The sequence below is a fragment of the Phocoena phocoena genome, chromosome 9 (genome assembly GCF_963924675.1).
Source record: "Phocoena phocoena chromosome 9, mPhoPho1.1, whole genome shotgun sequence".
Taxonomy (NCBI): domain Eukaryota; kingdom Metazoa; phylum Chordata; class Mammalia; order Artiodactyla; family Phocoenidae; genus Phocoena; species Phocoena phocoena.
This window is the reverse complement of record NC_089227.1, coordinates 48,310,485-48,382,573: the sequence shown is the minus strand read 5'-3', so window position 1 is coordinate 48,382,573 and position 72,089 is coordinate 48,310,485. Positions and strand designations below refer to the sequence as shown.

Here is a 72,089-nt window from a genome sequence, read left to right as displayed (position 1 = left end):
ACATCTTTATTGGGGTATAATTGCTTTACAATAGTGTGTTAGTTTCTGCTTTACAACAAAGTGAATCAGCTATACATATACATATGCTCCCATGTGTCTTCCCTCTTGCGTCTCCCTCCCTCCCACTCTCCCCGGATTTCAACTTTTGCAAGGAATTTTACTAAGAGAAGCAAGGCAGTGGGGGATGGTGATGGCCCTGAGTTACGTATATGACTGAGCTGAGCTTGAGGGAGAGGCTGTGCTTTCTTACCAGCTGTTAAACATCAAGAAGAGACAGGCTTCTGTAACCCTTTCCTGGCATGCTAGTTCAAAACTAAAGCCAAACACTCCGTTTTGATAAAGATTTACCTATGAAAACATACAAACAACATAACACTATGAGTCAAATTCATATCTAAATAAGATGAATAAAATGTGACACTGTTTGTGTCTGTGTTTTGGATTGTCATAAGAAAGTGTGAAAGGAGTTCAACAGTGTTGCTCTCACTGACATCCCCAAATGGTACTGCTATTTGCTTCTTTCTCAAGGAAAGCCACTCTTTTCCCCTGAGGTGTAGGTTAGGAAAACACCAATCTGAAATACAGAAAGAAAATGGCTAGGGTTGGACCTACTCTTGGTCAAATCCCAGAAGTATGTGTATTCAAATGTGGTTCCCTTAAGGGTTAAGGGTAGGGTTCCTCCCAGGAAATGACAAATGGTTCCACAGTTTTCCTCACTCCCCTGCCCCCAATATCCAGACTTGCAGACTTCAAAAAGTGCAAACTAGAAAAAGTGTTTGGCTTGAAATAATTTCTGAGCTTTAACTGGCCTCGCAAACCACATTCTTTTTACTCTCCTCCCCCAGCCCAGTTTAAAAAAAAAAAAAGAGGAAAAGGAAAATGGCTTGGAATTCTGATGATAGACTTTCATAAAACTGTCTGTGTTGCTTGCTGAAGCAAAAAAAAGTCTATCTGAAGTATATGACTTCTTCTGTTGTTACTAAAATGTTTGTCTTCAATATAGAGATATTTGTCTTCTATGTTTACTTTTTTGCATATTGAATTCTTACTGTAGTTTTTATTTTCCAATTTTCCATTTTAAAAACTTAATTCCATTTTAGCCCTACCCCCTATGAAGACATCAACTGTTTTGTGAAGCTCCAGGTCCCTGGATATACCTAAACCCTTAAGTCAGTGTCTATAAGATTTTTTTTTTAACCTGCAGATGCCTGGGACCCACCTCTAAAAATTCTCAGTAAGTCTGGTTTGGGGCCTTAAAGAGTATAATTGGTCCTCCAGTGATTTTAATACAGAATCTGGCTGGTAAAATACTGCTACATAATATATACCTCTCCCCCCACCCCCCGCCAACACACACACACACACACACACACACACACACACACACACACACACACGACTCCCACATAACGACCAGCATCAGAGAAGAATGGTCATCATTAAGAGTTCCATTTGTAATTCTATTACAGAGAATATCCTATTTTTTCTTTATTGCTAAACTTCTTGAAAAAGTGGCCAGTCTGTCCTCACTACTCTCCTGCTCCCTAACCCTACCACCCACTTATACTAGGTCCAGTCTAGCTTTCCTCCTAATGATTCCTAGATCAGTGGCCAGTGACCTCTTCATGATAAAGTTCGCTGGTCTTCTTTATTCCCTGCTTCTTAAACACATTTTCAGCCTTAATACTTGACCATCTTTGCCTTCCTCCTTTGGATTAAGGAGCTTTGCACTCTCTCAGGTCTCCTCCTGTCTCTTTGTTCTTTCTCTGGATCCTCAGATTCTTTCTGCTGCAAAAATTCCCCTCAGATCTGCCCTTGGCTGTTTTGGTTTCCATCTCCACAACTTCTCCTCTGGCAAGCTTATTCAACCCCACAGCTTCAACCAGCACCTCCTCACCAGGTGGATCCCAGATCTCTCTCTCTAATTCTGACCTCTCTCCCAATCTCCACTCCTTTCCCTTTATTGTTCGCAAGACACCTTCATCTGGCTCTTCCACTACACCTCCAAAGTAACATGTTCAAAAGGGAATTAATCTTTTCCCCCAAACCACTGCTCATCTGGTATTTCGTGATTCTGTAAATTGTAGCTCAATCCTCTCACCTATCGAGCTTCGAATCTACAACATCTCTGACTGATTCCCGTCACTAGCCCACAACATTCAAACGGGTGACTAGCCCTGTTGATTCTTCCCCCCCAGATATCTCCAACTCAGTCTCCTCCTTTCTAGTCCTACTGCCAGACCATAAATACTATTGTATTTTAAATATAGAGAAGATTTTTTAAGAACAAGAGTATTCAGAGAAAGATTCAAAATGCTCAAGATGAGACTTGAACAATCCTTGAAAGACTGGTAGGATTTAGGTAAGCCAAAGGAGAGGTGGAATGGAATCTGTGGGAAGATCAACATGGGTAAACGTCCAGATGCAGGAATAACTATGGCGTGTGCACAAGCAATGAGAAGCTGACTAAAGCTAAATGTGTGTATTAGTCTCCAAAGCTTACTCCCTAATAAACCACACATCCAGGTAATCACACCCCTGTGTAATCCCATCCTACTGAATCTCAGTTGGCACTGAGGCTCTCTTTATGATTACAGAATGAGGTAGAAGTGACACTGTGTAATTTCCGTGGCTAAGACAGAAAAAGTCTTGCAGCTTCTGCTTTAGTCCTTTAGAATGCTCTCTGTGGGAGCCAAATATGAAAACTGACTGCTGTGCTAGAGATGCCTCATGTAGGCATTTCTGTCAACAGTCCCAGCTGAGCCCGGGCTTTCGGGCATCTCTGTAATGCCAAGAGATATATGAACAAAGCCATCTTGGACTCTGTGGACCAGACCAGCTGCTAGCTGAACCTTGAGTGACCTCACTCAATAAAAAGTAGAACACGATAATCACCCAGCTAAACCCTACTTGAATTCCCAGTCTATAAATAAAGAATTTGTTTTAAGCCACTAAGTTTTGGGCTAGTTTATTAGGCACCAATTGATAACCGAAGTGCAAAGGTAAATTTTCTTGAGAAGTAGAAAATCAGATTATATATGTAGGATGGTTCCAAATTATGGAGAGCTTTGAAAACGTCAAGCAGAGAAGTTTTTCTTGCTAATGTACGATAATAGGGAGCTAATAAAAGTTGTTGAGCAACAGGTTGATAATCATAGCTTTGTATACAAGATAGTTTGACAGAAGTACACAAAATGCACAGACAAATGGCAAGCATTTGGCAGTCTGATACAGAAGATCTAGGGCCTAAACTTAGCTTTGTTAATACTGAGAAAATTACCAATTTCAGCTTGCTACCACCTCAAGGGGTTGTTGTGATGGGTAAATGGGTCATATACATGACAATACTTTGAAAGCTCATTCTAAATACCACATAAAATAAATTTTTGTCAGTCATGTGAGTGAGAGACTAGAGGCATCAAAAGCAGCTCAAAAGCTGGGATAGCAATCTGGGTGTAGGGTGATGTATTCCTTACTTAGGATGGTTGATCTGGTCAGTCTTGAGCTTTATTTCCAGTCACTTTCTGCTGCATAATTTGTATTCTAGCCATACTAACTATGGAGGGTAGCTTCAACATGCCATACCTTTCCTAAGCTTCAACTCTCTTGTTCATGCTCTGCCCTCTAACAGTACATCTTTCTCTGCTTCTCTACCATGCCATTCCTATTCGTTTTCAAGACTCAGCTAGGGTTTTTCTTCTCTTGTAAATGTTTCCTTGATTTTCATAGTTTGAATTCTTAGGACCTCCACTATACATTGCACTCAGCAGGGATTCCGTATCATATTAAATGGTATTTGTAGGTTTACGTATTTGCCATTCCAGTGGTACTACACTCTGAGCACCTTTGATTACCTGGCACACAGTAGGTTCTTAATAACTGTTTTTCTTTTCTTTTTATTAACTAGAACATCGGGGATAACAATATAAGAAAAATTGAAACAAGTAGCATAAAGGAAAAAAATAGGAATTTATGATTGATTGAATTTGGAGAATGACGACTGTGGAAGAACCAGAGATGATCCTGAAGTTTCAGATGTGTATGACTAGAGAACATTAATGCACAAAGAGATTCAGGAAAAATGATATGGATTCTGGACATAATAAAAGAATTTTGGAAAGCTTTGATGTACGTTGAATTGAGAAAATGACAAAACATCCAAATAGAAATATCTAGAACTAGTTGTATATATAAGGCTAATGCTGAGTTCATAGAACAAGAATCAACCTTTAGTGATAGTGCTTACGTTAGAGTGGTGATATTTGGTTATCTCCTTGATAAAAGGTCTTCTCAGAGAAATAGTGTACAGAGAGAAGAGGCGGCTCATCTTTATGGACTAAGAGGAAGAAAGGACTTACAGAGGGAAACTGAAATAAGCCAGCATTAATAAGGCTACCAGTAGTGATGTCACAGAAACTAGCAGCTGTTGCCTGCTAGTCAGCAGCAGATGGACATCCTGCACCATCTCAAAGATACCTTGTGCAAATCGAAGTTCAAATTCACAACTCTGCCTTTCCCCCTACTTTCCCCATCTCTGTTAACGACATCATCATCCACTCAGTGTTCCAAAGGACATTTAGGAATCATTCACAACTCTTTTCTTAATCCTGACATTCTCACAACAAATTCTATGAATGTGTCCTTGAAATATGATTCTCCTTTTTCCCATCCAGCCTACCACCACCGTGTCATGTGATATAGCAGCTTTTTAACCGCCTGCCTCCAGTATCCGTTCCTTATGATGTATTCTTCTGTTGCCAGAATAATTGTTCTAAAACACAAAAGTGCCCTATTGAAAATCCCTCAGTGGTTCTCCATACCTTACAAGATATACCTTTGTCCTCCATGACATAGATACTGCCTACTTCTCTGCTTCACCTGTGATTCTTTACCACAAGCAGCCCACATGTTCTGGCCATGGGAAATTATATTCAGATATTTCAAACACAACATGCCTGAAAAGGAATTTATAATTTTCACAAGCTCAGATCCACTCTTCTGTCTCAGAAATGTTACCACAACAAGGCAGAAACCTTCTAGGTATACCTGTTTCTGATTCTCACGTCCCAAATCCACCTAGTTCTCTTCTCATCCGATGTTATCACCCCACACCCCACTACCATTCATCTCTTATCTGGAAGAGTCTCTTAAAGGGTCACGTTCCAGTCTCCTCTCTCAAATCCATTCTCTAGACCACAGACAAAATCTGATCAGGGTTAGCATTAGAATGAGAGTTAGGGTTAATGTTTGGACTAGGGTTTAACAATCTTCAGTGGATTCTCACTGCTGCTAAGACAAATTCCTTAAGATGCCTTTCAAGGCCCTCCCTGACTGTCCTCTGGATAACCTGGAATATCCCTCTATGAACTCAACCCCTACCTCACCCATCTCCCTTCCTTTGGCTACGTGGCACCCATCGTTTACGGACTGAATGTTTGTGTCCCCCCACCCCGCAAAAAAAATTCAAACGTTGAAACCCTAATCCCCAGTGTGATGGTATTTGGAGGTGAGACTTTGTGGTGGTAATTCGGTTTAGATGAGGTCATGAGGGTGAGGCTTTCATGAGGGGATTAGTGTCCTTTTAAGAAGAGAGAGACCAGAGCTCTCTCTTTCTTTCTCTTCCATGCGAGGACACAGCAAGAAGGCAACCATCTGTGAGCCAGAAGAGGGTTCTCATCAGGAACCAAATCTGCAGGCACCTTGACTTTGGACTTCCTAGCCTCCTGAACTGTAAGAAAAAAAATGTCTTTTTTTAAGTCCCCAGTCACGGTATTTTGTTATGGCAGCCCAAGCTGACCAAGACACCATTCTAATTCTGAGTCTGTCATTTCCTCAGAGTTCTTCCCTGTGTCCCATGGCCAGGTCAGGACCCCTGCCATGTACTCCCACAGCACCCCACATATTTCCTGTCAGAAGATTCATTAGTTTATTATGCAGACATGCTTAATGCCTATCTTTTCTGCTGGTCTATAAGATTATGAAGTAGGAACTCTCTCACCTTAGATTATCAATGCCTGTCACAGTGCCTGAGAGACAGTAGGCATAAAATTAGTATTTAATAAATGAATGAATAACTTGATTGAACCATGGTGCTATATTTTATATATTCCTGTTTATTTCATGCAGTGCCAACCTAACAAACTCTAACCCATCAGGACTCATCATCTCCTCTTGGGGATTCACCTTAATATTCTCAGGCAAAGTTAGATATCTCATTTCTGTTTTCCCACAAAAAGATCTCTGTCACATTGTTTTGTTTCTCTCTCACACATCCCCGCTAAATTATGAGCAACTTGAAGGCAATTTTCATCTTAAGCGTCCTTCTCTTCTCAGTGCCTCTGATTCAATACATGTTTGCTGAATGAATGGACAAATGATTCCCTTGAGAAGGAGGTAGGTCAAGTAATATTTCTTCCTGTGTTGAGGATGGAGCTATCCTAACTATTAAGTGATTCCAGTTCTCCGTTACCATATTTGGAAGGTATTGTAAACATGTACAAAACAACATTCTATCTTTTAAAAGATCTGTAGAAAATAAGGGGGTAAATATGGTCATTTTACATTAGGAAAACACCTTCAGTTACTTGTGACACCACTCTGCCAATTCCTTATTGGTCACTACAGTGCATCTTTTGGCCCACTCTTTACTTCCAAAAACAACATAAGTAGTGGAGATTCCTTAATGTTCTTTGGGAAATTTGTCTAATACATTAAAGGCCATTCGATTTTAAGTTGTGTCATGAGTTTCCACTATTCTTTCTCAATTATTTTTCTATTTGTAATCCTTCAACTTATCACTATCATCCTCTGACTTTACTTCCTGCAAATATTTTGGAGATGAAGTCTACATAAAGAAAAGATTCAAGTTCCGAGAACTGATGAACTGTATGTACTATTTCAGACCTTTGCCACTGACTGGTCACAAGACATTGATGGAACCACTTTAGGTCTCTGGAGTAACTCCATTATGCCTTACATGAAGTGCAGCAATTAGGACTATAAAAATAGAGCAAATGGTCTCTTCAATCCCTTCTTGCTCCCTGCTCCTGCCATGGGCTTTCATAGCCACTGAGGCTTTTTCTGGACAGTTTCTTCAGCTTGAAGAACATTTTGTATTATTTGAGGCAATTATAGATGGCTCACATTGATTTGCCATATTTTTTACTGGTCTATCTTTCTCATGACTGCGAGCTTCCTTTTAAAAAAAATTACTGAGGTGAAATTCACATAACATAAAATTAACCATCTTAAAGTATAAAGTACAGTTAGTATATCCACAGTGTCATGCAATTATAACTACTATATAGCTCCGGAACATTTTCATCATCATCAAAGGAAACTCCATACCCATTAAGAAGTCATTCTCCGTTGCCACCACTAGTATGTTTTCTGTCTCTATAGATTTACCTATTCTGGATATCTCAAATAAATGCGATCATACATTATACAACCTTTGATGTCTGGCTTCCTTCACTTAGCATAATATTTTTGATGTTCATATGTGTTAAAGCATGTATCATTACTTCGTTCTTTCTATGGCTGAACAAAATTCCATTGTATGGATACACCACATTTTGTTAATCCACTCATCTGTCGATGGACATTTGGTTGTTCCCACCTTTTGGCTATTGTGAACAGTGCTGCTATGAACATGTTAGCTTCTTAAAAACTGGACTTATTTACCTTGCTACCCTTAGTGCCTGGGAAACTGGTTAATCAAATGTCTGTTGAGTGTACTGATATAAGCTAATGTTTTAATGAGTATACAGAGACAAGCTCACACACACATACAAATTCCGCTTCTCCTTCTATCTTCCTCATCTCAAGTAATGATACCAACATCCACTTAGCAGCCCAAGGCAGAAACTTCTCCCCCACTTTCTATATTTAATTAATCACCAAGTCCTAAGAATTCTAAGTCTTAAATATCTCTCAAATCTGCCCTCTTCTCTCTAACTATCTTCACTGCTTCAGCCTTAGGTTAGGCCCTCATCATTCTGGTACTATTACAATGCCTTTCTAAGTGACTGCCCAGCCTCCAGACTCTTTCCTCACTGCTTGGTCACCCTACTAAAACATAAATCAGATGGCATCAGTCTCCTGCTTAAAACCCTCCATGGAGCAGTTCTCGATGGACTATACATTAAAAGAAGACTCCTTAAGATAGCACAAGATGCCCTTCCTAATTTCTCTTTACTTTACTGATAGCCTTATTATTTTCCCACTGCTCTTTAACTATACCCTAACTTCTAACTCTGAATATGTATTTTCCCTCCCCAAACATTTCCCCTCTTCTTTCATGCCTCCATTCACTCAACAAATGTTAAATCAGTACCAACTCTGCCTCAAATTATGCTAGGTTCTGTTGACACAGGGGTGAATAAGACAGGCTAGGTTCCAGGTCTCATGGGACCTACCTTATAGAGCAGAGGCAATGTTGACATTTGAGGTGGATGACCACATGTTATGGAATCTGTCCTGTGTATTGTAGGATATTTAGCAGCGTCCCTGGCCTCTATCCACTAGACACCAGTAGCACATGACACACCTTGCTGATAATAATTGTTATAACATTAATTATTTTTGAGTACAAATTATGATAAATGTCACCTGCCTCTACACATGTGGTACCATCTCCCTAGAAAGGGTTTCCTTTTCTTTTCTGCCTGATGAATTTCCTCCAAGAGTCAATTTCAACATTCCCTTTCCCTGCTCAACCTTCCCAAGTAGAATCAGTTACTTCTTGCTCTCTGATCCTCCTTACGGACTCCCTTAAACCTTGTTAATACATTGTACACTGAATAAGTGCAAAATATCTTTGTTCTAATGAGATAATGCCTTATTTTCTCCGGTTAGGTAAAGTAATCCCTCCCCATTAGTGAACTGCCCCTACTTCAAATTTTAGTAAACAAGGGGTTTCAGTATATGCAGATTTAGTTTTGTGTACTTTTTTTAGTTCCAGTATATAAGAATTATGAGTCACTCCTGTTGGGGATAATTAGAAAAAGAAGAAATTGGGTGTTGGGAATAAAAAAGTAAAGTAAAGCAGATGGCATGGCAGTAACAGAGGTTTTTGCCTTGAGGCTTTAGGAAATAAGGGAATCTGAGGAGACATAAACCAGGACCTTAAAATGGTACTCCTGCAGCTGCAAGGAAGGAGGAAAGTGATATTTGTGTGAGAGGGGCCTGATGGCATGTGCTTTAGAGTTACCTCTGGGACTGAGGATGCAGGAGTCAACAATTCGAATCACGATATCTGAAAGGCACTGCACATTTGGATGGAGAAAGAGATACAGGGGGAAAAATCCTTTCACATGCATATTATCTTCAGCAAAGCAAAGCAAATTTATGGGCATTTCATTGAAATGGCAGGGGAGAAAGACCCCGAGAAATTTCTACTGAGCAAGATATGGTAAATGGAAAGCAATTGTACCATAACCATTATTAGTAATTTAAGACGTGAAAAATGTCACTGATACTCTCTTCATTTAGCATGCTGTCTTGATGCTCTAGAGATGATACAAAGATTTATAAGGGCCTGCCTTTAACCCCTCTATAACCTTATTTTCTCCCTAAAATCTTAAGTACCTCAAACTGAAATATCTCCGTCCCCTCACAACTGGGGAGGATCTACTGCATTTGTGATGTCTCCTGAGATTGTAATCTATATCTTATCCCTCTATCCCTGCATCTGCACCTGGCACAATTGGAACTCCATCACTGATTGTTGAGGATGCAATCCAAAACAAGATGTGGCTAGAGGAACTGGTAAAACCCATCCTCGTCTTGCAGAAGGAGATTCTGAGAGAAAAGTGAAGACTGGGAACGGATGCAACAGCAATGGAATCAGCTGCAGGCAATAGCTGGAAGTCAGAAGCAGGGAAAGCACAGAGATAACTAGTATGTGCTGGGCCAAGCCAGGAGTGCCATCAGTGAGATCCTGCAAAAAGGAATGCAGGTGTCGCAACAGGTGCTGGAATACAGATACCTGAGGAAGCAGATACAGGCAGGTAGGTCTGCAACAGTAGCAGACATGAATGTGGAGACATGGTGCTGAAGTCTAGGGGCAAGACTCCAGTCTCCAGGGTGTCAGAAAAGGTTGGATTGCCAAGATCGTATCTCAGGTCCAGTTTCCAACATTGTATCTTGCATAGACATTAGGTTTGTTGAGTGAATGAATGCATGAATGAGTGAATAGAGTGAATAAAGCCAATTAGAGAGGAAACAAGCACATTATCAAAAGAGGAACTCAGGTGCAAGAAGACAAGATAAAGACATATGTTGTAAGAACGGGCTTAACATGTAGACTCGGTTTCGGATATATGAAGCCCAGATAAAAGAAGAGTGCCACAGAGTCAAATCCAATGAATGGTAGTTAGAAAATGCTAGAACTGGAGCTTCTTCAATTCATCATGTACAAGGACAGGGCCTATTTCCAGAGTCTAGGCAGGACTGGGTTTGCAGTTGTGCCTAAGTGGCTACAGTTGTAACATAAGGAGCCTGTCAGAAAACCCAGTAGGGACTCACAGGCAAAAACAATGACTTCTGTGATTGTTTTAGACCAGCATATTGCACATTCTGAAGTTCTGAACAGGAAGATCCATCCTCTTACTTACTCTCTTGGGTGTTTCAGAAGGAAAATCCATTTTTTAAGGCTGTGGAGTGCCATATTAATTCAAGTATCAAAACGTGATATGGGAACTACAGGAAATAGGAGCATATATGTCTGTGATGTCAATATAGAAATAAAATGTTTCAAAACATCACCTGGACTTTTGGGAGCATTTTCTAGAACGAGTAATGGATTTGCAGGAAACCATGAATCTTTCCTGCCTCACCTGAACTATTTAATTACCCAGGGAATTACACCCCAGGTCCACAGAGCAGTGCATTCCAAGCTACTGAAACAGGGAGAAGTTAATTGTTCCAGAGGGGAACTGATGCTACAAACCAGACTTCATTAGCACGAAGTTCTAACCATTAGGCCAATCACACTCAGCTTTCTTGAAGAGTTAAGGTATATCCGTCAACACACATTTTTCCACTGTAAATGCTATGTTACCCTAATAGCCTTAAATAAAGTCTGGATCAGCAAAAAAAAAAAAAAACAAAAGATAAAAACAGTCTTCCTTCGATGTTAAAAAATACTGTGAGTAAAGAACAATTAATAGCCTTTCAGAATGGTCAGCTACCCATCCTCTTGAAGCAAGGAGAATCAAGAAAAGACATATTAAGTCAACAGATGTATTAGAGAACAAAAATGGATGTGGAGGAGGCTCTTTGGAGTGAAGGAGAATAAAGGAATTAACATTTTCTTAACTGGACTTTCCCACTTTTCTATCCTGTTATGCTCACAGCTATTCTCCATGATACTAGATTTAGATCTATCTAATTCAAGTTTAACTTAACAGTAACAATCTTCAATACTAAATCACCTGGAGGGTTATTAAAACACAGATTGCTGCTAACCCACAGCCAGAGTTTCTGATTTAGTAGGTCTGAGATGGGGCATGCAATTTTTCTCTCTAACAAGTTCTAAGGTGATGCTAGTATTATTGGTCCAGGGACTACACTTTGAGGACTACTGATCTGGAGAATACCTTTAAGTTTGTTGAACCTCAGTTTATCCTCTGTAAAATCATAACTAATCTTCAGATTGTTGTAAAGGTTAAATATTGCAAAATATTCCAGACAAATGCTAGATATTATTTTAATTTAAAGAAAAGAGCAGGAGAGTGGGAATCAGGTGACCCCTGGTTATGGGTCTACCATAAGCTACCAGTCACATAACCTCTCTAGGCATGTCTTCTCATTTATAAAATGTATTATTTCATGCAACTAAACCTTATTGAATACCTGATGTGTAACTGACATCTGCCAGACATTAGAAATATGGTAGTAAAACAAATCCTGATTCCACACACTATAATTACGGTTATGATTTGGATGATATCTAAATTATCTTTCAACTCTAAAACTGTGTGGCTTTATCATTAATAAAATTAGCTTTTTCCTATTCTTCAATCACTTCGTCCTTCATAAATTTGACTTAATAAAATAAAATCTTTATGAGATATCAAGGAATAATTAGGTGTTATTATCAGGTGAGCTGGCTAAAATCTATTCACGTATTATTCAAGTAAATTTCATATGTTGATTGCCACTCTTACCTATTAACAAAAATAAATTTTTAAGGGTGCGGGTTAAATGGTAAACCATCAGTGAAGAAAACAACCAGAATTTACATTTAGTTCCATATTCTCCAGTTACGTCATGCAAATCAGTCTTCATTTGTTGAGTAAATATTTGTTGAGCATCTCTTATTCAGCAGGCACTGTACTAGGATCTAGAGTTGAACGTGTGAATAAAATAGGCATTGTCTCTGTCATTAAAGACCTCACATTTAAATGAAGCCAGTCAATGAACAACTAGCCCCTTTAATTAACTGATCAGTTATCATGGTGATAGATACTAGATACTAGAAGTACAAGGCATTTAAAAATGTACAATAGGCAACAGATCCATGCCCAAGAATGGGCTTGACCCATTCTAGCATACCTGGGAAGCCTCAGACAAGTTACTTCATCTCTCTAAGCCTCAGTTTTTTTACTTGTAAACTTGGGAATAATAAAACATACCCCACCAAGATATAGATAATGATTTTTAGAGGTTTGATATAATTTATGTAAAATTCCTAGCACAGTACTTAACACACTATATAATAGGTAGTTATGATGTCACATTAACTAACTGGAAGATTATCTATGCAAGTAGAGAATTCTAAAGGTCAAAATCAAATTTAAACTCTAAAGAGTTTGTCAGTAATACCATTAACTTAATTTGCTAGTTATTTTTAAAAGATGAAATATAAATTATATAAATTCTAAATATGGTATATATAATTAAATCTTTATAATTCTTTTTCTATATGTAATATATCTCAATTCAACTTAATGGGTGAATCAATCAAGTACCAACACCCAGACTCTTCAGCTGCAACTGAAGCAGAAGTCTCCTTATTTCTTTCAGCCACTTGAAAAGAATTGAAAAATATAATTCTGGAAACCAAGCCAACCAAAGTCCTAAGAACCCAGAGTGGACTTTTAGAATGCATTAGCATTCTGGTGCTCTTCGATTGAAGGACGGATTTGGAACTAGCTGAAGAAATGTAATCAGCATCTTCTCAAAGAAAAAGGTGGACTCAAGAGCAGAAATCTGTGTGCCCTAATATATCCCTCTGAATTAACAGGGCTTGGAACAGTCAGTAACAAGATATCACAAAACACCTATATCCATACAATTTGTACACTCTAGAATACTCAGAGTTGTGCTTAAGTATAGAAGTGGTTGTCTATTTCATATTTCTAGACATGAAAAATGGGGCACCGAATCCCAGAGGAATCTCCCAGATTAACTGGGATTCAAAAACCATGAAATAAATTGACTCTGTCTACACGTTTTAAAGGGATCTCCTGAAAAAAAACTGATCATTCACTACCAAGTTTTAAAAAAATATCTGCAAGCACTTAAGGGCTCCTTGCTTCAGTAATAAAAAGCAAATGAGGAGAAATCTAATGTAGGAAACCTAAAGAAGGAGAAGAACATTTCAATGGAAGGCTTTAAAATGGGGTTTGTATGAAGATTAAACATCTGCTTTGGATGGTCTCATTCTAACACACACAATTCTCTTCCATATTAATCCTAATATCACCCTTAAACTATATCCCAGCTCTCTCCCGACTCCTATTATACTCCTGATGTAACTTAAATTCTACTCCAGATGTGTTTATTTCCTCACTCTTCCACTTTCTCTCAGTAGGATTTCATTCCATTGAAACCATCCTCACCAAGGTCACCAGTGGTCTCCAATTTGCTAATTTATGTCATCTTTTTAGCCTTACTTGACCTCTCTTGCTCTCCTCCCCCAAACAACCTGTTTCCTTGCCTTCTGTGATGGAAACACTACGGTTTTCCTCCATCCCACGTGGCTGTTCCTTCTCAGTCACCTTTATGGATTTTCCTCTTCTACTGTCCACTGCTTACATGCCGGAGCTCTTCAGGCTTTTGTCCTAGGTTTTATTATTGTCAACTTCTTCCATTTACATGTACAACGTGGGGGATTTCATCCACTCCCATGACATGAGTAATCTGCTGACTCCCTTACTGATAAATCTAGGCCCAGTATACGTTTTGGACTTCAGGCCTAAATATCTAATCATCTATGAGACCTATCCACTTGGATCGCCCACAATCACCTAAAACTGAACATGCCCAGATTTGACTTCTTTATCCTCCCCTCCCTCACCCCAAGTCTTCCCCCCCTCAAATTTTTCCCTGCTTGATGGACGATACCTCCAGGCGGCCAGTTGCTCAGCCAAGAAACCTCCTGGTGCTCCCTGAGTCCTTCTCCCTCACTCCCCACAACCAAACGTCTGTATTTTCCTTCTACTCCCAAAATATTTACGAAGTCTGCCAACTTCTCTCCATCTCTACCAGCACTACCCTAGGCCACCATCGTTTTCCTTCAGAATTACTGCTACAGCCTCCTAACTGGTTTCTTTGTCTCCACTGTGTTCTCCTTCTAATCATTTCCCTACACTGCAGCCACAGTCATCTTTTTTAAAAGCACTCTCTCATCACACAAGTTTCTGCTTAAAATCATCCAAACACTCCCCATAACATAGTCAAGAAAACACAAACACCAGAATACAGCTGAAAGGGTGCTTTTTGCTCTGGTTCCTGCTAAATCCACCAATCTCATCTCCAGCTCCTTCCTCTGCTCTCCCCACTTCCCTCCACAAACCCACCATGCCGAAATGCTTCCATTCCTCAGAACTTCCAAGTTTTCTAATGCCTCTGTGCCTGGATCTCTCCCTCATCTCTTCTAATCCTATTCATATTTAAGGCTTGAGCTTCTTGCATCCTCCAGGAAGCCCTCTTTGATTCCACCCACCTAAATCTAGATTAGGTGCCCATCTAATCGTCCTCCAAACACATAAGCACCCTGTGCTCCCCCATCGCAGTACTCCCCACACTCTTAATCTCCAACAGACTATATGGCCCCCGAGGGCAATAACCATGTTATATACCCACCAATTAGCACCATGCCTGCTACAACACTAAATAGTACTTGAGTGAATATTCATCTGGTCTTATTTAAATAATCAGTGAGAACCGAATGACCCAAAAGATGTGATGTAGGGCAGGAATCTCCACGTCTTCCAAACAAATATCACAGACAGAAGTCAGCCTTCAAACCTTCTCAGCTTCCACCTTAATTATCAGCTAATACCTTCTTAGCAAAAAACCAACTCAACTAGAACTAGAATAAGATAGTGTAGTATTCGTGCTTTCCACAGACTGGACCCTCAGACATGTTTGAAAGGAGATGTCAGTTTGCTGCTTGACCAAAGAAGAGAAAGGAATAAACGCATAAGGCAGCACGGTCTTATCGGGCTGCCCTGCATTTTTTTAACCAGTGGGACTCTCAACCCTCCTCTTGCCAAACTTTAGGGTGTGGCCCAGTTTGTAACCTGTGGGTTATAGGGAGCTAAAGCGATCATCTTTTTTTTCAGCAGAGAATGATTTAGGAATAGGCGCCCAGGTGCTCACTGTGTAACAGCAAAATGTAGAGGTCTTTGATCTCTACCTCCCTCCTTCCTTCACTCCTCCACTCTCAGCCTCTACCCCACGTTACTCCTTACTCTCCTTTCCTCCTACTCAGTCTCCAACTGCCCCCCACCCAGTCACCCAGGCTTCCCCTAAACTCACATACATCATCACAGCCATTGCCAGGACACTCAGTTTAAGCTTTGAGTCAGCCCTCTTCCCAGCCCCACCCCTATCTACTCACAAAGCTTCTCGCTTTGTTTGGAGACACCAAATATTTAACAGAGACCTCAATGTAAGCATTAAAGAACTCCTCCAATAACACAAACACTCAATTAACTATCCTCCCCCGTAAGTGATGAGTAAGAGAAAGAGAAGGGCAAAATAATGCATAAAAACTGCTGGAACAAAAATTTGTCTCCCGCTTAAAAAAGAAAAGCTCCCCTTCAGTTTTTTCCATTTTCATTGTTTCCTCTAGATCCAGGGCCTCCCACCAAAGGCTCCCGACTGCCTGCTTCAAACTCTGCCACGTCAGCAGGGAGGGAGGGAGCCCGGCAGCGTTTGGTATTTGCATCAGTTTCCAGTTTACTCTGCAGAGATATGTTTCCTTTAGTTTATAAATGTGTGCTTGAATTTCTCGAATTCTCAAAACCTTGCTGAGCATTTTGTTATGCTAAAAGGGAAATTATAATCACATTTCCAAAAAATGTACTACAATTTCAAAAAGTCTTCTCAAGTTATCTCCCACGTCAGTGCTCTTAATTAGAATAAAAGGTTTCTTTATATATATATATATATATATATATATATATATATATATATATATATATATATATATATATATATATAGTTTTTGGTTGTTCTCTTTTATTTCAATTAACTTTGCTGTTTGTTTGTTTATAAGCTTAGAGGAAGCAACCAGTTTAAGAATATTCAATCCCTTTGGTTTACAGCAGCTGCTGATAGAGTTAGGCAGAAATTCTTCCTTAAAGTACCGGGTGGGGGGCAGGGGGGAAGGAGGAGCGGAGAGCTGGGGGAAAGAAAGGAAAAAAGATGAGCAAGGAACTACAGCCCACTCATTTCTGTTTGGTGGAGACAGAATTGACCTAAAGATGCCCCTTTTGCACTGCCTTCTGGGAGAGAATGGCCGCCTCATTGCTGGTGCTGAGCAAGCAGAGGCACAGCCCGGACCGATGGCCTTTCCTCTGGACCTGGAATGCCATCTCAGAAGGGTTGGGGAAAGGGCCATCCACTGAAGCTGACTGCACTCAGTATTCTAGATTCTCAAGAGTTCTGGCCTCGCATTTCCAAGGCCTCAGGGTCCTCTCCTCTCCCTGGTGGGGGGCAGAGAGTGGGAAGCGTCCTCAAGGGGAGAAGGAGCTCTCTCCCTAACGTGGGTGGTGGGGAGAGAACTAACACCCACGTTGGTGGGAGCTCCGCTTGAGGTGTTACCAGAGAAGACAGCCTGTATCCCAAACTCAAATTAGAAGTCCCTCTAGATGGCCTAGGCGTTTTCTCCAAGGTGTGGAGATCAGCTGGGAGGTGCTTGGGCGTTTTCCGTAAGTGTGGGGTCGGTGAATGAATGGGCAGAGAGGACAAAAGGGATAGCGGGCGGCGCCTCACTGGGGGCTTATCTAAATCTAGGCTCGGGCTGTAGCTGGTAAATCCAGACAAGGAGTCTGTGGAGAAGAGGAGGGGGAGACTGGAAACCCGAAGGGGAGGGCGTGGACTTTTCCACTGCAACCTCAGAAGGAGACTGCGAAGTAAGAAAGGAGTCCGTGTTGGTCAGTTGCAGTCACTTTGCAGGGCCAGATAATCCCCAAAGCCTCGGTTTAGAATCAGCCTCAACAGAGGGAAGCGAGGAGGTCGTATGATTTCTCCCGTGGCTCGGTCTAGTCTGGTGTGCGCAAAGCATATCCTCCCTGGTGCTGGATGCCACGCTGACCCTAGCCCTCTTCCCTCCCCACCCTCCCAACGGTGGGCGTCCTCGGACTCCAAGTAAACCCTCCACCGACTGAACCCCCCCTCTCACCCTTTCCCGGAGCCAGAAGAGAGCGCGTTACTGCTGAAAAAGTGGGCGCACAGACGCCCCAGAGAGGGAGGAAAGCTGGGCGGGGGTGGGGGCGGGGTGGAGGGGGCGGAGGGAGGGCGGCCTCGGGCTGCGCCACGCAGTCGGATCCTGCTCCCTGGTCCCCTGCCCCCTCCGCGCCCGCCGGCCCTCCGCCCTGCCGGTGGCCCGCGGGGCACCAGGTAGGCAGAGCTGGACAGCTCCTGCTTTGATCTCTGGGCTCCAGTCCCTTCTACAGCTGCCCGGCTGCCCGGAGATCTGAGAACTCTGCCCACGTCGGTGTCAGCAGAGCTCTCCGACGTGTACAGAAGTGTTTCCAAACTTGGGAAGCGCGGGGGAGGGCCGGGGGAGATGGGGAGGGCGGAGGTATGCAGACAGCGAGTCAGAGTTTCCCCTTGAAAGCCTCAAAAGTGTCCACGTCCTCAAAAAGGATGGAACCAATTTAAGAAGCCAGCCCCGTGGCCACGTCCCTCCCCCCTCCGCTCCCTCCTCTGCGCCCCCGCAGTCTCCTCCCAGCTGTGGCTGCCCGGGCCCCCAGCCCCAGCCCTCCCATTGGTGGAAGCGCTTTTGGAAGCACCCTCGGGCCAGAGAAACTTTGGCCGTATAAATAGGGCAGATCCGGGCTTTATTATTTTAGCACCAAGGCGGCAGGAGGTTTCGGCGAAGTTGGAGGTACTCGCCACGACTGTATGCCTGCGCCCGCCAGGTGATACCTCCGCCGGTGACCCAGGGGCTCTGCGACACAAGGAGTCTGCATGTCTAGGTGGTAGACATGCTCAGCTTTGTGGATACGCGGACTCTGTTGCTGCTTGCAGTAACTTCGTGCCTAACAACATGCCAATGTAAGTGCCTTCAGCTTGTTTCGGGCAGTCTGGGAAAGAGGTTAGATGGGTGGGCACCTGGTCTGAAAAGGAAAACCTAACAAAGTTCTAGGTACAGCTTGGAGGAAAGGCTCTCTGGCATGTGGAGAAACGCTGGCGTTTATGAGAAACATGGAAAATACTTTAGAAATGAAAACGAAAAAGGCTCGACTCTCGCCAAAAGTTAGGGAACTTTTCTCTCAACTCAGAGTGAACCTGTTAACTTGATCTGGATCCTCCAGTTAGTGAAGCTCAAAGGGAGCAGAAATCCTTTTCCTTAAGGATGAGATATTAACTGACATGATGAAGGAAGGCAGAGGCCTTAGCCTAAAAGGCCCAAAAACTGCACTGATGCCCACCTTGTGAAACTTGAGGCCTGGTTTGGAAAGCCCTTAATTTAGTAATTAAAAAACTCACCTCCTAAAGGCTTTTCTCTTCTGGGTGTTTTAAGACTGGTCTGGATGATGATGATGATGACGATGATGATGATGACGACCACCAGGCGCCCTCTGGAGGGGGACAGTGAGAGCACAGGGGTCCAGGGCTTAAGGTTTATGGAATCCCCATTTAAAGACTCCACAGGTTTATACAGAGAATGATCTGCATTTCTCACTGAAGCCAATCCCAATAGCTAGTCAGTGTATCCTGGGAGGAAAAATGGATACATTCTGAAAAGTAAAATTAGCTTCTCATTTCATTACCTGGTCATGGAAATGGTAACATTATTTAGCTAAAATCTGCCCTGCCTTTTGTTGAGCCAGAGTTATCTCTTTAATATGTTCCCAAAGACAGGCATTCTGAACATAGCAAGTTGGGAAATATCAACACTGATCTGAGATTCAGGAGACCCGGTTCTTCCCATGCCAATAATTTATCATGTGACCTTGGGCAAGTCAAACCGAGCCTTTTCTAAAATGCAGGATAGAAATTGGATGGACTCCAAGGCTGCTTTCCAGCTGTAGGTTTTATGACCAGATTTCCATGTTAAGATAGAATGAAGAAAATCAGTCTGGTTTTGCCTTGAAAATGGCTGACTAATTACCAAAGACACTGATTTGATGGGGTAAAGAGGGGGATCTGGCCACAACCAACACTCTAAAAGTTTGCTCCACCCACATGCCACGGTGTATTACTGATGCATTTGTGTGTGTATGTGTGTTTTCTCCCTTCATCCACTTTTAGTATACACACTGTGAATACTAAGGAATAGTTGCATTGAACAAATTCATAGTATCGAGTTCATTTTTTTTAATGAGATCTGAGGGTGGCAGGGGGAAAGAGTTGTCTCCTAGAGAAAAGATGAAAATAGACCTAGGAAAGTTTGAAGGTACAAAGGGCAATTCACCTTCTGATCAACATACAACTACAGTCTGAATAAAAGTTACCAAACACACATTCTTCAAAGTGGCTCAGTCTGAATAATTAAAAGGCAAATTTCCAAAATCATAAGAACTTCTGTTAATCAAGTCCAGGCATAATTATTCTTCCTACTGATGAACACAATGAAGTAAACATATCATTTTCCTAATTTAAAAGTAATTCTCATAAATTGCCCTTAAATGTCAGTGCTGGATATGGTCCACCCTCCTGAACTGTGACTGTTGCAGCAGCTGTTCCCACTCCAAATGACACACTTCTTGGCCACCTAATTAAAGCAATTTTTAGGGGTGATTCATTTTGTTGCCAGCTTGGCCTTATATCCTGTGTTAACCTATAATTTTTATACCGTAGGAGAGGCATTCAGTCTTTAAAGGCTTATAGCAATTATGGCAAAGGGGGAGGCTATTCCTTTAGTGTATTTTTCCCATTATTTTTCTAGATCTTTAATCCACAGTTTTTCCATTTATACAGAGCAATTCTTCCTCGGGGACAAAAGTGATACACATGGGTAAAATGACCTTACCTAACTTAAGTGAACCTATTTAAAGCAAAATTTCAGATGTCCGAATGAATCCATTTTCATGGTGACTTATTTGCAAATTAGACCTTTTGAAAAAGGACGGTAAGGTACAAACTTACAAACTCTGCAACGTTAACGTTTTAGAAAAAAACTTTAGGTAACGTACTTTCCTAAATTTCCCCCTTTTAAAATTTTTAAGTATCAAAAATTGTCTAATACCAATTATTTCCTCATCAGTATACTGGTTTTGCTCATATTCAGTGATTCACCTGTGCAATATAGCATCTTAATTACTAAACATTAGAAGTACCTTTAGACACATTAATATTTCACAGCAGTTATAAAGTAGTAAATAATTAACCATTTAATTCAAAATATACTTATCATCCTGCTGATCCCTGCCATAATTTTGACGTGCATAATTTCTAAGTCATTAGAATATTCTTAATAAAAAAGATAATTTGTCCTTTAATTAGGTAAGTCAATTTTATAGACTAATATAACCATTTGTGAGTCACTGCTAGTGATCAATGAAATAATACTAATAATTATTTCTTTCTTTCCCCTTTCCTCTATAGCTTTACAAGAGGTGAGTAAAATTATTTTATGAATTTGTTATTTTAGACTTTGATTGCCTTGGCCCCAGTCATGTCTTCTCTGGGGAAGGAAAAGGAGGCTGTATTGATATTGACCAACTCGAATTTCCAAAATAATCATCAGGAGTTATGGTAGTCAATCCTTTCTGGCTGCCTTAGAAAGTACCCACCCCAATTTCTGAAATGGGCGGGGCTACTGAATGAGACCACCCTAAAACGAACACCCATAAGAAAAGAGAGTAAATTATCCAGTGGAAGTTTGGGTTTTAGCATCAGCTGCTACGAACTAGAAGACTTCACCAAGCTAGAGAATTTTATCACTCCCTTGGAATCATTTGCAAGATTATTATGAACAAATTCTTAGTTCATGAATTGAATTTGAGGCATAATTACAGATAAGTATATATCTGGATTCTATATGTATTTTATTTTATTTATTGGTAAAATTTAAAATTGTGCTTTGAGATATTAAGATAATAGTAATGCAAAATATATATACTCTGTAGGTATGTTTGTACACTACATGGAAATGGGAGCCATTTTAAAATTTATATAATCTTCCTCATAATAATCCTTTACTTATTCTTTTCTAGGCAACTGCAAGAAAGGTAAGAATCCAATACTTCTCCATAGTACCTGAAATGATCAGCGATAACTTACAATTTAACGAAATTTATGGTACACTACAGAAGGAAAATACTTTGTCAAGATTTTGCCCACATGAATATGCATTAGCTAAACCATAAAATAAAATAGCTTTGATGTGTAAGATAACAAAGCTTTATTATTTTCCAGAGTCATCTCTAATTATACTTATATTATACAACTGGTGATTTACATACTAAAGGAAAAGAAAAGACTTGTTTTTGTTCTGGAGATGGAATGAGTATTATGTTAATTATATGTGATAAACAAAAGTTTATTTTAAAGGGCTTTGACTATATAAATATGCTGTTATCGATGTTACAAAATGATAATTTTATCCACAGAAATCATCTTTCTAAAAATAGTGGTCATAATATTGGCCTAATGCTGGAGACTATAGCCTCCAATCTCCCAGTTTAAAAAAATTACATGTAATTATAATAAAAACAAAGTACTTTTGTCTATTGTATTGTGCCATTTTTATAGCCACTATCTAATAATATTATGGTTAGATCAGCCTTACCGACTAATTATTATCACGACTGTTTTGCTCATTCACTGGAAATTGCCTAGACATTTATTATTGTGCTGTTTCTACCTTCCTCATAGGGCCCAACTGGAGATAGAGGACCACGTGGAGAAAGGGTGTGTAATTTTTGAACTATTAAAGGGCTTTGGCCCATATTTTAATAACTACATATTAGAAACTACAGGAGACGACAATTTATAAGGATATTATGTATCCAAATAATTGCCTACCTTTAAAGCAAATAATGCCTTACAGAAAGTGAATAAGCATTATTATATATAATCAATATTCTTTTTAGGTCAAGATTATCCTTTAAGAAAGTAGAACTATTACAGACAGCCATATTCTTTGCATGGTCTATCTTTCTTTGTTTTTAGTTGACCTGTCCAAAACATACATAATGGAAATATATCTACCTACCACCACATGGCCCTTCTCTTTTTAACATGTTTTGTTTGCTTTTCAAGTAAGATCTTTTATCTAGGCTGGGAATAATAGTTAAACAGCAGCCAACAACATGTTTCTGTCTAAATTAATAAATGTACAAGTTAGGCTTGCATTTTATTCATCGTATTCTTAGATCTCCTTGCTATGCTTATGTGGCAGGTATAACCACATGGTTTCATTATATGACACTTTCATCAATATATAAATACCTATACCTTGTATCCATCGAGAAGTGCAGACTTAAATGTATTCCACTCAAGCAATCTATTAGAGGTAGGGTTATGTCAGTAAATTACTTTAACAACATAAATAGTGTTAATGGTAGGAAATCTGCAGGATTTTCTACCCTGTGATAAAATAACTATTAATTATCATATCAATTAATCTGCTTTTCATACATAACATACCAAAACAATTGAGTAAGTTCATCAGTCAGAAACTGACAATCAATGTACACAGTACATCACTGTGCACTGTTAACCATATGAATTTATAGCTATAAATTTTAGCTATAATTTTTATCTTCATTTGAATACTGGAGCTCCGTTATGAATTAATATCCAATGGCTGACATAGTCCTCTTCCAAGAGGAACTATCCTGTCTTGTGTCTTCTTCAGACACCAGCTGCTAAACCTCCTTCTAAAATAGACCCATGTCAATAGTGGCAAATGTGGCATTTTAAATTTCCACACCACTTGTACATTCTGACCAACTGATCTTACCACATGTATTCTGAGGTCTCCTTTAGGTTTCTGCAGAGTCTGTCTAACCCTGACTTAATTCACTTTTTACATAACAGGGTCCGCCAGGCCCACCAGGCAGAGATGGTGATGATGGTATCCCAGGCCCACCTGGTCCACCTGGTCCTCCTGGTCCCCCTGGTCTTGGTGGGGTAAGGTGTCTTAAGTATCCTTAACTTTTAGCTAACTTCAGTTTCTTACACCTGTATCGGAAGAAGATTCATTGTGGAATTTATTTTTAGTAGTTTTAAGGGAGAGTCTGCTATTTGGATATTAGTATAGTATTTTATTTCATTTCTTTGGTTTCTTCATTCAAGATTCTGCTTTGCCCGATGTCTTTGTGAGCCCTTGTCAATTACAGGACAGGTCTTTGTGTTCGGGGAAGGTAGCTGCAGCCCTCGTGACCATTATTTAATTTGGGAATTTAATATCTTTTATCAGTAGGGCACAAATAAGAGGTGTTGCATTATTAAAAAGTTTGATTAGATTGAATTATAAATGAAATCCCTGATCTTAAGCAATTTCACAAACATCCTACTCTTTTTATTCTCCTTGGCTTGAAGTCTACTGAACCAACATTCAAAGCAGTTTTTGGTTTAATTTGCTTGAAACTAATTTGAGAAAAGTACATTTCTCTTTTTCATTAATATCTTCTTTTAGCTTTATGCTTTAACAATGGTATGAGTGCCAAATGGCCTCACTGCAGGAAGGAAAACATATTTGCTTAATTGGTTAGTACTATGAATCAGAAGCCTGATTCTAATACCCAACTGTACACCAGTAAAATAAGACCTTTCTCCCCCAAAGATCTTATTATGATTGCTTATCTACTGAGTGCATTAAAAAGCACCTTTCTTAATAGGTCTACCACTGTAAGAGAGATCTTTAACAGTAAAGCTATTACTGTGAACTATTTTTTAAAATTTAATCTTCCAAGGGGCATTTTAATTTAATTTTCCTCTAAACTTTAAAACTCTTTATATCCTTTTTGAAACTACAGCAAGAAAAAGGTCTCTTAGTCATTTTGTGTAGTCATGGAGGAGCAGGGCAACAGGTAGAAATATAAAGTTGTTCTCTTGGGTTCTGCTTAATTTATCAGGGGCCCTCACTGACTTTTAAAGTTTAGAAAGCTGTCTTCCTCAGTGTACAGGTCGGGGGTGGGGATTTGAGTGAGAGGGTTAACAGGGCAGGAAAAGTTTCAAAAATAAGGTAGGGAAGCTCCCTATTTCAAACTAGGTGTGGACTAAATTTCAAACTTGTATCTCTCCTGAATTTTTAGGAATTTAGCTCAATATGGAAGTCTAAACTAATAATTATGTCAGAAATACTGCTTCCTTTTAAACAACAACAGAAAAATCTTTAGTAGAATGAGAAAATGAACTACATGGCCAATAGTTATTTATATATATATATATTTTATTTTATTTTTTTTTTCCCCATCTAGAACTTTGCTGCTCAGTATGATGGAAAAGGAGTTGGAATTGGCCCTGGACCAATGGTATGCTTATCTCTTTTTATCTAGCCAAAAAATTACTGAATAGAGAATTTACTTTATGTTAAATTTCACATTGCCATTTATTTAGCTACCTAGTTTAATACTCAATACTCAGATCAGATAAAAGCAGCAGCTCTCTTTGTATTCAAATCTATAAAAATCTAAGCCTAGGTTAGGGGGTTTGATTTTTTCTACAAACATGCCTCCTTAGGATAGACCAGATATTTATATATCCAAGAAATAATCTCTGGACGTAGTAATCATAATTTAGGTAAACCAACTTAATTCAGAAAAGTAATCACTCTAATTTTTTTATGCACTTTAACATTGCCTCGAATTTGAAGCAACCCACAGAGACGCAGAACTATTAAGTTCTATGAACTTGCTGGAAAAGATCAGCAAGTTCTAGAGTAGCCCGTTCATTTTCTAGGTAGAGAGTTTAAGCCCTTTCCCAAGGTCATATATGTGGTTAATGACAGAATGCCAGGCAAGATGTCTGATATTCAACATCATGGCTCATGTATCCAGTACTTGAATAAAACATTACTTTATTTAACAAGTATTTACCAAGTTGGTCTTCGATAAGACCCAAACTATATTATGCATTTGGGATATAGGAGTGAATATGACAGATTCCCACCCTCTCTCAAGGAATTAACAACAGAGGAAATGTTTCTTTTTATCCATCTTGATAAAAAATTCTTTTTTAAAGTCTAATTATAAATCAGTATAGGAGGGACTATGACTATGATGATGATGGTCTATCTTTAACAAGTAAACCTTCTAACAAGCATTAGTGAGATGTTTTAGGGGGAAAAAAAACTGATATGAGCATGCAAAATATATATTAGTATGTAAAAAATAGAGGGGAAAATTGCTGGAAATAAAAATGTTAAGTTGATTAAACACTGCAGTTTAGTACATACCCACACATAATTTAGTGATTTTTAATTAATTGTTTGCAAACAAAGGTATTTATACGCCCAAGTTAAGATAGTCTTTAAAATATAAATTTTACCTGGACAATGCATTCAGTGCTCTGTCTTCAAAAATGTTCTGCTGGAGCTAATGGTCCGCAATAAGCTAATACACGGTAAGGGCAAGACGATATTTTCTGTAAATTAAAATTCTCACTTGAGAAGTAATATGCCGTTAATTGATGATTTCCAATTTCCTGATTTTGCATGGTAATTTAAAACATTCATATCTGAAATGAAGAAGTAGAGATTTTCTTTTGGCTTTGTTTATATTGGATATTTGAAATCAGCCATTTCAGCTAATGCTGGACATTAGTCAGTTTTAAAGCAGTACCTATATCTCAAGAAGAAGCTAAAAAGAAAAAAAAGTAAAGCATTAATTAAAAAAAAAAAAGCCTACATAAGCCTGGAAAATTAATATGGATTTCAGATTCCCCTGACTTTGGAACATCTCTCTGGGGGGCATATAGCAGAGTGTTTTACTTTTAAATATCAGTGAAATATAATTTAAGCTTGCACATTCACAGACATATGTAATCAACAGATATGTTTCACAAATAGGAGAGGTAGGCAGCAATAAAGCATTAAAATAAATTTCCATGTTGGAAAATCAATAACTATAAAACCCCACAGGGTCCTTCTCTGAATTAATGAATAATCATCATCCATCTCACAGCCTCCACAAAATAAACTACCTTTTATGTAAATGAAATTGTTGCAAATACATGGAAAAATGAATAAATATAATTAAAAATTCATGGTGTCAAGGAAAATTATTTTTAATGTACACCTAAAAATATTATTTTGATTGAAAAGTGACAGTTTCTTTTAACTTTGAAGCAATTTCTAAAACCAAATAAATAACTCATAATTAAGATGATGAGCTTTTTAATAAAATCCATATTATTTGACTCTAGGCATTAATACAGTGGGGCAGACTTGACTGCAGAGTCCCCATGCTTGATGTGTCGTGAACAAATTAACTGAGACTTGTCTGTGCAATGTATTCAGCATTAGAGGAATGGCCCCTACAGAAGAGTTTGCACAGGCCTTGCAAAGGGGAGTCACAATGTGTATTTAGCTTCCAAACTAGTAACACTCTGTTTTACTCTGTGTGCTACAGAATGAAGAACAAAGGCGAAAACAATCTGCTGTCATTTGGGCCATATTTTCAATAACAGTAGCATATAATAGATTCTTCCAGTAGGATGTTCCAATAATATTTTATTTTTCCTTCACCCCTTACTATATCCACTTTTGTTTGACATTTTCATCAGTCACCAATAGCCCTTAAAGGAGTTGTAAGGTTATAACAAACCTCCCTCTAATCATTAAGACAGACTTTTGATCCTTTTCAATTTATGCCCCTTGTGGCAATAAAAATATCAATTTCTTAGCTGAGTATGATATGAGGAGATGACATATGATAAGGAAATCCAAATGGAAATGCTTCATCAGCTGCATGAACGGCAGTTGTATATTCTGTACTGTGCAAAGACTGAGTCACTTCATTGCATTAGAGCAATCTCAATATGCCCAATTGTGCACAACGTTAAGGAACCCGTGGCCACCTCATCTAACTGAGTTCTGATTTGGATTAGGAGGGGCAAAGGTGAAAGCAAAGGCAGAGAAAACAGTGGAGGAAACTTGGGTCCTTAAATGCTTCCTTGAGAGGAACAAAAACTGTGAAATGAGACCAGGACAATTCTGTTCATTTGTCCATCACAAAATGTCTATGGCACTACTAAGCTAGTCCTGTCTAACCCAACCCTAGGCCATGACGACTTGTCAGTGCTAACTATATCTGTCCTCTTTACAGGGTTTGATGGGACCTAGAGGCCCTCCTGGTGCATCTGGAGCCCCTGTAAGTACCGAAAGCTTGTAATCTCTCTTATGTAAAAAAGACAGAGAATTAAATAAAGGCTTGCAATGTGACATAGTGTTTTTTCTTAGGGCCCTCAAGGTTTCCAAGGACCTCCTGGTGAGCCTGGTGAGCCTGGTCAAACTGTGAGTACTTTTCCCCCTTTGTGATAAATATTTTTTTCAAGAAGTTTCTTAATATAGCATTAACAAAACAATGGGTCTCCCATTTTCCTAGGGTCCTGCAGGTGCTCGTGGTCCACCTGGCCCTCCTGGCAAGGCTGGTGAGGATGTAAGTATTTACTCGTAAGCATTTCCAAATGCCATTTAAATACTCCTGCCTCAACAGAATTTCTAGACTCAAATTAAGTATTCTGCCAAAAGCTGAATATGTCTGACATAATTTTCCCCATATGGATAATAACATTTTAATGAAATAATAATTAATTTTCTTGTATTTAAGGAAATATAATTGTTAATTAAATATATATTTGGATCCACATTTTTACATGATGCCTTTTTTCCCTGTTGTAAAAACCAAGATGCACCGACTATCATCTGATAGTTTACCAGGAAAGGGTTTACCCTATGATGCTTTCATGTTTTAGGGTCACCCTGGAAAACCTGGACGGCCTGGTGAGAGAGGAGTTGTTGGGCCACAGGTGAGATTTTTTTACAACAGTATATAGTCCAAACATCAGAGGTATCTCATATATAAGATAGTTGCTAAAACTAGAATCAGACTAAGTGGCAACATAGAAGTCATACCTATAACACTCACTGAAGGCATCTGACAAACAAAGGAGCCTAGTTAAGAACGCATACAGGTTTTATTAATGCAAATAATGTAATATTAATGATGGTGAGCATCCTTTAAACAACTAAATTGTGTGTTCTACAAGTACCATAGTATTAGTTACTCAAATTAGAGCAACTTATTTGCTGCTCTGTGCTTACACATATACTAGTCTTTGATTCCAAGCTTGGACTTTGATGAGAAGAAACACTTTGGAGGGAAGAAATCATCGTCTTTTTATTTAGGACAAAAACGTCATTCGTCGTCTTCTATGTTTCTTTTTAAGGGTGCTCGTGGTTTCCCTGGAACTCCTGGACTCCCTGGCTTCAAGGGCATTAGGGTGAGCACATTCTTTACCCACAGAAGAGAAAATGTTGATTACTTTTAGTAAAAACCTCAACTATATTTAAACTCCTGGATGACACATATTTGCTTCCAAATTCCTGGAATTTGCCGGAGTGGAGAGAGAGTTAAAGGGTAAGGGGGCCGGAAAGTAAAGTGGGGTGTAGTTTTTTTTTTTTTTTAAGTCTGTTCATAGCTTCCAAGAAAGGAGGATCCCTACAGGGAAAATGGTATAAAATGGGCATAACTTAAGAGGTATTTAAAGCCCTCTGAAGATCATAAAATTATTAATGATGGAAAGTACATGAGAGAGCATCTAGTTCTTTATCCTTCCCTTTCAAGTGTAGGGAGGTTTAGTGACTTACCTAGGGCAGCAGAGGGAGTTTGTTGGGAGCTGGGGCAATGGGACTCCATTCTACAGAAGCAGTCACAAGATTCACGCAGGAGATATTAACTGCAAAGATACAAGATGTTTGAGTTGACCAAACACTGTAATGGAATAGCATTTTAATAATAAGGATTTGCCTTTCAGGGTCACAATGGTCTGGACGGGTTGAAGGGACAGCCTGGTACTCCAGGTGTGAAGGTAAATACTAAATCAGAAGCACTGTTTTTAAAAAAATTTTTAAAAAATTGATTGTAATTTCCCATCGCCATCAGAAAGTATATTTTTACTGAAGGCTAATCATATTCTGAAGCATATCTTATTTCCTCTTCAATACTTTAAATCCTTCAGTGGTGAGGACTATGGGGTTCTGTAACAAAAGGCCAATTATTAATAATATTTATTTAATTCAATATCTATTAAGCAATTGAGATTAAAAAACATGTCAATAATTTCTTCCTCCATTTCCTTTCCTCCTATAATTTTAGTCGATCTCTGCAGCCAAAATAAAAGTAAATAAACATATAATCAGATACTAGAACACTATGTTATGTTAAATAGTAAATTCTCCTTTGCCATGCACTAATTAGATGGGTACATTCATGTCACAATATACTTTTCAACCTCTTTCCTGTGATTTATCTGTGCACACTCAAAAAAATTTTAATTAGGTAATTAAAGTCTCAGAAGTGTGTTATCTCTTGGCTGGGCTCTTCTCTGACAGCATTTTCAACTATAAAATGTTCTCTCTCCTATTAAGGAGATAATGTGATATTAAAGTGAATACCAACGTAATCACAAATTAATGAGTAAGGAATACTAGTGGGACCAGAAATGAACATGAATATGGAGAATCCATTCTAACTTTCCAGCTGCCACACCAATGGATAAGGTCAAACTCATTCTCCCTGGAGCCTAATATAAGAGCTCAGACTACTGATCACAGCATCATAAAATGTTAGGGCTGCAAGGAGCTTTGGAGACCCTCTCATTTTGCAGATGAGGGAAACTGAGGCTTAGAGAGAGTGAGTGACTTGCCCAGAGTCACACATCTAGAAGTTAGAAGGGCACAGGCTAGAATTCCTGACTCCCACTCTAGTGCTTACTCACAAAGAATACACTTCAGATAGAATCCTAGAAATGAAGGGTCCTGAAATGGTCTCGAAAACCAGGCTTCCTCTATATCTCATTTAGATTATCTTGAAGGAAAGTTCCTTTTCGTGTGCCATTGTATTAAATTACCACCAGCACCAGCATCACTACCACCACTACCCCACCAACATGGTTTTTACTCAAGATAAGAATGTAGATTGGAAAAACAACAACAACAAAAAGAATGTAGATTGGAAGTAAATAAGACAGTTTTATAAAATATTATGAAGCTTTAATTTTTCATGCATATTTTATAAAAATAAAAATATTGAGTGTTCAAAATAACTTTAAAGAGGGTAAATATGGTTATGTTGAAAGCAATTTATCCTATCATCTCTTTTTATGTTATCATTGCTAATATATAAGCCTAGTCTAAATGATATCCAAAATCTAAGGGGAAAACTGGGGAAAGGGTAAATAACACTAGACCACATCTCCCTGATTCTGTGATATTTGGTATTATCTAAATAAAAACCCATATTTTATAAATTTTTTAAATGTATGTGATTGGCATAATTGAGAAACAATCTATGTAAGAAATGTTACAAAATATATGAATGGTTGAAGTTGAAGTAATAGTGTAAAAATTACCAAATCAGAAGAAAATAATTAATATATATAATGAAAAAAACTCAATCTTTCTTTTCCATGTAGGGTGAACCTGGTGCCCCTGGTGAAAATGGAATTCCAGGTCAAATAGTAAGTATTGATTACTTTACTGTAAATCAAAAATGTGTACACTCTTTGCAAGCTGGAACTTCTTTAATGTTTTTGCTAATTACCATTTCCCTTGGCATTGTATTCTTTGATATTTTTCTAATAGCCTTCTGCATAGTTAATTGAAATCATTACCTTTTAGTTGGAATTAGAACAAGACCTATTTATTTCTAGTGGATTCTTGTGCATGCTGGAAATTGGAAAAAGGAAATGATGCCTGTAACTTTTTCTTAAATTAGCATTCTGGATTTCAGTGGAAATATTTCTGCTTCTAGGGAGCTCGTGGGCTTCCTGGTGAGAGAGGACGTGTCGGTGCCCCTGGCCCAGCTGTGAGTGCTTCCACGTTTGTTCATTTTTATTCTTTTTAAAAATCTTCTAATAGGTTCCATTTAACTTTCCACTTGACTTTTTTCTTTATTTTCTTCATAGGGTGCCCGTGGAAGTGATGGAAGTGTGGGTCCTGTGGGTCCTGCTGTAAGTGGTGACACTGAGGAATTTGGAAGGGACTGAGAGTGTGGGATGGGAGCTATCTTCTTTATTAATTCCCTATGAAATAACACCATTTTAGACACCTTACCAAACGTTCTAAGAGGTCATTTAAAGGTTCTATTTATAAGAACTACTATCCCTGAGGTTTGTAATTGATATATAAAGTAAAATCTACCTCACCTGGGATACCTGGAATGTCTTCCCTTCGATAACATACCAATGACAACAGATTAGCTGTCAGTTTTCTCTTTGCCAACATTAAGTAAGATCAAGCCACTCTAAGCCACTTCAATCTTCTGTTGTTGTTTTGTTAATTTTTTTTTTCAATTGATGATCACTTTATTTAGGGCTTTTCTTTTTCCAATATCGTTTTGTAGGCTTTAGTGCACAGGTCATACTTGTATTTTGTTAAACATTCCACTAATAACTTGATTTTTTATTTTTATTTTTTTAACATCTTTATTGGAATATAATTGCTTTACCATGGTGTGTCAGTTTCTGCTTTATAACAAAGTGAATCAGTTATACATATACATAATGTTCCCATATCTCTTCCCTCTTGCGTCTCCCTCCCTCCCACCCTCCCTATCCCATTGTTTCGTTAATTCACTGAGAGGAAACTTCTTTCCACCTTCTTCTTTGATTTCAGGGTCCTCTTGGGTCTGCTGGCCCTCCAGGCTTCCCAGGTGCTCCTGGCCCCAAGGTAAAAATGCTGGTGACCATTGTCATTACCTTGATAAACATTTTATTGTGATGTGAAAGATAGGGACTGTGTTTGCATATAGATAATTACAGAACAGGCAGCTTAATTAGTCCCGCCTTCGAAATGGATACAGACTGACCAGTTTTCTCAGATACAGAATGACCAGTTTTCTCACTCTAAACTTGAAATAGATGATCTCTCTGTACCCAAGCACTATGAGCATAGGTAGAGATGGCAACGTGGAAACTGATTCCCTGGGGTTCCTCTGGGATACTCCCAAACTAGCTGGGACTGACTGGCTGAGAACCAGAGTCTCTACCAAGAGAGACAGAGGTAGGTGAAGACAGCAACAGTAGCCAAGATGGCAGAACCAGGCCAGGAAAATAGGAACACAACCCCCAACCTGTGGTACCAGATCAGATAAGGGAAATTATTGTAATGCTGAAGAACTTTCATAAAACTTGGCCACCTAAAAACGGAGATATGCTATTTCATTATTTGCTGACTAATGCCTCAACGTCATTCCTGTTTTTAGGGTGAACTTGGACCTGTCGGTAACCCTGGTCCTGCTGGTCCCGCGGGTTCCCGTGGTGAAGTGGGTCTTCCAGGTGTTTCTGGCCCTGTTGGACCTCCTGTAAGTAGCCAATGTCATTAACTTCATTGAGTAGAAGGAAGAAAACAAAAAGAATGAAGGTGGGGTCAAAGAAGACCAGAAATACTCCTATGAACCATATCTTTCTCCCTTCCTTTTTGTCACAGGGCAACCCTGGAGCCAATGGCCTTCACGGTGCTAAGGGTGCTGCCGTGAGTATATGCCTAAAATGTGCTGCTGTGGTTTTAAAGGTATTTTAATGGATGCGGTCTCTCCTGGCAGTTGCCTCATGAGGGACCATGCTGCGTTTCTTTCCCAGGGCCTTCCAGGCGTTGCTGGGGCTCCTGGCCTCCCTGGACCCCGGGGTATTCCTGGCCCTGTTGGTGCTGCTGGTGCTACTGGTGCCAGAGGACTTGTTGTAAGTGGTCATGGCTGATGCTTTCATCATTCTGAAATACCGGCTCTACCATCACTTCATCCCCATCTAGACTTCATCTTGTCGTCTTATCCTTATTTCTTCCTTAGCGTTTTCAGTGTGTATTTCTTCTGTAAGTTCAGGCACACTTATGTATACTCGCTCCCTCACACACACACAGACACACCCCTTCTGCTATCCTAGAACATTACCCAAGGGTCAGTGAGGCACGCTTCTATTATATCAGTCTTGTCCTTTCAACCAAGACCATTCCCCTGTAGGTCGTTTAAATATGAACTGAGCATATTTCTTAGAGAACTAAAGCTCTCTTTACTTTGATTTGTAAATAGCCCCTGATGTTTGTCTTCCAGAGAGTTGTGACAAATGTTTGTCATTTGACCACTGTTTTGTATTGGACCCTAGGGTGAGCCTGGTCCAGCTGGTTCCAAAGGAGAGAGTGGCAACAAGGGCGAGCCTGTAAGTAGTTCTATAATCACAGTTTTATGGAGTTACTACTTTTTCAATCCAAAAAGTAATACTTTCACTTTTTTTAAGTTATTACTTTTTTTTCTAGCTAGATATGAACACAAATTTTACTTTTCCTGTGACCCCTTCTTTTGTTTTTTCATTAAATAGGGTGCTGCTGGGCCCACAGGTCCTCCTGGTCCCAGTGGCGAAGAAGGAAAGAGAGGCACCACTGGTGAAATTGGATCCGCTGGCCCCCCAGGACCTCCTGGTCTGAGGGTAGGTTGCAAATGCTCTTGACACCCAGACACACCAGAGGCACCCATTCGTTGGGAATTGGTCAGAATTACTGAGTGCATTTTCTAGATGAAGGAAACATCTGCTTTCCATCTGCTTTATTAAATCACTGACTCTCAATTTGATATGTTATAAAATTGGTCTGGAAACAATGTTGACCTACTTTTGCAGAAGGTTTCCTCCACACAGTCCTTTGGGGTTTGGATGAAGTTTTTTGGTTTGGTTTGTAATTGTATCTCCCCCTTAAGGTCATCAAGATTTCTTGCATGCATGCCATGTTTCAATAAATTCTGCCCTACCTGATATAAGGATACTCTCCAATTCTTTTCTATTTCATGTACTTTGTTACAGGGAAATCCTGGTTCTCGTGGTCTTCCTGGAGCCGACGGCAGAGCTGGTGCCATGGTAAGTTGTCTATTACTCACATCCTGGGAAGGAACTTGATGCTTCTGGCCGTGGGTATGTCACTGGAGTTAACAACCTCCCCTCCCCTTTCTTTTTAATAGGGCCCTCATGGTAGTCGTGGTGGAACTGGCCCTGCTGGTGTGCGAGGTCCCAGTGGAGATTCTGGTCGCCCTGGAGAGCCTGGCCTCATGGGACCCCGAGTAAGTTTCAGATTGATTTTGAGCAAGTCACACCTAGCACTGTTTCCTTTCCTAAAGGGATGATTAATATTTGAAGGCAACAATAAAAAAAATCAAAAATTAATTTGTTGGTAGACTTGCTGATGGTTCCCTTTTTAATTTAACTTTATCAAAGCCCAGTAGATATTTTGACGAATTTAGTTAGTTCATAAATTTCCTATTTATTACTTGATACAATGGCTGTGAGGTTTTGGGAAGAATAGATTTATTTTAATATATCCAAATTAGGTTGGTTCTCCTATCAGCATGAATCTTTTATCTCAATTTGTGAGTTTTATATAAGGTGTTCATGAAATATATTAGGACTATACATTATCAGTTTATTAGATTCATAAGTGAATCATTTTTCCAGCGATCACAAAGTGCTGTAATGTATTCAGCATCACACTAGCTATGGAGAAATGACCTTTAGATCTGTAGACACTCTAATCCATAGCAATAGAGTAATTTTTTGCCTCCATTATCTCTTACGGATGAGTATCAACTGTCATTGTGCCATAAACAAGCAATAAAGACACCAAATATAGCAATTTAAAAAAATCCACTTTGAAAATTACTTACTAAAAGTATTTGTTTTTCTATTCTAAGGTAAAAAAATATATACATTTTGCACATATAGTATGTTGCTCAACAGTTTCTTGAGATATCTTTAAATGGATCAGTTGCACTAAAATTCAGTAAAAGGAAAGGCATTAAAAATAGAAAGAAGAAAGTTTTCAGAGCTCTTTCATACCTCCCAGCTAGTGGCTAATACCCCTAATGTTTTGCCCTAGTCAACACACAAAAAGTGGGGGGAAAGTGCTTTTGTGAGATTTCAGTTAATTGGAGCCTTGAGTATATGTGTTAGAGTGCCAATAGGAAAGCATCCTCATTTATTTTATAGGGTTTTCCTGGTTCCCCTGGAAATGTTGGCCCAGCTGGTAAAGAAGGTCCGATGGTAAGTATGGCTTATATTTTCAAGGACACTTATTGCACCCTTATCAAGTGTTTCCTGTAGCTTATTTATATGTGAACACATTGAAAATATATATTAGCCACATACATATCTGAGAATGCAAAGTAATAGATTGTAATTACAGAGTCCAAATGAACACAGGAGCAAAAGGAGAGAAGGAAAATGAAAAACATGGCAGGGAATATTGAAGAGGGTGACAAGGGTATGAAAAGAGAGGAGAAAGAGGGAATTGTGTACATATGAGATTGACCTGGATGTGCATGTACCGACATCCTATTTAGAAAAGGAAAGTGGATTCATAACTTATTGACACTTTATACAGGAAGCTCTATACAATCAGAAAATGATTCTGTTTCATCCTGTGGCAGCATCACAAGCTTGAGGTGGTGAGATCCTGTGCTGAGTAAACGTTAAATAAACTCTGGTTTCAGGGCCTCCCTGGCATTGATGGCAGGCCTGGACCAATTGGCCCAGCTGGAACAAGAGGAGAGCCTGGCAACATCGGATTCCCTGGACCCAAAGGCCCCACTGTAAGAATCACCAGAACCTCTTCTCCCTTGGCACTTTTTTGCCACATTTCACCAAAACTCTTATTTCTCTCCTGCCTCAGTCCACTCTACCTCAAGGGGGTTCCTTTCAACACAAGAAAACTGCAAGCCACTTACCACAACAAAAGTTGACCTTCAGTGTGTCATTGTTCCTGCTGAAAATCCACATCTTGAGTCATATGCTCCTGCAGACATAAGTGTACTTTATTGTATCTGGAGCTGCATGATGATGGGTCATGCCTTAAATAACAGAATGCAAGGACTAGGAACCTAAAAAAAAGAAAAAAGGCAAGAAATTCACATTTCAAAATTGTCATGGTTAATTTGACATTAAATGTATTTTTTTTAATGTTTATTATAGGGTGATCCTGGCAAAAATGGTGAAAAAGGTCATGCTGGTCTTGCCGGTCCTCGGGTAGGTACTAACTTCTATGCAGCTCTATCCACATAGTATTCACATAGCATACACATCTTTTGAGGCCATCTGATATCATTCCATCACTTTCTTTCTAAGATGGCATCCCCAAGCTTCCTTTTACCATCACAAAATGTCTTTTCTCTTTAACCACACTTACAAGGCAGTGAGCTATGATGAATCAGAATGTATATTAAGTCAAAAATATTTATGGATGCATTTGGTTTTTATTTAATTCATTTCATGATTAAAAGGCTATGAATATGCTAGTAGCATTCTCTGACTTTCATAAATTGCCCTTCATCCATGGACTTCCTATGAGCCATATCACAAGTTAGTAGGTAGTATTTGGGCCTTGGCCACAATGTGTTCAATTCATGCTGAAATAACAAGCTTTGTTATGAGGAAGTAATACATGAGGGAGGCTTTGGGGTATCTTAAATTGTCTGACTCACAGGCAACTAACTCTGAGCCTTTCTGTTGAACATTTTAGGGTGCTCCAGGTCCTGATGGAAACAATGGTGCTCAGGGACCTCCTGGACTACAGGTGAGTATTTCTCTCACTCTTGCTCTATTTTGCACTAAAATGAATCTAGTCCCACAAAAATGGCCATCTCTTTTTTTCCAGTCTAAAAGTTATGTAGCTCGATAGCAATGGTGGCATATATCTCTATTTATGTAATCTTTCCTATCACTTTCAGGGTGTCTCAGGTGGAAAAGGTGAACAGGGTCCCGCTGGTCCTCCAGGCTTCCAGGTAAGTCAGCTAAAACATACAGACTACTGCTTTTGGGCAGACTCTCCAGCTGTAAATAACTATATAACACTCTCCCCACCACACAGTAACTGGTTTCAGAACTGAAGCAAAGAAGCGTACATTTTTTCAAGGCAAACTTTTCTGTAATCCTTTAATAACACATAATAGTTAGTGATCATGTTGATATTAGGTATTTCCCCAAAAAAAAAATTATTAGAAAATCCCCCAAATATAGCCGTAAAGATTGAGGTTTGTCTTTTTTTCATCTAGGGTCTGCCTGGCCCTGCAGGTACAGCTGGTGAAGCTGGCAAAGCAGGAGAAAGGGTGAGTAAAACAAGTGATAGTAAATTCGCCTAAACTTGGGACTTTCCCTCTGTTTAATACCCTACTGCAGTGCAATTATAATATGCAAAAGGAAACTTCATATTTCATATGTTAATGATAGTGTTCTACATATGTTGGTACTGATGGAGAGAATGAGCCAAGTTACTCATTTTCATTCAAATTACTTTGTTTTAAGGATTGAATGAAACATCACATTATGGAAGTACAATATCATTAACATTCCATTTAATAGCCTTACTTTTTGTATTGTTCTTGGTAATGTTAAAATACAAATTATTTCCCTCTCCATAGTAAAAAAAATAAATGCACTGATTTTCCATCAAACTAGACCCTGAAAAATTGCTTTTAATGTTTTTCTTGGCATTCAGACATGACACTGCTATTCACGATCAGGGCATGAGTCTGAGTCATTTTTTCTGTAATTGTGATGAATGGGCCTCAATTCAGTTACGTTCTGTGGCCTGCTCTCCTTTGTCAACAGTGGGGCACATTAAGGAGACAGCTGGTCAGTAATAAAGGAGATACACTTGGGTATACAATTAACTAGGTAATGTGCAGAATATGATCATTTCTATTAAGAAAGCAGTCTGTTATATAACTAAAAATAGGCAATGTCTGATATTGTTCATCATCATTATTTATTATATTATCAAAGGAGATAGTCTTTTTTCACTTTTTAAAAAGCAATAAACCAAATAATGAGAGACTAAAATTTTCTGATACCAGGTTCTAGGATAGATATATATTTAATATCAGTGAAATTCTCACTTTTTAAAAATCTTTCCATACACCACTGAAAGCTCTCTTGGTCCTAATAGCCTGTGTACTTATACACTCATGTAGGTGGAGCCTATCGGGCTTTTTTTCACTCTCAAAACTTTTCTAAATATCATAAACATATGTGGATTTAGAGAACATACATAAGTTTCACACTTTATTTTTTCTCATGTTTTGCCTAGGGTATCCCTGGTGAATTTGGTCTCCCTGGTCCTGCTGGTCCAAGAGTAAGTGTTACTTAACTTTCATAAACTTCTCGCAATGTTTTTAAAACAAATGGTGCCTTCTCCTAAAAACTATTGGTGACCTTGTAACAGCAAATTCCTGACACTCTTCTGTAGTCAAACATAATCTGCAGAGAATATTCAATTTCTAAATTGACAGTAGACTTTTTATGTAATTGCTCATATGTCTTATTTAAAAACCACAGGATTATAAGAAACATAAATGAACTAATACAGGTATTATATTCAGTGATTTATACAAACAAGTATGATATATTTATGACAGTGGCTCGACCTGAGCTAAGGAAAAGTAATATCTTACTAAGATTTAAAATCAATTTTTCCAATGTGTGTTGGTGTTCAAAGTCTAAAAGATGAAATCATGAGCCTACTTTTATTTTAAATATTAAATAAATTGATGTCATTTGTCTGTGGTCATTAGAATAACTGGAAAGATTAGTTGGCCCCTAAAGTATATTGTTATGTGGCTGGTTACCATATAGCTAGGATGCCCAAACAAATTTACTGTCATGGAACCATAGTATCATAGAACCAAATTATAACAAGGGCCTTTGAAACAGTTGCAATGTGGGCTTAAATGTTAAATATTCTGGACCATAGAATACTATGTTGTAGTGATATTTACATGCAAATTGGGAAATATTTAGACAGATAGATAGAAAGATAGACACACATACAAATACACACATTTTCATACATATATTCTCTGTTAACTATATTATAGCTGTTACATCACTATTGCATGCAATTGTATAAAGAGAGCATAGATATGAAATATCTAATCTTATTTACATCTGGCATTGCTATTCGCCTAAAATGATGGTACTGTGCATAACTGGCATCTATTTTTACCTATGGACCTATCACAAAAAAAGGAAATGAATTCCAAAAGTTGAATATTACACTCTAAAAGCAACAAATTTTGGAGTTGTAGCCATAGAACATTAGAGCTGAATGAGACATTAGAGATTATCTCATCCCATCCCTTCATTTTACTAGTAGAGAAATTAAGGGAAAAATAATTATAATTTGCTAGTAAACTAGGCATTTGGCAGAACTAGGATTCAAAAGCTAAACAAGTGTGAACTCTAATGTGTAAAATGGTATCTCTGAAAATGATGAACAGTGTAACACTTCTTCTAATCCCCTTTTCACAGGGAGAGCGTGGTCCCCCAGGTGAAAGTGGTGCTGCTGGTCCTGCTGGTCCTATTGGAAGCCGAGGTCCTTCTGGACCTGCAGGGCCTGATGGGAACAAGGTAAAACTTTGTTACATATTGCTGGTTTGGCCCAGTGTGCTCTAGAATAAGTAAATCCTTTACAGTAGTAAGTGAATTGTTTCTCAGATTTTTAAAAAATTTATTTCCAGTTCTGTGATGATTTCCACCTCAGTAAATAACAATCTGATTCCAACTGACCTGAATTATTCCAAAAGAGGCAAAACCCCAGTGTTCTACACACATAAATGAATTAGTATGGGTTTTCACTCTTTTCTCATCACACTATTTATACTTTTGTCTTAATCTAGAAACATCGTATACATTTGGACACTATTTTTAGAGAATGAACTTTTACCTTCCCAACGTCCTACTTCATAAAGTAAAATTTCAAAAAGTAATCTAAATTTTAATAAGATAATTTTATGATGATAAAAATTAACTGGACAGTACATTCATCCCCAAAACATAAGCCTGAAAACTTGTGTTTCAAAATAGAATCTGTGGTTTAGATCTTAAAATAGATGGAATTACACATTTCTGAAAAACAGATTACTTCAACCACAATAAAGAGAAGGTAACATATTACTTCTGATTCTTACCTTTAAGGGGTAAAGATGTGCTATAAAAGGCTATTTTGGTATATGGAAGGATATTGGAAAAAATAAAATAAGGTAAGAGGGAGAGAGGAAGTAAGAAAGGAAATATTGGTTCCGTGAGAAAGTACTTTCAAAGGGTTTTATCTCAGGAGCTAGTCAACAGGTTTTAAGTATGTGGAATTGTAAGGTTTTATAAAAAAAATGGAAGCTATAGTCCACACTCTTAAGAAGATTAGAATGTAAACATCTCCCCCGTTGATGAGGTCTCTTTCCACATTTCCTGTCTGAGCTAAGAGACTTCACCTTGAAAAACGTTTGTGGGCATTTTTCACTCTCTGCCTTCCATTGTCGTACCCTCTTCTCTCCCCTGCCTGACTCCCTTAAGAGGACTGGGAGCAGGTTATAGGAAAATCACAGGCACCCATCCTACTACCCTCTTCTCTTTAGTCACTGTGTCATCAACAGCATCCTCCTCGGTTATATTCTCCCTCCTTTCAGTAGGCCTCCTTTGTGTCTAAGCAGGCGAGCCTGCTATCCATTAAATGTTTAAATTGGAATGCTTCAAGAGTTTGGCTCTTCATTTTCTTCTTGTACCACAGAAATAACTGATTTCACATGTGTTTGATTCAAGGGCGAACCTGGTGTGGTTGGTGCTCCAGGCACTGCTGGTCCATCTGGTCCTAATGGACTCCCAGGAGAAAGGGGTGCTGCTGGCATACCTGGAGGCAAGGGAGAAAAGGTAGCCTCTCAGTGTTTGACCTCAATACATATTGTTGATGAACTCTCACAAAGAAGGCTGTGCAAGGTCAACCATTTTTTTTTTTTTTTTTTACAGTTCTTGGCAGGTGGTCTGGTAGCATTTTGATATCTATCTATATACATTTCCCTCTGCCACCTAGCACCTACGCATTTCTAAACTCACTAATCTGGCAAAATTCTTTGCTACCATGGAATTTCACGCAAACAGATGGTGTTGAGTAATACATGAGGCTCATTTTAATGCCACTAACAATAATGCCTCAGCCTGCCCTAATTAATGGGAAGAAGCTATATTGAACAGCTGTCAACCGTGCTGCTGCATTAGTTATGCCATAAGAGTGATCAGGCACTGAAGCCCATTGTGATGTTGCCTTATAATTCTGTCCACATGAATTTGTACCTTGCTTGATTACGCTTCAGGAGGGTGTATGGAAATTAGAAAAGAATATTTAACACTAATCTGGAAAGGGCCTTGAATTATTTTTTCCTCATTCAATATTTTATAGAATGGTAGGGAATCAAAACATCACTAAAGATCTTAAATGAATAAAAGTATTATAGCATCTTCTGTAAAAACACTGTGCATTAATTTTGATTCAAAAATTTGGTCAGAAAACAAACATTTGCTCTTGCTTTTTACTTTCAGGGTGAAACTGGTCTCAGAGGTGATGCTGGTAGCCACGGCAGAGACGGTGCTCGTGTGAGTAGAATTCTGTTGGTACTCAGATTGTTTTGTTCTGTTTTGTTTTGTTTTACATTTCACTCAATTTGAGTTGAGAAGCTTTCCAAAACTGAACTGACAAAAGAGGGATTCAAGTTTTGTAAAAGAGTATTCCATTCCTTCCTGGACCTATGACTAATAATATCAGTTTACATGTTCCAAAAGAAAAATTCAAATGAGGACTTATCCCCTTGAAAATCATAGCCTGAATTTTCTACCTTCCTTAGTGTTAACTATACCAAGTACAAGCTACAGTCCAAAATCTCTAGGTTTAATAGAACACTAAATGATTGTTTATCATAGGGCTTTAGAAAAAACAAGAATTCTTCCACTTTAGGAAGCCAGAACCTCTAATAAGGTCCTGTTTATTCAAATGTATACCCTAAGAATTTATCACTCAGAGCAGCTCCAAAGAGTAACTGTTAATGCCATGGAGATGCCAGTGATAATCCCATAGAGGTATAATAATCCTACCTAGAGTGTTGATATCATGGCTCTTCCAGGCCATAAGCCACTTGGGCTTTTCTCACCTCTCCCTCAGGCCTGATAACTCCCTGTGGCACATTCATCATATCCTTTCTCCAACTCACACAGTCCTCACAGTTCTTAGCAAGGCTAGTCATTTGCTACTCTCCAGGGAATTTTACAAGAGCAGAGAGTTCAGATCTCCCCAGTGTGCCTAGCCTGCCCATGACTTAGTTCCATAACCTTCACCACTAGGGTACTCTCCTCCTGAGAGTGGCTTCTAATAGTCTTGATAATTAGAACTGAAATGCTTCAAAAGCTTTCTTGATGTCCACCCAGGGTGTTCAGTCACTGTATAAGCACAGCAAGGGGAAACGGCAAGGGTCACTTTTGACGGTATGGGGGTGTTATTAACAAGACTTGTTTTCTTTTTGGTACTAGGGTGCTCCTGGTGCTGTAGGTGCCCCTGGTCCTGCTGGAGCCAACGGGGACCGGGTAAGCATGCATTTTCACTGAGTTGCAGCTCTCTGAGCCAATGGCGGTATCTAAAATTCCCTGCCACCCTGGCCCCAAAGGGCCCTGGCAATTCATTTTTATGGCTTGGTCTAAAGCCCATTGATTTAAAAACTTATCCATTAGTATGGGGCAGCAAGAAACAAACGCTGTGTGTTGAAACTTCTCTTTCCCTTCCTATACACGTGCCAGGTATCTGATCTATACTTCAATCCCTATCATTTGTTTTAAAGTCTTTTAAAGTCTTTCGGGGTTGCCCATTAACAATATCCTAATGCACTGAGCCTTCCTGAAGCCTTCATTGTAAAAAAAAAAAAAAAAAAATCAATAAAATACATAGTGTGCCCATTTCACATTGAACAGTCCACTTAAAATAAACCTTATTTATTGTACAGCACAAATTGCAGCAAATAGATCAGCCCTGTGTCCCTCTAAAAATTAAAATGTCCTCCTCCTGGTATTGTGGGCACTGATTTATAGTGTTTTGGCAAGTGTATGACCAATACCATTTCACCCTCCAAAATTAATACAATATTATGCAGAGTAAGAATCCATTTCACTTTTCTCTGTGAGATGTGAATTAGTTATCTCTTTGGATGCAATTGCAAACTCTGGCAAGAGCCCGCTGTCTACGCCTGTTCCCTCTCCCTCCTACCTCTTTGAGCATTTGTGTGAGGAACACTGACAAACTCATTTTTGGCCCCCTTATAGGGTGAAGCTGGTCCTGCTGGTCCCGCTGGTCCCGCTGGTCCTCGTGGTAGCCCTGTAAGTAAAAACCTGGTTCGTTTTAGACACTCATAACTTCTAGACACTCATGAATCTAAGATTGCTAAGACATTTTAAAATCCCTTTTCCCACCTAGGGTGAACGTGGTGAGGTCGGTCCCGCTGGCCCCAATGGATTTGCTGGTCCTGCTGTGAGTATCACGTGACACAGGTCAATCTGAAAACATTCCAAGTTAGCAAGTAGAGTAAGTTGGAACACCTGAACTATAACTGTTCCTTTCCAACAGGGCGCTGCTGGTCAACCTGGTGCTAAAGGAGAGAGAGGAACCAAAGGACCCAAGGGTGAAAACGGCCCTACTGGTCCCACAGGCCCCGTTGGAGCTGCTGGCCCAGCTGTAAGTTGAATTCACTGATGGTCAACATAGCCTGTGCAGTTACCCGTGAAATCTTATAACTCAACATAAATCAATCAAGTGCCTGCTATACGTCAGGGAACATACCAGATAGAAGACAATTTTAAAATAAGAGTTAACATTTGCATACCACTTTACACATTATAAAAATTTCATAAATATTGTTTTATCTCACTTCTTTCATTACCCATAAAGGTGGTAATATTGAAGTAAGGACATTTATTTTATATAACACAGATAATCATTTTACATTTCTAGATTTGATTCTAATAGACATGGGAATGATCCATTTGAAGAAAAGAGTAACATTTATAAAGACTGTTTTCTGATTTGACCATCTTTTCTTGTTTCCATTTAGGGTCCAAATGGTCCCCCTGGTCCTGCTGGAAGTCGTGGTGATGGAGGCCCCCCTGTGAGTATTTACAGTGTATTCTGATAATTTTTCTTTCTTCAGAATCTGTTAGGGACAACTTGAAAGTTTGGAAATTTTTGGTAATTTGGACTATAATGAGAGTCTTGAGAGTCAAGCTAACTATTTAAAGAAATTCTGATAATGAAGTCAAGATCAGATTCATGGAATGTTAACTTAATCCCAGCTGGAACTCAGCGCACTGTATGTTGCTACCACTTCACTTGAGGTAGTGATAACCAAAGTTAACCCCAAGTAGTTTGTGAAATGGGTAAGATATTTCTTTGGTACCTTTTATCATTTTGTTGATGCCCCCCTTCTTCTGCCTGATTAGGTCCCTTCCCTTGGTGTCCAGTGCTATCACACTGACTTCCTAGAGACCCAAAGCTCCCCAGGAAATCAACTCCACTGACTTCTTCCTCCTCTCATTGGACAGCAATTAATACCCTTGGTCTTTTATTATACCTTCTTCTGTAAACAAAATTACTTACTCAGTGTCCATTCCCTTAGCAGCCAGCCAGGTGGTTAAGTTATTAATATATACAGATCATATATAATAATAGTATAGTGTCTTGTCTTCTTGCTTTTACAACCATCAGGCAATATGTTAGCATTTCAAAAAAGAACTATCAGAGCCTTAATGCAAAATATAGGCATTGCAACTGGGGGCATGCTGGTCAGGAAGCTGTGTAGAGATGGAGGGTCTTTGGGGTCCTGGGTATATTTAACATAATACCCTACCTGAGGCTGTCACTGCCTACTCTTTGGTCCATCCTTGGTCACGTGTACTGAGGATTTACCAAGGGAGAAATTTCCATCTTACCCAAATTCCTGGAGTTGGTGCTGACTGTGGAATTTTAATGTGCTTGGTTCTTAGGGTGCTACGGGTTTCCCTGGTGCTGCTGGAAGGACTGGTCCTCCTGGACCCTCTGTAAGTAAATCACTTCAAAATGTGTCTTCATTTATTTACTCTAGCCAAAATCCCTAGCCTCTAGTAAGAAACTGGTAAGAAACTCCCTATGAAAAACATGCTACTAATATTTTGCTATTACTTTCCTAATCTGAAATCAGTTTTTCTGAATCATTAAGGCAAAATCATCAGAAATTATATTAGAAATATCAGTTTAAGAGGCTTTTATTCATGTGAACATAAGTCCCCTTGTCCCCTTTTAGGGGCATGGTCTCTTTGTTAAAAATAAAAAACAGAACAGTTTTAGTCACATATCAGATATTTCTATATCTAATTACCCTTTATGGCCAACATTCTGCCTCCGTTGTTAAAGTATAATTGTTCCTGAATTTAAAGGTGGTTTGGCCTCTAATTTAATTCTGATTCAGACTCTCCTGTCAGGACTCAAGAGAATTTAATTAATTACAAAGGATTAAGTCTTCTGGTTAAGGTTTCAGGGAAAAAAAATAGCGAAGATGTTGATTTCTTGGAATCCTTTCACAGGTTCATAACAGAAAAATCTTCATTCCCTGTAGGCATTTAATTAAACCTAGTTGAGAGCATATGTGATTCCTCAATTATGAGCAAAATGCCTGTATTGGCTTTCTTCAAAAAGAAACAAGCAGAGTCCTCCAAAACCCAAATTCCCATTCATTTACAGCTAGCTCTTATAAGTCGACATAGTTCTGATTCCAGTATGCCAGGTGGCTGGTGGTACAGCATTGCTTTTTCTCACAGACATTTGCCGTAGCTTCTGCCTCGGTTGTTCACTTTATTACAGCCCCAGGAGAGGAAGATGAAAGTTGCTTCTTTCTACAAGAAAGACTGTGAAGACTTCTAAACATTTCTCCAAAATGACCAGGATATTATTTTGTTGCTTCAAGTTGTTTGCATCTTAATATTTAGAACCTCAGCTGCTCTCTCCCATTCTGTGATGATTAACAGAAAGTAAATGACCTCATGTATTTGCTCACAGGGTATCACTGGCCCCCCTGGTCCCCCTGGTCCTGCTGGTAAAGAAGGACTTCGTGGGCCTCGTGGTGACCAAGGTCCAGTTGGTCGAACTGGAGAAACAGGTGCTTCTGGCCCCCCTGGCTTTGTTGGTGAGAAGGGTCCCTCTGGAGAGCCTGGTACTGCTGTAAGTGATTTCAAACTCCTCTTTCTTAATACCTTGCGCTGAATTAATATAAATCCCTTGAACAAACCTTCAGGTGGCATATATTTGTTGATGAGTACTGCGGGCTCTCAAGTAGAGCTCAGTTGAGCCAGGAAGTCTATCCAACAGATATTGAGGTGTCATGACTTCAGCAGATGCTCAGAAGGCACTAGATGGAGATGACAATAAGTGAGGGAACTCACTGTTTTATCAATACAGCCCCTTAAGCTGTTGTGAGAGTACCTCACTGGTACTGGGATTAGAACAGCATCCCATTGCTGTGGTCACTCTACTGTAAATTAATCAATATCAGTAAGCTACCAATTTTTTAAACATGCAATGTGCAGTATTATTGCTACTCTGAAATGTGACTTTACTAGACCTGGTGCAGTTAGAGGCCAAGGTCAAAATTTGCTTCCCAGCGTAAATTCTATAAGAACTCTATTCCCTCACTCCAAGATGGCTTCATTAATCCCAACCACATATTTTTAAATGTTGTTCCATTGGTCTCAAGGAGGAACCAGGTACAAAGAAATAAACATGCCAAGATGTAAACTCATTGTCTTCACTAGAGAAAAGATAGCCAAAGATATGTTCTACTAATAGGAGGTCATTAGCCTTTTTCTAAACTGAGGATAAACTCATTCTCAGAAGCCTCAAGCCAACCTGTGTTGTCTCCTAGGGTCTTACAGTAATACTCAGTATTTTTACTGTTGTTTAGGGATCTCCTGGCACCCCAGGTCCTCAAGGTCTTCTTGGTGCTCCTGGTTTTCTGGGTCTCCCAGGCTCTAGAGGTGAACGTGGTCTACCAGGTGTTGCTGGATCTGTGGTGAGTGTTTGACACCATTCTTATTCTCATTAACATAAGAAAAGATTTAAAAGCTGCCACTTCAACTGTGACAGATTGATCAATGAATAACTCCACTTAAGATTTTTTATTCACAGCATTTTCTTTATACAGATCACATGTCACTTATCTAAGAAGCTTTAATACCACCTTACTTAGACACATGCTATAAAGACACAGCTTAACATTATGCAGAACAATTTTTGTTCTTTTTACATGCTTAAAAACGATATAAGCTCTAATTGCATTTACTCCTCTGCAGTATGAAATGCTAGCATCATCTATCCTGTAGGAAGAATGAAACTCTAGAAGTTCTGAATCATTCTATTAAACCTAATACATGACAGCAACTAGGAACCATCTAATCTCCATAAACTCTCTCAACTTTATGAATTCATTTTATTTGGAAAATCAGATGAAACTAGACTCACCTTGTACAGAGCAACATTCCAAAAGTACATAAAGCTGACCATCTAAGTGTGTAGGAGAAGGGCAAAGATGACACTAATGACACTTCTTACCATTATGTGGCCCACTCACTTTCAATCTACCTTCTCGCTTAAACCTGGAATCCCCTGGCTAACGTTGTTTTGGGAGAATGAGAGTGGCACTCAATCCAATGAGAGGAATTTTGTCTTCTCTGCCTCTTTAGGGTGAACCTGGCCCTCTCGGCATTGCAGGCCCAACTGGGGCCCGTGGTCCCCCTGGTGCTGTGGGTAATCCTGGCGTCAATGGTGCTCCTGGTGAAGCTGGTCGTGATGTGAGTCCAACATTTGGTTTGTAAAATATAACCTAGCAGTACTTCCTTGTGTGTAACTTTGTATCCTGAGCTGAGGTCTACATGTACTCACCACTCCCAGTATTGACAATCCTAAAAATAACTTGGGCTAGGGAATGAGTCTTTAAGTAGCATACTTCAAGTTGGCCAAAATATTAAAAAAAAAATTCTATAAAAATCTAGGTTGGCAAGTTCTTGTTCCTATTTTTAACAGCCTGAAAAGGGGGTTCTCCATTGGGCACTGGGAGTAATGAAGGCAGATAGCTGAACTGCAGGGGTCAGTGAGCTACAGAGCCTCCCTAAGCACCTTAATTGGCATGGTGTCTTCACAGGGCAACCCTGGGAATGATGGTCCCCCAGGCCGCGATGGTCAAGCTGGACACAAGGTCAGTACACCTCACCGTTGTTCTCTAACTTAAAAGGGACTAAACTACAGCCCGGATTGATGCTAAGCTTCATTTCTGCCTTCGGCAGGGGGATCGTGGTTACCCTGGTAACGCTGGTCCCACTGGTACTGTGGGTGCACCTGGTCCTCAAGGCCCTGTGGGTCCAACTGGCAAACATGGAAACCGCGGTGAACCTGTAAGTTTATAAACACCAGTTCCTTAATGCTGTCATCCTCAGCAGGCTTTACCTCTGACCTCCCCACACTTGGGAACTGTGGTGGCCTAGGGAGGAGGATCTTGGGCTTGGCTGATAAATTGTGTTTTTCTTTTCTAATTCACAGGGTCCTTCTGGTCCCGTTGGTCTGGCCGGTGCTGTTGGTCCAAGAGGTCCTAGTGTATGTACACGGTGAAGATTTCTGTACAACAGTTAGGGAGGATCAGTCCACACTGTACATTAAAAAAGATAAATAATACATAGACTGGATTTTATATATTTTTTAAAAATTTAGTCCATGTGGAGAGTTGCTACAAATACCTTTTAATCTCTTATATTTCAAGTCTATTCTTATTTGTATTAAATTATCACAACGCTTAGCCACTTTACAGACAGCTCAACTAAAGCAGATTAAGAGTTGGGAGTAGCACCCACATGGTTTTTAGACCTTTGCATGTCTTGAATTATCTTTGTAAACAGATTGAACAATATTTGTGGAGAATTGAGTGTCATCTTTCAAAGGTAAATGTCCTATCTGTCCTTTTTCTTTATAGGGCCCACAAGGTATTCGAGGTGATAAGGGAGAGCCTGGTGATAAGGGGCCCAGAGGTCTTCCTGGCTTAAAGGGACACAATGGATTGCAGGGTCTTCCTGGTCTTGCTGTAAGTACAATGTGGACATCCAGCATGTACACAGATCTTAAAGTCCTTCAACACAGAATGAACTTCCTCACAATTTCACTGCAATTGTTCTAAAATGTCCTACATCATATTCACTTCCCGTTCTCTAACTCCATAGCTCAGAGGTAATGCCATTTCATCCCAACATGAAAAGGCGAGGGTTAGGGGAGATAGAAATATACATATATTAAAATCTCCTGGCAACAATGTCCTTCAACCCCACTTAAAATAAGTATAATTAGAGGAATGACTAATACTGCACTTCTGAAGTGGCTTGTAGAAAAAAATAATTGAATATAATAGACATAATGAGAGAAAAGAGCCCCATTTTACATTTTCAATTTTCTCAATCCAGAGTCCATTGAAACTAAAGTTTTCCATTCAATTTTTTGAAATCCGTGTATCGACACATGTTCTGAAAGTGTGATTTTCCTATTCTCTCTTTAAAGGGTCATCATGGCGATCAAGGTGCTCCTGGCACTGTGGGTCCTGCTGGTCCTAGGGTAGGTCAACTAAGAGACGTTTATCTCTGAAAGGAGCCTATGGCAGGCAGTGAGCCCCAGACCTCTTCTCCCTTGTGGGGTTTTTGCTGACTCACACAGACTTGGTTTCCTTCTTCCCTAGGGCCCTTCTGGTCCTTCTGGCCCTTCTGGCAAGGACGGTCGCACTGGACATCCTGGTGCAGTCGGACCTGCTGGCATTCGTGGCTCTCAGGGTAGCCAAGGTCCTTCTGTAAGTATGATTTAGGGAAATAATAAAGGGCATCACTGACCTAAGGGAATATCTTCTCTAGACTAAACCAAGACAATTACAACAACACATTAAAGTAATCCCCCATTTCTGTATGTTTTCTAAAATATATAAAAATTGTCTGTATGTAATGAGCTCTATAAACCCATCCCTGCAAGTATGCCTGGGAGCAAGTTGTTATTTACATGAACTTGATTCTTTTTTACTTATTAGAACATGCTTTTGTGTGAATCTCGACGGAAAACCTGCTCTCATTCTCTCACTGTAACCAAATACAAAGCCTCCTCTTTCTTACTTACACTCTGCAGGGCCCTCCTGGTCCTCCTGGCCCTCCTGGCCCTCCTGGCCCCAGTGGTGGTGGTTATGACTTCGGTTTTGAAGGAGACTTCTACAGGGCTGACCAGCCTCGCTCACCACCATCTCTCAGACCCAAGGATTATGAAGTTGATGCTACTCTGAAATCTCTCAACAACCAGATTGAGACTCTTCTTACTCCAGAAGGCTCTAGGAAGAACCCAGCGCGCACATGCCGTGACTTGAGACTCAGCCACCCAGAATGGAGCAGTGGTAGGTTGAGATGTCCAACCAGAATGACCCTTCTCACAAGTTAGGCTTTTCAAAATCAGTTCCCACTGATATTTAGAGGAAAAAGGTATTTGGGTAAAAACTGCATTATGTGAAATCATACCCACTTAATAAAACATTTTCTTCTCCCAACCAGCACCCATTTTCAAGATTGTATTGATACCTGTTTTTGCCCTTTTCATGGTAATATGTACCCTGATTTGATTTTCATGGAGAGGAGAGGAGGAACTGTCTAATTTAGAAAATAGCCACCCTCTTCCTGTTAATGTGGAGTAGACAATATAGCAGTACAATCAGAACTGTTACTTATGGGACTCAGAATCTTTGACTAGTAATTATTAGAACCTATATGCCACTCAATGAGAGGTTTTATGATCTGGGTCTTGTTTTTTCTAAAAGGTTACTACTGGGTTGACCCTAACCAAGGATGTACTATGGATGCTATCAAAGTATACTGTGATTTCTCTACTGGCGAAACCTGCATCCGGGCTCAGCCTGAAAACATCCCAGTCAAGAACTGGTACAGAAGTTCCAAGGCCAAGAAGCACGTCTGGGTAGGAGAAACTATCAATGGTGGTACCCAGGTAAGGAATCCTACAAACATTCCTTCTCCTACTAAATAATATCTTGTTCGGATTATTCGTTTTTTAATTATCTACATTTTAGCCCTTTACCAAAATGGGCTTTTTAAAAGAACCTGCTCTGTTCTTGGGTTTGGTTATGTCCTAGATTGCACGTTAAAGATGGATTGATTAGACATATCCATATAATTCAAAAATAATTATTCAACTGTGACTTAATTGATAATTGCTGGAGAAACTGACTAATGTCATTAAGTGTGAATGACATGTATTTTCAAGATATGAGCTTTTCTGAATTTCTAATTAAAAGTTTTCATCAACTTTATTGGTGGGAATTATAGAAAACTAAAGGGGTCTGAATCTCTAGATCCTTGCTCTCTTATTTTAAAAAAGGAAACACATATATGTGTGTGTGTGTGTGTGTGCGTGTGTGTGTGTGTGCGTGTGTGTGCGTGTGTGTGTGTGTGTGTATCTGGGCTTTATCTGAAACAGGTCCCTTTTTGAGATGACTTGCCTCAGCTTGGTAGTTCTTATGTTCCTTCTAGGTAGCTTATATTTCAAAGACAAGTGAATTGAGTTTCCTTTAAAAGTACAAGTTCAGATCTGAGTCCGTTATTCCTCTCTATACCAGACTGTTTTTTTAAATTTGACTCTTAGTATCTGAGTCCTTCTTCATTTAACTGGAATGCCCATCTTATTCTCTGTAGTTTGAATATAATGTTGAAGGAGTAACTACCAAGGAAATGGCTACCCAACTTGCCTTCATGCGCCTGCTGGCCAACCATGCCTCTCAAAACATCACCTACCATTGCAAGAACAGCATTGCATACATGGATGAGGAGACTGGCAACCTGAAAAAGGCTGTCATTCTGCAAGGATCCAATGATGTTGAACTTGTTGCTGAGGGCAACAGCAGATTCACTTACACTGTTCTTGTAGATGGCTGCTCTGTAAGTAATAGTGAAGTATGGGAATAACATTTATTTGGGAAGTGGGATAGTGGAGCATAGACCATTAAATGAACAGATGAATGAGAGACCAAACTTATTTGATTTCTCTTTCATAAATGTATTTGTTTAAATTCAGATGGTAAATTCAGAATATTCTTATCAGATCTTGCCTTCTGAAATTTTCTGAAATACTGAAATATATACGCTGTTCCATGTATTAGTTGTCTTCTAACATGAGTTTCTTAAATGATGATGTATACCCATAACTTAAAATTACTTGAGGTTAAAAGGGCCCAAACTGTAATTTATAGTTATATGTATTTTATTTTATTTATTAGTATGACCTATATTTAATTTTTCTTTATGCCTTCTCTATAATATACTATAAATTGAAGAAAATTTAAATTCACTAATAGTAGTACTGCATAGCCACCCTACCACACACATCCTGAAAAGATAATGTAGAAATAAGCCACTTGGAATATGCATTGGAACGTTTTTTTTTTTTTATAAAATTAGACTGGTAGGAAACCTCTCCCTGTAAAGACAGCCCTGATGCTACTGTTTCAAAGATACACTTGTTGATCTGAGACACACATCTTCAGAAGGACATAAGCCAAAAAGTGGTTATTATAATATCTAGTATATAATATTATATAACATATAATTATATATAAATATTATCTAATATAATTATATATAAATATATGTTCTGTATAATTATATATTATATAATACAATTGTATGCAATATATAATTATATAATATTATACAAGATGGTTAGGTTCCGTAATAGTGCTGCTTTATGTATATTTTTCTTCTCTTTTTAAACAGAAAAAGATAAATGAATGGAGAAAGACAATCATTGAATATAAAACAAATAAGCCATCTCGCCTGCCCATCCTTGATATTGCACCTTTGGACATCGGTGGCGCTGACCAAGAAATCAGATTGAACATTGGCCCAGTCTGTTTCAAATAAATGAACTCAACCTAAATTAAAGAAAAAGGAAATCTGAAAAATTTCTCTCTTGGCCATTTCTTTTTCTTCTTTCTTAACTGAAAGCTGAATCCTTCCATTTCTTCTGCACATCTACTTGCTTAAATTGTGGGCAAAAGAGAAGAAGAAGGATTGATCAGAGCATTGTGCAATACGATTTAATTAATTCCCTTTCCCTTTCCCCCTCTCCAAAAATCTGGAATTTTTTTTTCAACAGTCTTAAACTTGTTGTGGAAAATGTCAACCTTTGTAAGAAAACCAAAATAAAAATTGAAAAATAAAAACCATGAACATTTGCACCACTTGTGGCTTTTGAATATCTTCCACAGAGGGAAGTTTAAAACCCAAACTTCCAAAGGTGAAAACTACCTCAAAACACTTTCCTGTGATTGTGATCCACACCATTAGGTGCTGACCTAGACAGAGTTGAGCTGAGGTATCTGTTTTTTGTTCAAAATACAAAGGTGCTAACTAATAGTATTTCAGATACTTGAAGAATGTTGATGGTGCTAGGAGAATTTGAGAAGAAATACTCCTCTGTGTTGAGTTATATTGTGTATTTTTTTTTCATTTGATTTAACATCAGTACTTTACATCTTATTCCCGAATAAAAGTAAGTGGATCGTTTGCCCAACATTGTCCTCTTCTTTAAATTCAGCATTTGTTCTTTGCCAGTCTCATTTTCATCCTCTCCCATGGTTCCAAAGAAGCCTTGTTTCTCGGACAAGCAGAAAAATTAAATTGTACCTATTTTGTATATGTGAGATGTTTAAATAAATTGTGCAAAAAATGAAATAAAGCATGTTTGGTTTTCCAAAGAAAATATTGAGTAGAATTCCTTGCTTCAATGCTCTTTGCAGTATAAATATGGATTATAGCGTCTCTAACCAGCCATTAGACCGAGTATTTCTCATTAGACAGGAACTATGCAAAAAGGGCAGTTTGGTATGGTAGAAAGAGCAGAGAACAAGGACCCTGGAGATCTGAGCTCCAATTCTGGCTCAGCTCCTTCTGGCTAAATGACCTTGAGTGCTTTACCTTTCTGAGTTTCAGTTTATCTATAACATGGGGAAGATTCCTTCTCTGAACTGTTAAAACATTTGCCCTACTCAAAATACATAATACCTAAGCAACATGGCAATTGTTGACCTAAGTTTATTCTAAGTAGAGGTCCATAGAACTTTTTGATTTATTATCCATTAAGCACTTTGAAACAGTGGCTGAAAGTTGGTCTATGCACAATTAATACTATTAACTAAAACAGTTTCAAATATTCAGTAAAAATGCCACACACTTAAATCTGATGCAATTGAGTACAATGCCTGTTAAGAGGTAATGTGTGTGCTGTCAATCAGCACAGACAGTTGTGGATAATAGTACCATGAACACCTACCTGTCAAATCAAGTTCCCCCTGCACCTTTCAATGACATCTTTAATACACTTAAACATAGTAATGTGTCAAGTATAATCTTAAGATTCATTTAGAGCTTATTTCCTGTTGCAGAACATAATTGTGATTGTAATATTTGCCTCCTGTTATAAGTCATCTCGAGATTCAATTAGTTTTTAAAGCAAAAGACTGAACATGATAAAAATCTAAAATTAACTCTAAAAAAGTTAGCAACGTCTGCTAACCAAATGGTAACTTCAAATTGTGGTCCTTCCACCACCTAAATCAGAACACTAGAATGCTTATTAAAATGCAGATTCCCAATCCTCAACCACCAAATTAAGATTTAGTAAGGAATCAGTATTCTTTTAAGCACCTTGAAAAATTCTGACATGCACCAATTGGGAAACCACTGGGTAAGGTGATTTCAACAATCCTTTGTAGTTTTAACATTTTATGTCTGGCAAGAACGAATCAATATACCTAACCAAGCAACATAAAACTGAACCTCTGGGATCAGAGTACTAGTACTCCCCACAAATTACTAATTGAAACAGCCAAGACAAACTTACATAATAACCAGTTAGAAATCTCTGGATAAAGCATATGCTATGCCCTCAGGCTCACAGCACAAGAACAAACCATAAAGTTGATAAAGTTGGTATAAGGAAGGGAGAAAGAGAAGGAAGAAAACCGACATTTATTGAGTACCAACTACGAGCCAAAGCTATGCTACATGTTAGTAATGACTTTTGTCAAACTGTATCCAAATAGGCAGGTTTCCTAAGCAAGCAGTCACTTAATAATCATTTAATCATCCTTATGAGATAGTATAGGAAAATAGTTAAATAATGATATATCTGATAGATAACAATAAGGAAATAAATGATAGAATATCTAATAAATACTAATGAGGAAAAAATAATGATATATCTAACAGATAATAATAGGAAAATGGTGAAATAAATTTTTGTATCAATAACATTACGAGGATAATTAAACAAAAGAAAAAATGTAATAGAATGTTACAATCTTTAAAATATAATATTCAAGCACACTGTCATTAAAAATATTTTAAATGCAATGTAAAGATACTGAGTAGGTACATTTATATAGTAATGATAGAAATGATTTTTATGTCTAAATTATCCAAATCTGCTATAATGTAGTTATATTACTTTTATCATTTACAACAAATTTACTCTTAAAATATCATGAAAAGAAATAAGCAGTCACAAGTGAAAACAATCCTGGTTGAGGAGTGACCAACTCCAGGGGAAGGGTGGTCACCCTCCTGCCCACCCACTTTCTGAAAGAGAAGGAAAATCCTAACCTAAGAGTCATCCTTCACCATGTCCCAGCCACTCTGGGGGACACTGGGGAGGGGGTGTACAAAGCCATACCAGGCAGCAGCATCCTCAGGGATCTCGCAGCTCAATTGCAGAGAGAGAATAAAATAATGCCTGAACACAATTTTAAACGAAGTGTCCTCTGAGGATAGCAGAGGACACTATTAATTAAGGAGATGGAATCCCAGGAAATTGACCTTAGCCTCATGCAGTAACAGTGATATTTGGATTTAGCTGGCCAGCTCTTGCCAGAGATCTCATATCACCTTCTAGCCTTCTGTCTGGCTAAATGTTTCTTTTCCAGAAGCCACATATTAGAACAGTCTGGTACTTACCAAGACAGGAGGTCCACTGTTAGTGTTTCCAGGGCCTGGGCAATGTCCTGAAGGCTTGGCCTCTGAACGGCAGGTACCCTCTTCAGAGGCTAATCACCAGACGCAAGGGAACCTCCTCACAACATCTCCCGACCCTTGGTCATGTGAAGGTCAGCTGTCTCTAACTTGTGTTACTGTGAGAGGGAAGAAGATTGCACATGAGAGAGTTGAAGGAGCTAGGTAGCCAAGATGAGGGGAAGAGATATTAATGAAGTCTGGTAAAAAGGGTCATTTAAAATTCTAAAGTCAATACAGCTAATGCACTGGCAAAGAGCAAAGACACCTGAGCAATGCTGAACACATTTATTATGTTTAATGCCAAAAGACTTTTTTATGCTATTCCACTTAATATCACTGAAAAGGAAGTTCAGAAATTGGATTATATGTAAGAAAAGTTGGAAATGTCATTTTGGGTCAGAACAACAATCCATCTAGATAAGTACTTTGCCTTTGACAGTGGCACCAGGGGAAATTTGGGAGAAACAGTGGTTGGCACTTCCCATGAAGCCAGCCTCAAAACTCCCATTTAATAACCCATTGTAAATCTTTTTTGTACATAGATGTATCTAAACCCTTCCAGAGCCCTCTATCTCTTTTGAAATATGTTGGTATTACAGTACCAACAGGAGAGAGCTAATGCTCAATTGTTAGCTCAGCTTCCTGGCCCTCTGATCAAGGAGCTTATGTTTTCTATCCCTGTGCCTGGATCAGCCAGGGATTCAACAACTCAGTGGCCTGCAGGGAGCACCAGTAACTGCAACAATGGGGCCACAGACAGCCCATAATGATTGACTTATCCCTGCAGTTCAATGAAATGAGCATATAATTTGTGGTCGGCAGCCAAGGTTATGCGCACCAGCTCCACCACCGACTAGCCACGGGCCCTTGGGAAAGTCCCTTAAGTTTTCTGAGAATTTGGTTAACATACCTGCTCTCAAGAGATTTCCATCAGCATACCTACTGTGCCTATCTCACAGAACCACTGGGAAGACTAAGTGGGGCATATGTGAAAGTGCTTAATGAAGTGTAGGCAAATGTCACCTGTCATCATTAGGTCTAAAACTTCCAGTCACTTGTAATCTCCTCTTGATTTAAGTTCCTATCCCTGGCCCTCCAGTTTAGGGAGAGGAGAGACTAAAATTTAAATTTAATTAGCACCATTCTCGAACTGGTAGTCTATCAATTTTGAGTTGTGCCTCCCTATCAGTAAAAATGTGAGCTCTTACAACTAATTTTGTTAACCTATTTATATGTAAATGTTATATGTGTACTGTTGCACTAATGTATTATGTGCCATATAAAACCTACATGGAAAAAAATGTTAAAAGACAGAAAATAAATACAAATAGAAAATTCCACACTCCATTGGATCATTTGGCACACAGCTTGGCACGTATCACCTACCTACCCCCATTTCAGAGACTATTGCTCTAAACAGGACTCATGGTGGGCTCCAGGGGAGAACAGGACATCAGTGAACTCCTGAAATAGAGTGCTAAATTTTGTGTGTGTGTGCATATTTATTGGAAAAGGGTCCACAACTTTCTTCAGCTAAGCCAAGGGGTACATGACCAAAAAAGATGTTATAAACCAATAACCAAAAGAAGTACTACTCACTTCATTAAACCTGGCCTTTTCTGAACTAGACTTTCATATCTCAGCTTGGGTCTCATGCTCAACACGCTGCATCTCCTATCCTAAGACCCAAGAGAATGAACCAACAATGGCCCAAATTAAAATAGAGGTTTGTCATTCATTCTTTCACTTCGCTGCTATAGACCTCTATCCTATGCTTTAACAAGTCTTCGCACATGCTTTATGACCCAGCCTTATACTCTGCAACATCAAAATGCACCTGTCCACAGAACTTCTTCAAATGAGAACAAAGTCAATAATGGAGATCAATTAATGAGGTATTCCTTTTAGGTAAAATATGCAAATGTAAGTTATATTTTCTTTTTTTGAAAAAAAGAAGTTTTAACCTAAAAGGGATTAAAAATCTGGGCACTATTAGAGGTTGTAAGGACAGTAATAGGAACATGTTTTTCAGGGACCCTCAAATCACCTCTTAGAACCAAAATGTCTCCTCTTCATCTGGCTGCTCCCAAGCAGAGCTATTATTCTGAGTCCAAGGTGTAAGAGTAATCTTGGCCAGAATTAGCAATCCTAATGGATGCTAGAAAGGTATCTTTAAAACTACAATTCACTACATATTTAAAGATGTACTTTATCATTACTAATCATAAACACTAAATGTACTTTTCTGCTAAAGTAAATATTTTTCTGCTGCAGCATTGCTGTTGGTGTCCACTGAATAATTAACCATAAACAGCATGGAAAAAAAACAGAAACGATTTTTTTTTTTCATGGAATCTATTAATGCCAGGCAGGATAAGAACACTTACTCACAAACCACTGTGCTGAGTGGATGGCCTTTCTCTCCCTACTGGATGTCACTTCAAGTTCACTGCTCCCCCTGCTGACTGGATAATAGAACACCCCAGTCTTTTAACACTGCCACATGCACAACATCAGAGAATGAAAACTCGGATTTAGGAGGAGAAAATAGAACAGTTTCCTGTGCTTATTTCCTGTCTGCCCCAGACACACAGCCTTCTCTCCAGATGGTGGAGAGATAGTGTCCATAGTGGTCTACCTTATGTCCTCAATGCTCCCTTTTTTTAACTTACCCTCTCTAATCCATCCTTAATATCTCTCTCATAGAGCTAATAAATGGAAGTCCCAAGGAGAAAACCATAAGGCTCAAAAGGAGAATGGCCTTTTGGGTGAGCAGTGCTGCCCAATGCTGCAAATGTTGCCCCCAAGTACCATGAGTAATCCTTCAGGATTTAAGAGGTTTTAAGGATTATATGGAACAGAGAGAAGAGGATGTGCCAGAAAGAACAGGAGCTTAGTAAGCCGAGCTATCCGGATTTAAATCCTGTCTCCACCATTTCATCATCCATAAAATGGTGATAACGATGGCAGTACCCATCGGACTGTTAGGATCGGAAGCAGGAATGCATAGCAGCTTGTGAGGTTGGTGTAGAGAAAGTACCCAGCACCACTGTTATCATTATCCCTACAAGGCTGGATCTTCGTGAAAGCCCCGCCCCCTTTTAAAAAAATTTTTATTTTATTTATATTTTTATACAGCAGGTTCTTATTAGTTATCCATTTTATACATATTAGTGTATAAATGTCACTCCCAATCTCCCAATTCAATACACCACCACCAGCCCCCACCACTTTCCCCCCTTGGTGTCCATATATTTGTTCTCTACATCTGTGTCTCAGTTTCTGCCCTGCAAACTGGTTCATCTGTACCATTCTCCTAGGTTCCACATATATGCGTTAATATATGATACTTGTTTTTCTCTTTCTGACTTACTTCACTCTGTATGACAGTCTCTAAATCCATGCACGTCTCTACAAATGACCCAATTTTGCTCCTTTTTATGGCTGAGTAATATTCCACTGTATATGTGTACCACATCTTCTTTATCCATTCGTCTGTCAATGGGCATTGATGGGTGGCATTGTGTTCCCTCCCTGTTGGTTGTTTGGCCTGAGGCGGCCCAACACTGGAACCTACCTGGGCTCTTTGGTGGGGCTAATGGTGAACTCCAGGAGGGCTCACGCCAAGGAGTACTTCCCGGAACTTCTGCTGCCAGTGTCCTTGTCCTCACAGTGAGACACTGCCAGCCCCCGCCTCTGCAGGAGACTCTCCAACACTGGGAGGTAGGTCTGGTTCAGTCTCCTATGGGGTCATTGCTCCTTCCCCTGGGTCCTGATGCGCACACTACTTTGTGTGTGCCCTCCAAGAGTGGAGTCTCTGTTTCCCCCAGTCCTGTCGAAGTCCTGCAATCAAATCCCGTTAGCCTTCAACGTCTGATTCTCTAGGAATTCCTCCCCCCATTTCCAGACCCCCAGGTTGGTAAGCCTGACGTGGGGCTCAGAACCTTCACTCCAGTGGGTGGACTTCTGTGGCATAAGTGTTCTCCAGTTTGTGAGTCACCCACCCAGCATTTATGGGATTTGATTTGACTGTGATTGTGCCCCTCCTACCATCTCACTGTGGCTTCTCCTTTGTCTGTGAATGTGTGGTATCTTTTTTGGTGAGTTCCAGTGTCTTCCTGTCGATGATTGTTCAGCAGTTAGTTGTGATTCTGGTGCTCTCACAAGAGAGAGTGAATGCACCTCCTTCTACTCCACCATCTTGAACCAAATCCTTCCCTGAAAACCTTTAACTACATTGCTAAGAAAAGTAATCACCTTTCTACAGGTACTATCTTCTCTGACAGCAGTGGCCTAAAACGGCAACACGTCTACAATTCAACTACTACACTTCAATTTTTTCTACCACAAATAGATTCTAGCAAACTTCCAAACCCTCACAACTTTTGGTGACTACTTCTCCACAATCCAATTTTTTAAAGTACTTTTATTAAAAGCTTGAAAATCTTTTCAATTTTTTACAACAACAAAATAATAATAATAATTTCACTCTGACAGTTAAAAAAATAAAAGAAGTAAAATTTCTGACAAATAGAACAAACTTGCATTTAATTGGTCTCTGTCCTATGCCATTAGGTTCTTCCAATTTTTGAGAGAAAGTTTCTGATCATAGAAATGGCCCTTTTGCTCACTCGGAAGCCAGCTTTTCTACACAAATTGGCTATAACTCATACATGTTGAATTATCCAAACTTCTGACACTTAATCTTCACAATTTGATTTTCTAAAACTTTGTCTCTGGCAGTGGAAATCCTAACTCAAGAATTATCAGCACAAGAGATGATCATAATTATTAAATTCATGTCCTCAGGGAAATTTCTTGGCCTATATAAATTTACTCAAGGGCTTTAAACATCACTAAATCACCTATTATTGCCAGTGCTTTGAATGTCTATATGAGTAATATTATAAGTGGATCCACTTCAAGGAAATATAAAAGAAGCTTTGATTATAGTTATTTCCAACGTGGTTTTTCCATCACTGATTATAAGCCTCCTTTCCTTTATAATACAGAAGTCTAAAATAATTTCAAAAACTTTTATCAATGTAACTAAATTAAAGTTTCCATCTACTACTTTGCTCATCATGATATGTTCCTAATCAAAAAAGGTAAAAAGACCTTCAGATAACATCTAGAAAATTGCCCATTTAACCATTTTTCTGGATTATTCACAACAGATATTTACTTTTACTTATTGCTGGGCATGCTATTAAAATATAGTGAACTTATGGTCAATTTGAAGTGCCATATGTTTTCTTAGATTTTCTTCAACTAAAATATTACAATAAACACTCACCTTGCCATCATAAATTATGAAAAAGAACTGTGCTTTTCTTCTCTCAAGCTTGGGAAGGCTATCTATCAAACAGAGTACAAAGTCCACTAAATCCTTTGAACCTTTGAAGAGAGAAAGACAAATCAATGCCAAAAATGATGTGCCTTCTCACCAATACACAAATTAAACTGTGTATTTTATAAGATTTATAGGGTAACTGAGCTCTTTTTATTATCATTTCTGCTAGGTATCTGTCAAGTGAGTCTAATTCAGTAAAATAAATTGATACGTTGGGAGAAATCTCTAGTCTCCATTCTAGGTTGGGGAGAAAAACATGCAGACAGTTTAGTCACCCTATACCACTTGTATTATGATTTAATTGGTCTGAAATATTGTTTTAAAACTCCCTTGGTGATTGTAATATGCAGCCAGTCATGAGAAAAATTGTACTAGACTAAAGCCACAGTAAAATCACTGGTAAAGTTGGAAGTATGTGAATATGTGCCTTTTTCTAGGAAGAAAGTGTGCAATACTTCTCAAAGTTCTTCCAGACCACACATAATATCTACCTAATCAGAATTGCTGGGGGTGGAGCCAAGGCATCTGGTATTTTCAATGAGTAGTGAGGTGATTCTCATGTACTCCCAAAGTTTGGGCACCATTGGTTTATTGCTGTCATCATATTATTGACATATTCTTGGATGATTCTGTGCCCCTTTCCCCAAAAACTATTAGGACCACAGCTCTAAAATCATGGGCTCTCTAAGCTGCTTTAAATGAGAACATGTGATGGCTCATTGAACACATGAGCAGTTAATTTGGGAACAGTTGCAGCATTATAAATGCGCTTACTTATTGCAAACCCAATTAATCCAGTCAGGAGGAGTGTTAATTACAAAGGAGTTTGGAAATTAGTGTGAGTGCTTGACTAAATGCCTATATTTTGACCTATTATATTGTCTGTCTGGTAATTTATTTAAAAAATAATTCCATGGGGGCTTCCCTGGTGGCGCAGTGGTTGAGAGTCCGCCTGCCGATGCAGGGGACACGGGTTCGTGCCCCGGTCCGGGAAGATTCCCACATGCCGCGGAGCGGCTGGGCCTGTAAGCCATGGCCGCTGAGCCTGCGCGTCCAGAGCCTGTGCTCCGCAACGGGAGAGGCCACGACAGTGAGAGGCCCGCATACCGCAAAAAAAAAATAATAATAATTCCATAGGAGGTCTCATGTATATATGTGCATATATCTCACATTCCAGGACTGATTTTGTAATCTTGGAAATACCCTAATTATGAAAATCCACAGCTTTAGAGGTGGCTACTCTGGTATTTCAAATAGCATTATTGAAATCTACACCAGAGGATATGTTAATTAGCATAAAGGATGTTAAAAATAAATTTTCATTGTTGACAAAATGGTCTTGAAGCTATTTTGACTAGCTAATAAACATTTAATATTAACAAAATTTGGGCTAAGCCTTACTCTGCTTATAACATAACACTTAATAGCAAGATTGTCAAGAAAAGACAAATAGTCCAATCTATTTTCAACCACCAGAGGCTACCTATATTTACCCCAAACTCTTGAATCACTAAACCGGCTTAGATCAGTTCACATAATGACTTCCCCCCCAAAACTGAGAAATGGCACAAGATGGCCAAGAAAACGACACATAAAGCAAAACTGTATTTAATTGATTAAAAAAATAGAATAATGCACAAAACAATAACTGTATGTCTCTAGGAGCAGTGGAATATCAATCAAAACAAATCCAGATATAGCAGAAAGCAATTGGAAGGCTTCCAAAGCTGCCAAGAAACTCTCTCCTAATCTGGGAACAGCCAAGATTTACTAGGTCTGTGTGCTTTTATGGCCCCTCCCCCTTGGACATAATTTAAAAGATAGAGGCAGAGGCTTAGCCAAGGTGGGCCATTCCACTCCTCTCCTCTGAGAATTTAAAACTTGGAGTGGAGAATGACAGAGACTGACAGCCACTGAAGTTGAGGCATACTAATGACAATACTCTAGAGGCAACTATGTACTTCTGCTGATGAGGTCCCAGAACTGTACTAGTGTGGGGTTGTTCTTTGAATTATGAAATAATCCAGTATCCTTCCACAAACTTTCTTTTTTGCTTAAGTTAGAGAAAATTGGTTTCTGTTATGTAAAACAAACAAACAAAAAAACCAGTTTTGATTAATACACCTAGTAAAAAGAATACGGTAAAAATGGGGGAATATGGGACAATCTTACTTATTCTAAGTAGATACTTAGAGTTAATAGAAATAAGAATCAAACATTTGAATGGTTTTAGAGAGTATCCAGAGAAAGAACACTGTTGGAATACAATTCTCTAAGGGTTTATGGTGTTTCTGCAAAATGTCTTGCAAAAGCACTGACTATCTTTGTTTTGGACTATCTTTTCAAGGATGCTTATATAGTGATAGTGAACAGCCTTGGAAGACAGAGGTAGTGTCTCCCTCCAGAGTGGAGGGCAAGTTACTATCCAGTATAATAAAGATGTTTTCCTACAGGGCAAATGTCAGGCAGGTTTGCTTAAAAGATTTGGGTTCCCTATGCTTGGTGTTCCTCAGTTGTGACACATTCATCAAGTTGCCCTGCATGCCCCCATGGGACTTGGGGTCAAGAGGACCAGAAGTAAACATAAAAATCATGTTGCTTGCCTTGCCATGAGTAATAAAGTTCTTTGTCTGTGACCCAAAAGTCACACGTCTTCTGCCAGCATCTATTAAACCGTGGCAGGCTCACATTGTAGCCTTAAAGGAGAGAAAATTTCAGACCCTTCACAATTCTTGACAAACATTTCAAAGAAGAATTCATATCATAATGAAGGTGCATCAGTTCTGTATTCCCGTATTTCAAGTTGCCTAGCAACTAGTTGGTCACCATTGATCTGACAATCTGCAGTAATGAAAGACCATGCTATGTAGAAAAGTGTGATTGAACTATATGCTTCTAGATGACAGAGATTGTCTGATTCATCTCTGTATCTCCTTTACTACCTAGCCCAATACCTAATATAGACTGCATGCTCAATGATTTTATGTAGAACAAATTATTAAATGAAAGAATTATTGACTATTAAAATAACTCTGCTGGGCTATGTATAGAGCTGTAGTAAATAAGATAGTTTTAAATCTGTATAATAGGTACTTTTCCTCAGAATCATTCTGTTTCTTCAGGTTCACTTAAATGTAGATAATAGAGGTCCACTCAAGGAAGTTTAAGAGACAGGGTGATGCATAGAGGAATAAGAGCAGGAAAGGTAAACAGCTCTGCTGAAACTGGAGCTGGAAGGTGGCTGTTTAAGGTAGCTTTAGAGATCTCAGGAGCAGGAATTTGTGACTCTTTTCTCTACAGCTCCACCACTAATCTGGCTCATTCATATTCTGCATGTTTGTCCTTTCAGATCTGCTATTAATTGGCAATCTTTTTTTAAAAAACTTGCTATTCTAATTCCCTAGGGAGACATTCCAGTGCAGTTCATATATCCCTTGGCAGCCTATTAACTCGTGACCTTTGAGTAGACATCCCATCAACTATGATCTTTAAAGTCATGTGGTATAACAGGTGACCACCTAGGCACCAGAAGCCTTTTTAAAGGGGGTGAGCGCATGAAAGGCCATTCTACTTGAATGTATGTTGCCTATCTATCCTTCTCACCCTCTTCCTATCACTTCTTTCTCTTGAAAAATATGTATATTATTTCACGTGGTTTGAGTATTATTTTTAATACTAAGTGTTCTTACATATTAGTTTTTATTTAAAAATGCTTACACCAGAAACCTTGTGAGAGAGGGGACAAAGAATGTGAGTTAAAAAATAAACGACTAAAGGTCATTAAACATGCAAAAAGACTGTTCAATTCCTCTAGCAATGAAAGAAATACAAAGTAAAACCTCACCTGGTCTATGGCTAGGCTTCTTTTGAAAATAATAATGTTTTAGCCAAAAGATCAGCCTCATATATAGTTGACATGATATATACAGTGATATATATAGTGACATGATATGACTATGACATATATAGTCTCATATATAAATTGGTACAAAATTTCTGGAGAGCAGTTTATTAGTATGTATCAAAAGCCTTAAAAATGTTTACACTTGACAAGTCATTATTCTACATCTAGGAATGTATCCTAGGAAATGAATCCTTGATTTTTCTAAAGATTTTTGGACAAGGAGAGTCCACGTGAAGAGTTTCTCATAAAGCTGTGAGACCCTGGTTTTCTTTCTACTGTCCAAGTCAGAGCAACGCACAGCTATCCTTCAATGCAGCTGTTCAGAGCAACCTAAGCTTTGAAGGAGAGCTATGCCAGTCTGAAGGACAAGCACATGAATCACAGAAGTCTTTGAGAAATGCCATGTCCTTCTTCATCTGAAGAATGAAGCCAACAGAAAGAACTGGAACACTGCAGCTCTCAAAAAAGCCACAGCAAATACACTCTTTGAACTGGCTCACCTGACTAAGCGCTAATCCAATCCTCTGAACAGGAGGTGTCATGGCAAGAAGCCTCCACAATACCAAAGACTGTATTTAAAATGTATGTTTTATTGCCCCCTCTTCCACTGGAGGCAATCTCCAATTGACTATTGTAAAGTCACATTCCCCTAGCTTCTATATCTCACCAGCATGAAAGTGTTAAAAATGCCTGAAGGAAAGACACTACAACAGCAGTAGGTACATGTGCAAAAATAATGACTGAGCATCACATCATATCTTGGGTGCAACAGTCATCATAGCCTTATTTACAGCAAAACATTGGAAAGTAATCAAATATCTAAAAAATAGTGGATTGGCTAAAGTAGATATGGCACATCCATATAATGGATTGCATTGCAGTTATTTAAAATGTTCTCAAAGAATACTTAATGATATGAGAAAAAATTAATAACCATATACTAAAACAAGTAGATTACAGTGAAATGCATCTCATACAGGAGATAGGTTTTAAATCAGCACATGATAAAAAAAATCTCATGTGGTTAAGAACTACCCTTGAAAATCTCCAGTTTGGACACCAAATACTATAACTTCAACACAGTTTTTCTTTTTAGTATCAGAATAGATAATTGTTTCTGTGATTGAGCATCAAAGCAGTTGGCTTAAGTTTTGACCACATTGTAGGAAAATGTATATTTTTACCATTAGAATCATAGTCAGTGTAGCAAGATGCACATACTATAAGAGACAGAGAAATTGAGAATGAATGAGGAAATAGCAAATTCCTATCCCCTATCTCATGCTTATTCCAGGGCATACACTCATGAACAAAATGAACAGGGAATTTAAAAAATCTATTTAAATTGTTATCTCTCTCACACAGGCAGACTAAAATTCACATAAGTTAAAAGTAGTGGGACTTCCCTGGTGGCACAGTGGTTAAGACTCCGCGCTCCCAATGCAGGGGGACCCGGGTTCGATCCCTGGTCAGGGAACTAGACCCCACATGCATGTCGCAACTAAGAGTTCACATGCCACAACTAAGGAGCCCGCAAGCTGCAACTAAGGAGCTGGCGAGCTGCAACTAAGGAGCCCGCCTGCCGCAACTAAGACCTGGTGCAACCAAATAAATAAATAAATACTTTTTTAAAAAGTAGTGACTATATACATAAATCATTATATAAGTCCAAGTTTGTTTAAAATGTTTCATTTTATAAAGACATGCAGAAAAAATCCAGAAAGGATATATGTAAACATCGTAATAGCCATCACCCTTAATGAGACCTGAGAATTGTCAGGTTTCTTTCCTTTCTCTTTCTGAATTTTTCAAAAAAATGTAAATGAACATTTAATATTTCCATTATCAGAAGAAAACTGATTATTTTTAAATGATACTCAAAAAACATAGATGATACCTTTAAAACTAAGCCTTATTTTATTACAAATGCTTAACAATATGTAGTTTTTGGTGTGCAATTTCTGTATCCAAAGAACAAGGATTTAGTTAAACAAACTACTGCTAAACATGACAGAAACAGAAGAACACATTTATAATTTAGGAATTTCAATCAACAAACAGAATTCTATTAGTTCACCTCAGTAAAGCAGTGCTATTAGGGACTATTGAACAGAACTATACAACAGCCTCCTTATGCTGAACTGGACATTCAAACGTACCTGTCAAAAGAAAAGAAGGGTTCTCTCTAGACATGGATTACATAAATATTCAAAGTCTGCAGTAAATTACCTTAGGAGGTGCCTTCTGAGCTTCCATAAATTCCTATCCTTTATGCGTTTCCCTAAAATATCATTAAAACACCTATTACAGCAATACTTTCTCTCCTTCATTCATAAAAGATGCATAGATGCATTCATGTAATAAAGGAAATTTCTCACTGAAACACATATATCACTCTAGTAAGGCTGTTTCAGTGACTGAAAAAAATAAATGACTCATATGAAAAGGATTTAAAAGACAGGTCGATTAAAATAGTTCTTTGATTACGTAAAATTACTGGTGGTTGATCCATTGTGTCAGATGTGAAATGAGATCAAACAGTAAGTTTTAAATTCTCAACATTAAATTGAATTAATAAATTGAGCAAAGACATGGTTCAAGTAGGATTGAAAGGTTCTGCTGAAACCAGACTGTTTAGATACGTTAGCAACACAGCTACAAAGACCGAATATCTTATCAGAAAGCAGTATAGGCTGTGGAAAATTAATAGACAGTGCTAGACCCCATCTTGGTGTAAAATTACGTGGAAGGGATTAGGAAGTGAGGGGAAGGTAATTAAGTAGAAAGAACAGCCGGAAAGAATTGAAAAGCGAAAGATCAGATGGTCTGAGTTTGAGCCCCTCACCATCTGTTGGCAATCATCAAAATTTATTTGATCTTATTGTGTATTTACTTTGTAAAAGGGAAAAAAATAAAACTTCATTCTAATGAATGAATAGGTGAGATGCAAGGCAAATGCCTATTATAACAGAGCTCATTATTATGGCAAGCAAAATCATTACCATTGCAACATAACAAATACAATTAATGCAATTTAATTGTTCCATCTTTGTCCACATCCCTGACATCAGCATCATAAAAAGGTTCTTATGTTTTCCTGGCTTTCTGTGATTTAGTCAGAGGGCTTTGTCTGCAATTTTACTGTCATTGTTTATTGTATGTCCGTCCATACAATTTGCTCTTGTAAAATTTCTGAGTGACTGCATGTATCCATTAGGAAAGTAGGTCAACCAGCCACTTAGTTTCCCCTTCTAATCGACATCGGCACCTGTCATTTCAATATCAGTTAAGAATGTTACTATCTACGCAGTTATATAAAGAAGAAAACTCAATTCTTTCCTCGGCTTTACCTCTGGCCCCTGTATTCACTCAACAACCAAATCATTCTAAATGTTTTTCCTACATGCTTTACCTTTTAAATATTTTGGTGCTTCCTCCACTCTTCTTCACCTGTGCTGCAACCTTTCACTTCAGGCTTTCATGGTCTTTCACCTTAACTACTACCTGTCTTTTTTCCTGTCCCCCTCAAATCCATCTTCCATCACACAGAGAAGATACAAATCTGACCTTTCAATTCCCTGTTAAAAGATTTCTGTTTTCACAGTACTTACAGGATAAAGTCAAAAGGCATCTGTGTGGTCTATGAAACCCTTAACCACGGTGTCCCCTGACAATTTTACTTCTCTAGCTCTTCTCTCCCATCTCACAGTTTATACCTTTCAGCAAAACCAGAGTGAGTAATTTATAAAGCAACTGCTAATAAATAATTAAGCAATTTTTATTATAATCAACTCATGACATGCCTCAGGGACAAGTATTTTCATTCATTCTTTAGGCCTGTGCCATGCATTACTATTTTAAAATTAGCTGCTAGGGTTTTAGAGTGAGAGCCTTGCAAGTAAGGCAGAACAGACTACACAGCCAGCTGTCACACAGGAGCATCTGTGTAAAAGGTCTCCATACAGCTCAGCGAGACTAGCAGATACGTCATCGTACACCTGGACATATATTAGTATTGCCTGCCAGTCAGGTAGTGTGCAGCTACACAGGAGAGCTGTATATTTTCCTTTATTAAAAAATGATTGAGACAGTGTTTTCCTTTGTCTGTATCATCTTTCATGTACCTAGCAACACACTTTTAGGATGCCGGATATTTGAAAGCTTTATCAGAAAAGGATGGCTGCATCAAATCAAGGGTTTAATTTAGTTCTGAAGTTGCTTGAGGAAAATAAATTGATGTGAGGTTTTTAATTTTAAAGTTACATTTGCATTGCGGATGGACTATTTAACAGTTCACATAATCAACAAAATTACTGCTGAAGCCAAGCTTGTGTTAATGAGATATTCTAATATCTGGGTAAGTGGTTTCCCTCTGAAAAGTCATATCATGTTTGCTTGTTTGTTTAAGTTTGTTAATCGTAAGAAGCTACCTTCTTCTGATGAAATAATAGTTGAATGTCTCCACAAAGTAGTCAGCTCCTTGCACATGATGTTAATTTCCTTTTAGGGACTAACATATCTGGGTAAGTGGAAATATTCTACCCCCCTCCCCACACCCTCCCACCTTAGAAAAGAATGTGCAGATCCAAATTTGTGCAAACTGGTTTAAAATGCTAATTCATTACTATGCCAAATGCCAGTGAAGAGATATTTTTAAATGTCTTGGGTATTCTATATACCTATAAATGGATGAAATAAACCTTGAGCCAGTAAAATGTGAACATTCTGAATTTTTTAAATATTAAATTTTCTTTTTAGAAAGAAAAGATAAGAGTTGTATGTATTTTTTATAGTACAGCACACTTTTTTACTATATACTTTTTTTTTTTTTTTTTAATTTATTTATTCATTTATTTATTTTTGGCTGTGTTGGGTCTTCGTTTCTGTGCGAGGGCTTTCTCTAGTTGTGGCAAGCGGGGGCCACTCTTCATCGCGGTGCGCGGGCCTCTGACTGTCGCGGCCTCTCCTGCTGCGGAGCACAGGCTCCAGACGCGCAGAGCTCAGTATTTGTAGCTCACGGGCCCAGCTGCTCCGTGGCACGTGGGATCTTCCCAGACCAGGGCTTGAACCCGTGTCCCCTGCCTTGGCAGGCAGACTCTCAACCACTGCGCCACCAGGGAAGCCCCTATATACTTTTAACAGCTCTACTAAGGTAAAATCAATACAAAATAAACTGCACATACTTAAAGAAAACAAATCAATGTACATATTTGATATGTCTGTATGTATAATACTTTACTGTGTCAAGTTAAAAAATTAGAAATGAATGAAGAGGGAAACTATCAGCTATATCCATTGTACTATAGATAATCACAATTAAAACTTTAGGACATGCCCTTCCACGTTTTCAAAAATCTATTCATATACATGTATGAATAAAATAGATACAGGCTTCTACTTCAATCAATTTGGGAACAAACTACTTATACTGCACATAGTTTTTCATCTTTTAAACTAAAGTTTTCATGAATATTTTCCACATCAATAAATATCTTCCTAAAGATTACATATATATGTGCATATATATATGAAATGTACATTTTTGTTTATCAGTAGTAAAATTATTACAAAATGAATGATGAAGACAATAATCACCTTTAACTAGGAAATACAATCATAGAAATAACCATACAAATAATTGTGTGGTTACACTATTACACTCTCAAATAATTTTAATCTACATGTATGAATTATGAATATACATATGTACATATAATATTTTATCTTTATTAAAATAGTAATAAAACTACATGTATTATTTTGTACCCTAATTTTAAAGGAATTTTAATATTTTATACATTTGCAACTTTTTTGTTTTAAAAAATTTAAAAATACAGAAGTGAATGAAGAAGGAAATTATCACCAATAATTCTGGTAGTATAGATAATCACTATTAAAACTTTGGAATAACATCCTTCTGGAGAGATAGATATAGATAAAATTGTGTTATTACTTAAACCCTATTTGTAATCTAAATTCTATATGAGCATTTTTCCGTGTTATTAAACATCCTTTTAAGGAATAATTTTAAATAGCAGAGTAGTTTTATAATATGGAGTACTTTTGTCTGTATCATCTTTCATGTACCTAGCAACACGCTTTTAACATGCCAGATATTTGAAAGCTTTATCAGAAAGGGAAACACCTATCAGAAAACACTGAGTACTACAACATCTTTTAAATCTTGGCCATTTTATAGCTAAATTTTTCAGTTTTAAAAACATGTATAGTTCTTTAATTAGT

The 72,089-nt window shown here is 38.6% G+C and overlaps 1 protein-coding gene across 1 annotated transcript; it reads left to right on the top strand.

Annotated features, from left to right (window-relative positions):
* Window positions 1-18,229: 18,229 nt before the first annotated feature.
* On the top strand, window positions 18,230-54,275 carry COL1A2 (collagen type I alpha 2 chain). The gene is made up of 52 exons (XM_065883522.1): window positions 18,230-18,519; window positions 21,016-21,026; window positions 21,627-21,641; window positions 22,288-22,323; window positions 23,455-23,547; window positions 24,840-24,893; window positions 27,687-27,731; window positions 27,821-27,874; window positions 27,966-28,019; window positions 28,336-28,389; window positions 28,810-28,863; window positions 29,398-29,451; window positions 31,057-31,101; window positions 31,395-31,448; window positions 31,549-31,593; window positions 32,258-32,311; window positions 32,847-32,945; window positions 33,071-33,115; window positions 33,223-33,321; window positions 33,742-33,795; window positions 33,955-34,062; window positions 34,432-34,485; window positions 34,587-34,685; window positions 35,608-35,661; window positions 36,111-36,209; window positions 36,589-36,642; window positions 37,136-37,189; window positions 37,344-37,397; window positions 37,668-37,721; window positions 38,702-38,746; window positions 39,922-40,020; window positions 41,209-41,316; window positions 41,983-42,036; window positions 42,964-43,017; window positions 43,747-43,800; window positions 43,898-43,951; window positions 44,048-44,155; window positions 44,532-44,585; window positions 45,460-45,513; window positions 46,508-46,669; window positions 47,409-47,516; window positions 48,187-48,294; window positions 48,645-48,698; window positions 48,787-48,894; window positions 49,040-49,093; window positions 49,467-49,574; window positions 50,042-50,095; window positions 50,217-50,324; window positions 50,651-50,909; window positions 51,327-51,511; window positions 52,216-52,458; window positions 53,293-54,275. The coding sequence occupies exons 1-52, from the start codon at window positions 18,450-18,452 to the stop codon at window positions 53,437-53,439; spliced, it is 4,101 nt and encodes a 1,366-aa protein (XP_065739594.1). The 5' UTR covers window positions 18,230-18,449; the 3' UTR covers window positions 53,440-54,275.
* The last annotated feature ends 17,814 nt before the right edge of the window (window positions 54,276-72,089 follow it).

Excerpts from the sequence above, each read along its gene's own strand:
- COL1A2 (XM_065883522.1), top strand. The coding sequence starts at position 18,450 with ATGCTCAGCTTTGTGGATACGCGGACTCTGTTGCTGCTTGCAGTAACT. Across the intron at positions 31,594-32,257 it reads TGGGTCCTGTGGGTCCTGCT|GGTCCTCTTGGGTCTGCTGG; the intron begins GTAAGTGGTGAC and ends CTTTGATTTCAG. Across the intron at positions 48,295-48,644 it reads CTGGTGAAGCTGGTCGTGAT|GGCAACCCTGGGAATGATGG; the intron begins GTGAGTCCAACA and ends GTGTCTTCACAG.